This window comes from Varroa jacobsoni, unplaced genomic scaffold (genome assembly GCF_002532875.2).
Source record: "Varroa jacobsoni isolate VJ856 unplaced genomic scaffold, vjacob_1.0 scaffold_150, whole genome shotgun sequence".
In the NCBI taxonomy this organism is placed as follows: domain Eukaryota; kingdom Metazoa; phylum Arthropoda; class Arachnida; order Mesostigmata; family Varroidae; genus Varroa; species Varroa jacobsoni.
The window spans coordinates 8,705-73,848 of record NW_019213052.1 but is presented as its reverse complement, the minus strand read 5'-3'; the positions used below and the strand labels follow the sequence as shown (position 1 = coordinate 73,848).

At 38.5% G+C, this 65,144-nt stretch overlaps 1 long non-coding RNA gene across 2 annotated transcripts; it reads right to left on the bottom strand.

Moving 5' to 3' along the window:
• Positions 1-22,959: 22,959 nt before the first annotated feature.
• On the bottom strand, positions 22,960-38,253 carry LOC111269739 (uncharacterized). Of its 2 annotated transcripts, none has more exons than XR_002685908.2 (4): positions 38,056-38,253; positions 29,325-29,589; positions 26,183-26,641; positions 22,960-25,678 (listed from the first exon to the last, which is right to left on the bottom strand). It is a non-coding gene; the product is annotated as an uncharacterized LOC111269739 (long non-coding RNA). The 2 variants fall into 2 exon arrangements; XR_002685903.2 differs by lacking the exon at positions 38,056-38,253 and adding an exon at positions 34,856-35,008.
• Between the last annotated feature and the right edge of the window lie 26,891 nt (positions 38,254-65,144).

The following is a 65,144-nucleotide window of genomic DNA, read 5'->3' as shown; positions in this document are numbered from 1 at the left end:
GTGTCCGTGTCTCATGGCACAGAAAGGCGGTCCTTATTGGAGGCTTTCGTTCGATGACCTCTCCGAAGAATAGCAATGCGATGAGATAATGCTTTTTTGAAGCGCTGACGGTGATGATGTGGTGATGAAACGTATAGGAAGAGAGAAATAGTGCGAAAGAAAGACATATATCGTAGAAGTGAGAAGCAGAGAGAAAAGCCCTCGTTTATCGCCTAGAAGATAAAGGCTGGATGATCTAAATGGATGACTAGAACTAGCTAATTAGTATAAATAAAAATGTATATAACGTATTTACTGTTAGATATACATAAGTTGACGAAAAATCAGATTAAATCATAACAGTTTTATTGTCACACATGTTGAAGCATGATTGGTCGGAGGTCATTTTTCATGTATAGCTGAGATAAAAGTGTTGAATAAAGGAAAAAAGCTATAATGAAAAGCCGATGATGATCGGTCTTTTTGGGACGTTTAGCACAGAACAGAGCACATCATTGAGCAACCAAATACTGTATAGTCAGAAGATGATAATCTCACCTCTACCTAACTATTATCTATAACCTATCTGCCCGAACTTTTCGTTCTCTTTCTGTTTTGCTATCTACGAGAGTTCATGATTCCATAAACTATAATGATATATATAGCGTCTTCCAAAACTATATATGTTTGAATGATTCCACTTTTTACATACTTTTCCTGATATTGCAGATGTTCAAAATTATTACCGTTTTGGCTATTAATTCGACCTTCGGCAAGCATTTTATTAAATGTTGTCACACATTCCTAACTGATTGCAGCTTTTATATTTTCGAGTATTACCGATCTTCTGCTTTATATTTACGGTATTTTTCAGGCTTTATATTTAAGGTATCTTTGCAAAAAAGTCCATTGGCTTCAGATCTGGGGAACAGCCTCGCTCATCCCATCTGTTTGGAAGATTCTCATCAGGGTATGCTCTAATATCACAATGACAGTGTACAGACCGTTTTCACTGAAGTCCTCCCAAATGCGTGCTAAAACAGATTCTTGCCGTAGATTCAAGTAATTGGCACAGGGTGATGTACAGTCAAAAATGCAATCAATACTTTATTGAAAACACCGCACCGCATTGTATCTTTTGGTGTCTCTGCGTTAGATATATATTCACAGTTACCCAAAACGTGCAATTATATCAACTAATCGCACTATTTGAACATAACTTCATTTTCCTCAAAACGTCGTGTTCACATGTTGTCAAGTACCATTTGCCAGATCGTTCTCTTGTCAAGATCATCTTCATTGATAGCATGTAACCTTGTAGGGATTTTATGGATGTTTTGTCATGTCCAGTGGCTTAAAATGCAGAAGGTACTTGTTTTCTTTATATGAGTTGATTATTTTGCGGATTTTTAGGATCTGTCCTTATAACATTTCTGTCCTTTTTATTGGCCTGTGAAGCTCGTTGACGTTTCCGGTCTTTTCGAACGTTTCCTATAAATATCCTAAAAGGTTCCGTTTGTATCAAGCTTACCTTTTACCCGATTATTTGTAAATCGAATAGGTGAATCCTCCTGAAACCCCCTGCGATGTTATCCGTATCCTTCTACCTTACTTTCGTACTTCCAATAGCCTTTTAAAATAAAATTTCTTTGTTTGAAAATTAACTTTGGTCTACTCGCTGTTTACAATTGATTAGTCCAACCCTGAAGAGAGAGAACATTCAAAGAGTACTATTATGGTACGCATTTTTTAAGGCCGTGGAGCTCCTTCTCTTTATACATATATACCTATATATAGTAAACACAGAATTGAATAACTACTTTCGTCTTTATCATTGTGGCCTTTTAGTGATTTGTAAGTTTCTGTTTCGTCAAATGCTACCAATGGACTAAATAACGAAAATATAAAAAATGCAAAATGGGTTCTAAATAAACGATATACTATCCGCTGTTAACCACGGGTTGTCGTTAGAAGAAGTGCAAACCCTTTTACAGGCTACTAGTTGAAAGAAATTTTTCGCTTGAGAAGTGTATGGCAAGTTAGGGAAGTGTACGACTGATCAAACGGCGAAGCGATGCGTATTTTAATACGAAGTAAAGCAATATTTTCAATTTTATTGCACGAGTACTCATACAATCAATATATCATACCAGTAAATATATAGGCTTAGCGTGATCTAAAGGCCATGTTTTAATTCAGTCATATTTTATTTCTTAGTATATCGACGATGTAGAACGCCGGGAAATAATCTATGATAACAATAATAGTAGGAAAAGAAGGCGTAGATCTACCACTTTTTTTTATACATACATTTACAGCTACCAGTAGGGCAAACGCGCGTGATATGGCAAAACCAACGCACCCAAAAACATACAAGATAAAATCGACAGTACAGGAAAAAGCGATAACCTTCCATAATGCGGCTTCGCCAAATATATATATATATATATAGATGACACATTAGAGAGAGAGCAATCAGTACAAGATGTCAATGTCTATATTTATCCTAAATTGTGTGTGTATATATATTATAAAAAAGGGCCCTTATCGAAATGTACTTTGGTCTCAATGTACGAATGAAATCAATTTCACTCACAGTCATTGGTTTTGACTCAGGCACCACCGACGGTGGCCTAAAAATTATTCGTAGCGATTGCCGATACACCTTTTTAGATAGGTAGAATAAAAGCGCAAATTACGTATCGAGGACGGGGTGATTAAAGCGCTATTATGTAAACATAGAAGTGCACGACATATATAATTGAAGTAAAGTAAGTGCTAGCTCCACTTATCAAAAGAAGAAGCAAACGGTCATACGTGCTGCTGGACACTTCGTATAGGCAATAGCTGATGAGAGAATCTTGAATAATTTAGGCAGATTTTTATTATCTATGTCAATAAAATTTGTCTACGGTTACCAAACGATCAGCTGTTATGATTTTAGTTTAGTAATAGTTATTGCTATTTCAACGACGACCGTTGCGTACATAGGATGTGATGTCTTTAGTAAAAAAAAAAAATGCAGAACCAAGGAAGCGTTCTCGTTTACAGGTCAAATAATATCTCAGCTTAATATTTGTGAGTAATGGCCTCAGTTGAAGATGTAAATGTTTGCGGCACGACAGATTGAAGCGCTCTGTAGAAGTCCAAGACTTTATTTGCTGGTTGCTGGGTCGTTTGCATGTACATTCAGTCACAGGAACGAGTGTAAGGCAAGCTAATGTTTCAGGCTCCAAGAGCCAGGGACTTCATCCTGCAGTAACCATGCAGCATTACCCGCGTTCAAAACATAAAACAGGAAGGTGTTCAGCGTACCATGGTACTTCTGTTAATATTCTGACCTACTCGGACGTTGAATCGGGATGAGTAGCTTTTGTCTCGCCTATTTAGAGTGCTTTCACCATTTTCAGCCGATCAAACTAATGAAATCAGAAAATATCGACGCTCAGTAACAGCGTACGTAATTAAATTACGCTCTAGTTAATATCGTTTAATGTGGATAGACGATCGACAGAAACAACCAATTTAATTCACCAGATTGGATTTCGGTTGAAAGTAAATTACTAGCTCGATTTTTTTTTCAAAACTACAGAGTTTCAATAGCAAAATACCTTTAACGCATACAGACAAAGATAATATAGTGTAAAAAGTGTTGTTTTCCTAATCAAGGACAGTGGGCAACCTTTAGTTACGAAATGCTCCGCTTTAGGCTAAATTTAGCCGATGTACGAGCAGCTGACACTCATGCGTACACAGATAAAGATGCGGAATAGGTACACGAAAGAAGCAGGTTTTTGTGTCCAAATAGAAAAGATCTTCTTTTCAATCGAGTTATTGTTACCGATTTATTCACTTCGATCAATTTAAATGAATCAGCGTTTTATGCCAAACGGCTCCCTTCTGAAACTGGGTGTTGTGCAGTTCTGTAAAGTCATATCATATAACAGAAGGACTTCCTTACGATAACATAGGTTTAGTGTTTTTCCAAAAGATGTAATTAAAAAATACCTGCTTATGTTATGCTCTCTGTGAGTTCAAAGCTCAGAAGTAACTTAAGTTCTTAGTGCTGCCTACAGATTACGTTTGATAGGAACGCAAGAATACACCGGTGTCCAATCAGTTGCCCCACGCAGGCTTGACAAATTGATTCCTGCTACCACCCCGTTGCTTTGCTTAGCTTAGCTTAGCGCCAGAATCGTCAAGTGATTTTCAGTAACTCGGCATTTCACATAAAGAAATGCATATAGTTGAGCAAGCATTATGGATTCAACGGCTACTGCATAACATTAAAGAGCCGTCAAAAATAATGGTCTATCCTCCGAACTAAATATATGAACTGCTAATGTAAAAACCCAAATTAAAGTCTGTATTTATTTAGTCCTGCAGATCTATGGGCTTGTAGAACAGCAAAAATCCTACCTTTGCGGAATGGTTACGGCCAAGATATTGAAATCCGAATTCGATTTTTATACAGCGCACCGTAGGACAGCACACCGAAACAGGTTAAGCCACTATCATGTCTACGACTTTTTTTTACGGTTCAGTATTTTTTCATAGAAAATACGTGAGATGATGCGACAATATTCAGCACTCGCGCTGCCGATAGCGACGAGAGAATATACGCATAGCCGTTCATATCTGGCCTTTTTGGTACCCTTCCCTCCTTCAACAATAGCAGCACCAATAAAACCAAACGCTTTCGAAGTAAGGGAACGTAATGCTTTGTACGCAGTCGACGTCATACTATAGCTTCCCGTGCAGGGTCTCTACCTCTACATTTGAGAACAACCTTTCACCATGCCGCTCCCACCTAAAACAAATTAAGTTACTGAATGATTCCTCATTTGACGGTTCATTCTCCTATATCCGCTAGAGACCTCTAATCAAATCTGAAAGGTACGCAACGAAACTTGGGGGTAAATCTAGTCTAGTAATATAATAAAGGTATCAAATAGCACACAGTATGGTTCTTTAAACAGCAACTGAGATAGCGTTGCGTATGTATCTGTGCACACATGCACGACCGCACTAAAAACAAACGCAAAAAAAGACGCTGGCTATTTTATTCGTAGTATAATATTGCAATAATGACAAATAGAAACATTTTAGAAACTGAAGGGCTTTACGTATTTTTCACTTTCACTTCGCTTTGCATAGAATCTATAAGCGAAAGTCATACTTAATACCATACGAAACTTTGGTCGGTGATGGGAAAAGGTGGTAAACAGGGTGCAGACCCTAGAGAGACGGCCCAGTTTGGCTCTAGGGTGGAGTAGCAAGAAGACAATCTTTACTGATATCCTCCTGAGGCAAATCGACATGGTAAGCTGTATAAGAGGCGCGGTTCAAAGGTGCGAAAGGATCTTAGATCAGTCGAACAACGTCAATGCGAGCTCCGAAGGTTCTACTTACGTACAATGCATTTGGAACATTCTGCTTTGAGGTAGAGATAATCGAGAAACGGATGTTAATGGAGGTCGACTGTAGAAACAAGCCAGCCACTTTCGGCCAATAGCTTCGACCGACCGGCTGGCTTGAGACACACTGAATACCCCGCCAGTAACATTTTAACTCTGTGCCCCATCGATAGAAGCCTTGCACGTTACCATATTGTAATCAGCATTTAGCTTTGCTTCACATTACCTCTAAATCCTATCGCTGTAGTCAGTCTGTTATTGCTGATAAAGCACAATCTACGGCACAGCGAGTTAATTTCTAGTTCTGTATCTTATGTATATTAAAGCATCCACACGCTTTTGAACTCTATCGATAACTTTAGACTAACGCTAGCTAGAAACATATAGCCGGTTAATATTTAATTCTTCATATACAGGGTAGCTGAGAGACATTTTGGTGGGCTGTTTGTTGTAATAGACATGCGTTTACCCTCTAGACGCAAAACTGTTAGGAGGTTTGCTTGTTTTGAAGTATAACTAACAATTGATTATGGCGGAATACGGCTAGCTATCGATTCATCTAGGCTAACGATAATTAGTTATTATAGTCCAGTACCTTGGCAGAATAAACATCGCCGAGATTATATATACATTTATTTCGATTTTTTATATATATATATATATATATATATATATCAGAGGCTGAAAATGAGGATGAAATCGTTACATGCACATTACGACAGCTAGTCTTCTTATCATTGTTTTGTGTCTTACCTTTTCGTATTTTTGGTCTACTTTCAACCCATGATTTAAGTTCACTGAATCTTTTCGTATGCCGTGTTCGAGTGAGACATTAACGAATCAAACTACATAACGATATTGTTTATGCAAAGTCATTATATTGTTTATTATAATAAAAAAAAAAGGATTTTCTCAATTCACTTGTGAATGGCGGATGAGTAAACATGTCAAAATATCTGTATTGAAACACGTATTCAGACGTTTACATTAATTGAAATCTAGCTCATCAACAAAAAAAAGCCTTTAAAAACACAAAGAATAACATTATTCAAGCCTTTTCTTAGTCGACGTCTTGTCAGATTTCATTATTAGCAAGTGTCATCTGCAACTGTTCATCATGATGAGGTGAAACACAGTTCAGGACCACCAAAATACAAATAAGGCTTGCTTTATATAATCTTATTGGGTTCGATCTATTACAGGAACGCTATAGCGTTCATACAGTCTTCCATAGCTTCAACTAATAGTTACCGAGTGCAGATGCAGAGTAACTCCTTTACGAAAAGTTATTCTTCGAAGCAAGAAAATTTCGTTGTTTACACCTTAAGCAGCTTCCTTAGACCAAAGTTGATCAACGAGGAGTTTAAGATCTGGAAACGCGCTACGGTAATACGAAGCGCCGCTAAATGTGGCACTTTATAATTAAATAGATCTAACTTAACATGGGTTGCAAAGCAGCGGTCAACTTGAAAGAATGTCGAAATTTTCTGTCAATCAAATAGATGTGGACATTCAGCAGCCCTAACCGTTTACGCTCTAAAAAATTACTAGGCTTGATAAAAATGTAGTCGTTAACGGCAATCCTAAAAACCCGGAACATTGGGCTTGCGATGAAGTAAATATCACTCGTTGCTATAAGGTGGACAGCTTCAACAGATTAAGCGTGGAGTAACACACATCTAATCTAGTTAGATTCTATTTTATCTATATTTGGTAAAGCATCCTCTTTCAGTGTTCAAGCGGTCTATGCGTCGGTGTAGGTTGTTGAAGAACTCTTGAGTGATTAGTGTATAGAGTATTCACTGTAGGCCCCTAACTTCGTTTTATTGATGTCAACGTGCTAGGAAATGAGATCAGGACACCGTGTAATTACCTCTAGTAGTAGCGTCTTATCTCCGAGTTTATTTGGCCTATCCGTTTACAAAGGCACGCTTATATATTCATATTGAAGGTAAGATAAAGTAGTACAGCGTGAGAGTCTGACCGGCCTCCTCTTAACTCATTACTTCCTTCCTTAAGTTAATGCAGTTCTGAAGCGTTTAGATTATTTTTGACAACAGAAAAGCCTTTGCGATTCACTCAGCATGTGTCACTTTTTCAGCGCGAAAGCTAGGCTATTTATTATCGTAATTACTAAATTTGAGAAAGGAAACTGGCAGTTGTTATTCTTTAGAAAAAAAAATACTTCTAAGGACAATAGTGCCTTCACTGTAATTCCTGTAACTGCAGTTCATTGTTTACTATGAATAGGATGATCTTTATATTCGGTGGTGGAAAGAAAATTACGCCTTAATTCACTTTGTTCTGTAAGTAAAACTTGTCGCACCATAAAAACATTGCTACGTTAATACTCCGAGAGACGATTCAAAGGTAGACGTTACATGCAACCACCTGCATATTTACCTTTCGACCAACTATCGCAGTTCTTATATAACATTGATCTCTGACTAATACAAAAAAAAGTTAAAAAAAAAAACTCCTATATCAATATCCAATAGAAATAAGCTCAGCAGGAATGGAACATTAGGCTACTATATGACGTATTTCGTACGTTTACAATTTTCAGGTTTACAAATTTCAAGAAGAGACGTCTTTTTATGTTCATTTATTTGAGAAGAAAAGAAGCCAGCTTCCGGGAGCACCGATATGTCCGAGGTGGCAATGTTGAGGAGTTGTTATTTTATTTATACTATTATTGCTTCAAGGGTCGATAGCCCCAGACTAGCACTCAGGGGGAATGTACATTTCTATGAAGATTTCACACTGATGTCTTTGTCGTGCAATCTATCCGAGCGTTGAGTTTCGCTTATCTACTATTTAAATGCTCTAGATTTTAGCATTCTATCGGCCTGATTCAAATAAACTATTTGTGATATATTTAGCTTGAAACAAAGCAATATGATTAAGCCAAATTAGCTAGCTGATTAAATGATGGCAGATATTCCTCTCTATATATATTATATGATATATTAACGATGTATCAATATACATCCTTTAGGTTATATTGTAAATAGGAAATTGTCCGAATACGTGTAAACTGAATTGGCTCTAGACAATTTTCTATTTCTATTCTAAGCGATCCATTTGAATACAACAGTTCCCTACGCGGGAAGATCACTTGTAATGTTGAATAGTCATTGGCATATACTTGTGTACTTTTCTATTTTCTTCTTTTCTTTTGTATACGTAAAGCCAGTGACGTATGTCTACAATGGACAACTGAAACAGCAGTACTATGTTCGTTTGTACCACTTCGACAGAATAACCAGTCTGATTACTGAAGATCTTTGTGAAAATACTTTAGAATATATCGAATACTTTTAGCTTGTGTAGGTGCAGCAGAGTTCGAACCCTTCAGACACGGTAACCATAATACTGACCTAATTTATCCAACGAAAAGCCTCGATTTTTACACGCGGTCGCCCTTTACGTCCGGCTTAATCGTAAGGCCGCGGTAGTATGAGGTCTTCAACAGCGACAAGGTATAGTTGTGTCTTGTCTCTGAGTCGTCGAAGCTCTAAGGTGGGTATCTATTTAGCTATTGTTCAAATAACGATTGTATATAGTCTTGATATTAAATTGTAAAGACGTCTGAGTAAAAGTTGAATACATGAGTGTCAATGTCATCCATTGATCTGGACCGTAATATGCTACGAAGCAGAAGGACAATTTATTAAAACGGAATATACTTTGTGGGGTGATGCATTGTCGTAGTGAAGAACAAACGAATCCTATTTTGGCAGCTTTGTCTTTCCGCTTAAACAATCTTTGAAAATGTTTTTTTGCAAATACTTCATATCGAACGTAGCAGCACAACAGCTTTACATTATGTTGCCAAATGAGATTTTCTTTATCTACTCCTACGTTCATTAGAATTAGCCGAGAGCAAGAGTCGATTCGGTATCCTATCGTCCGCCTTGGAACTAACAGTTCGTCTCTAAAACTTTCATTTTATCCATAGGCCCACTATTAAAGGTTGCACAATAACGCCTTCATAAATTGGTGTAATTTATGCTGCTTTTTAATTGTTCTTGTGTTTAATAATTCGTAAAATCCTATTGCGACACAAAACAACGTAAAGTGTGTGCTTAATTTAATAGCTTTAACTCTTGCGTGTGAATGTGGGCTATAAGCACATAACGCTGACAGCAAATCTACCGTTAATATGTTTGCTTTATATTTTCCAATATATGAAACAACATTGGCAGGCTAATACATGTGTCAAATCAGTACATTCTGCCTATGAAATATTATTTAAATTTTGGCATAGGAAATGTATTTTGAGACTAAAAACCTACATTGCCACATGTTAACTTCTAGTTAATGTTTGGCGGACGCGTATCGTATATGTCGGCGGCCTAGCTCCATACGTTTCTAAACTGCTAGGCAAAAGAACATCGTCTTAAGTTTCTAAGACGCAGTTGTGCAGTTGCATACGCCTTCAGTGATTAAGCGCATTTTGAGATAATGGTATTGTTCCCGGAGCCATCTCGGTTGCCTTTTCCAAAATGGGTGCTCATATTTCCCTATCTTCCTATTGCTGGGTCAAAGAAGTAACGAGAATAAATACCGCCCGTAAGCTTTTCACTGATTTAAATTTCAGTTTCGATCTTCGACGTATTTTTTTTCTATTATTGACGCACGTGTGCCAAAATCTGACCACTCTTCACAATTGCATAATTTTCAAAGTTAATTGTAAGAATAGACATCAGCTAAAACCTTTCCGATCGTTTCAAAGCTTTCTTCGTCAGGTTTCTCTTGAGCTTGAGAGGTAAGGTTACAAGGGACTTAATCTGGTAAATAGCAGGGTTAAGGCAACGCAGGCTTTGAAATTTTTACAAAAAATACACTACAAGTAACGATTTGTGAGCCGGCGCATTACGGTACTAAGAAAACCCAGGGTTTACCCTCTCGGAATTTCAAGACTGTTTCAGAAGATATTACGCAGTGCTGACAGGACTTCTTGATAATCTCCCTTTGTGGCAGTAGAATCATCCGGCATAAATTAACGATAAGCAACACCCTGATAGTAGAAGAATAGGGGATACAAAAACTTAGCTTTTCACTTAGTTCTTGCAGCTTTCTTTGCTTTGAGCTCTTTTTTAATGTAGTATTTTGACAACTGTATTTTCATGCTCATGTCTGACGCAGACAGCCACGTCTCGTCATGCATCCATAGCAAATGTGACCCTTTTTTGATACATCTATGTTTACTCGAAATTAGGTCTTTAGGCATAATTTTCGTTGGGAGCCTCCTTGCTTTCAAGTGATCTTTGGAAACGGTCCACCACTACTTGGGTGGGACGTGTCAGTTTTTGGCGAGTTTCCTTAGGATCGTTCGCCGATTTTCCACTATGAGTTATGTTGCGTCTTCTTGCCATACTTGCATTTGTCATACACGTGACAGGCAGTCGAAGAACGAAGGTTATTTTTAGAGCAGTCTCGTCTGTCACGAGGCGAAGCTACTAGGACACTCTGCGTTGATTCATAACCTGACCTCTAAAAGTTTTTTTGACGCAGTACCATATATAAGCTATGCCTTAAGAGATCGCCGATTGCATAGCACAATGTGCATATTTGATTAGAACAGTCATGTCGCATCTGACTAAGAAACACCTTGTGACACGAAGCACCTGTTGTAACAGGAAAAAAAGCCCTGTAATACGCAACCTGTGAAGTTGAGCTGGAGGGGATTGGTAGACCAGTATAATTCGTAGTTTTTTTTTCTCATACATATATGTGCTGCATTTTCTATAAATATTCGCAATGCATTTGCATAAACATTTTGAAGTTAGACGTCTTAAGTTACGTTGAAAGCACCGACCTGCCACCCGCAACTGTCATTATCGAGCGCCACTTCCGTCCTGCAAGCTGTATTTAGTAGATGCAGCAACGGGAAAAGATGAATTGGGTGCAATTGTCAGCTGTTCAATTACTGTTATCGGTGTTTGTTTCTCCGTTTCTACGTCTGTTCAGCTCATTTAAACAACTAGTCAGTCATCAATGTTCCGGTTTATCTCATTGTTTTAGGCTAAGAGAAAGCAAAAAACACTTTGTCTTCTTTTACTTTGTTTCGCACTGCACTGGTCGGCTGTGCTCTGTAAGATTATGTGTTAATCTTCTTTCGCTCTTTGCATATCTATGTCTGTGTGTGTGTGCTTGCATTAGGTCATCGAGGTCTACGATAACCACCACGGCTAGTGCTTCCGCCTACAGCAACGACTGGTCTCACCAACACACATTTGTTCCTCTTTACCTCTGTCCACCCTAGCTTCCTACCATGCACCTGCAACCATGCCATCATTCATGATGTAGCCAGCATTGACGGACCAATGAACACACAAACGTACCACGACTACGTCTGCCGCTTCTGACCCTTCTGTTCTCATTCTTCTGTTCTGCCCGAGAGGGTTTGCGTCGTGCCGGTGAAGACCCCATTCCCTCTCCTTACTACCCAGACTCATCAAGTCATTCGTGGAGAAGTGGTTCTCCTCACTGGGGTCTCTCTCAGCAAACACCGCGATAACTCTTCAGCCCCAAAAACCGCAAGCTTTCGATCTTTACTCCTCCTGCATCAGTGGGGCCCTTCAAGAGCCGGAGGCTAAGGCTTTTCTTGAATGAAGCAATTTCCACACGGCCCAACATTAGGGCAGCACCCCAAAAGCTGAGGCTAACCTCAGAAGGCGCATCACCGCTTCAGTTCCTGCAGTTGCGTCACCGCATCGATTCAGTGTGACACGTATTCGAACTTTCCTAGCTTTTTTCTCTTTGTTCTCAAAGCTTCGTTGGTATGCGCATAGCTAGTAAGTATGTAGTGTAAAAAACGTAAAAAGGGCATGTTGGAGGTGGCCAAAAGACATAGAAGAAAGTAGAAATAGTGGAGGTTGACGGTTTGGTCGTGGAATTGAAGATATTCTAGAACGTGAGAAGACGGAGAGCTATATGATAGAGAGGGCGCGAAGCGGGAAGAAAAGACTGGAAGGCGTTATAGTATTTTCAATTTTTCCTTCTTACGCCAAACACACCGAACCTTTCACACTTTCTGTTATCGTCTCTATACTTCTGGCTTGTCCCTCCGCACGGCCCTTCTAGGGATGTGTGTCTACGACCTTGCATACGTGAGCACAAGTTGGTAAATGTCTGCCCGTCTGTTTGTTGAATGTTGTCTGTGCTATGGTGGGTGAAAGTCTGGTACGCAAGCCTTCATTCCTTTCAGCAGGGGTCGACTGACGACGCAGACAAATCGCAAATTCCTCGTTTTTGTTTAGAAGGAGCGAACATCTGGGCACACTCGGCTAGTCAGCCAACCCGAGCAACCAACCCAGCGACCGCCAGACCCAGTAAATGGCCAAAGAAACAAGTAAGCGCTAGCCCTATCAGCAGAAACAGCAGCACTGGGAGCGATGAAGTACTGAATAAAACCAGTAGAAGGGAGAAATAGCGAAGATAAAAATAGAAAGAACGACTTGTCTGACGTCTAGTGCCAGGCACGTTTCTGACGCTCTTCTCCCCTGCCAGAAACAGGAGAAAGGAATACAGAAAAAAGTGGAGCGAAGGTTTTGCACCCCAGTCGTCTAATGGGACCCACTTTTAAATGCACTAGACAAACAATGTAGAGCAATGATACGGACATTGTGCGCTATATCAACAATTTACCTAAAAGTTTTCCGACATTTCGTTCCAAGCTGCAGATTATATTGTACCTATATTTATTTTATACACGTATGTTTTTTATGTTTATGTTTTAGCAACATCTCCTTCCGTTATAAAGTAATACGCCTAATTGCGTATCATAGTATATTGTTACATACTCCAAATGTAGCACGTGCGTTATATATACGAATTTTAATTTAGAATAGATTTGTCTTTTTCATTACTTGCTGCTCGTATGACAGCTAGAACATGCAAGCAACACGTGGCATTTCGATAAATGCTAAACAAGCGATAGAAGAGAACGAAACATGTTTTTAATGGTATTGGGTATTTTTAACTAGAGTTACAATCAGTTCTAAAGCACATAAGGGATAACTGAGCGAGATTTTTTGAAATATTTTTCTTAGAGAGCTTTTGACGAAAGTAGATTTTTTGCGAAACATAAATTGAAAAATAAGGATGTCTAGATTTCGGAACTTGATTGCTTTGTATAGAAATAATAGTGATTAGAATAGACATGGCACAACCGATCGCATTGAGCTTCGTCAATAATCATGTAAACATATGTGCGGCCGAAACGACACAGATTTCAGTTCCGTTTTCTCCTATTGATTGATAACCGGTTAATATTCAAGAATCGACTGTTTGTTCGCGATTATTTTTTTAAATTGTCGCACAACTGAATCTTTTTTTTTGTTTTTTCTGATTGATATCGATCATGAAACAGCCGACAGAATGGAGAACGGAGCTTTTTCTCCCAAGGCAAACAGTACGCGTTGGGAATGTCAAACTTGCTTCATTCGATGTACATATTTTAAAAAAATCGGTTAAAATAAATCGGTAAAAAAATAGTTGAAAATTGATTGGTTAGCTGGCACCTTACTATTATAGCTATGACCAAAGAGAACGTTAAGGTCTTAGGGGCTGACGCGCATGTTGGAAGGCGTCCTACGATCATGCGGCCATCAGTGGCTCGATCACTAGCAGATAGTTACTACGCCATAGCTTCATGGGTCCTCTGGACGAAAATCCAAGTGTCCAGCAAGGCCTTTCTAAAACAATGACTCGAGTACCTGACGTTTTCAATAAAATTACGGATTTATTTATCTATCCAAAAATTCCCGCAGATCTTCGACAACGGCAAAAGCCGGCTCGCTTATTTTGTTGAGGCAGCCTATTACAACTAGTAAATAGACCTATGGACTATGAACGAGAACTAAACGAAGGTAAACGGAGTCTTCAGTGCGCATCGGACAAATACTGAGAATAAGGAAATCAACTGAAATTTCACATCATACAACCGCAAAGTCCATTAAAAATGTATTATTGTGAATTCCTATCGGTGATGGTATTATTATTTGTCGTTCAATTCAGTTCAGGAGTCTGTAATAATCGTCGGTTGTGTCAAATCAATGATGGAACTAATGTACGGTGTATAGAGTTTTGTATGTATTGACTAAAGAGACATCGTTTCGATTTCAATAAAAATTAAGGGTACGTAGATACTCCAGTTTAATAAAAACTACCTAGGACAAACGAGGATTGCTACCGTAAGCATAAACAGGATATGGTACAATGGACAGATCTTTAGAATTTTCATATCATTTTTACATCACTAACGCCATTTCGTAGCATGTTTAACCCAAAACGATACATCTCAGATTGTAGATCCCCTTACTATATGATAGGTTTTTGTAAACGCACAATTCTACTTCACTCTTCATTGGACTCGGGATTGACATCGGCAAATTTTTGCGAGCATCTGATGAATTATTAATGCTTCAGTGTTTTCAGCAGCGTTTGCCTTTCCCGAAGCTTTTCTATACAAAATGGCGTATCCGCAACTGAGTACAGCAATCCGTTGTTCGTAAACGGGTGAAAACCAGGATTTTTTTTTGAAAAAGGCGGGTTTGATTCTGTCTTGCTAGTCGAATTGTGCAGTGGGTGGTTCTTCCAGTATAGCCGAAAACTATACAATGTCGCCGGCGCTATCTTTATTTCACGCTTCAAGTCATTGTGATTACCAAATATATGACTTTATATACGTACTCCAAACTTTGGCCATTTAAGCAAATCATCAGTTTATGCTAATAGACCTGAATATCATTGTCTCACATATACAACGGAGTTTTAAGGGCAATATAAACTGGCCACTGTAAAATTAAAACGATATTTTTTTGCATTGGGCATAAAAGTGCATAAGCGACTGACTGACTGACTGACTGACTGACTGAGTTGGGAAACGGTGGTACATAGACGGACATATATATGTATCTATCCAATGAAGTCAAGAAGGTGTCACTAAGACGTTCGACTCTTTTCAGCTGGAAGACCCATAATCGGGCTTGTGGCGCCACCACGTCCGTCATCCACAAGTAAATTTTAAAATATTCAAACGTAAACTTTGTAATTCAGAAGCGTTTTGAACTTCCGGTCGTATTTCGTTGTTTGGAAGAAGAAAATGGAGTATCAGAGTTTGCATCAAATTCTGTGATAAAGACAAAATCAAACGTTCACGAATAAATTCAGTGCTGCAAAAGGCCTTTTGGGGATAAGTTATGAGTCAATAGCGAGTGTACAGATGGTACTGACAGCTTTACGACGCATGGGGGAGTCTTGGAGACGACCCTAACGGTGGGTGACCACTTATAACGGATAACGGTTGAAATATGGAAAAAGAAAACAAGTTATCATGGACGTTCGCCAAATCACCCTCGAAGGGTTCATGTGGGTTACATCGGACCATCTTAAAATATTATCAGGAAGCAATAAGAATTACAGGAATTATTGTGTCGACATATTTGCGTTTCGAATAAGGGCGGACCCGTTAACAGCCGTTTCAGGAAAACCTTATGAACTTTGACCTCAAAGGAGAGCTGGATTTGCCTCACTCCATCATTACATGTAACGAAGAGTAAGTGTACGGGCGTGACGTAGGGATAAAAGCAAATTGACTGGTTAACACTCCAAAGACCAGTCTAGACGAAAGGATGCCGTAAATCCAGGACAAAAACCAATGTGCTTTTCATCGTGTTTCTCTACTGTTGGCGAGTTGTGCGTTATGAATACTAGAAAGATTTATCAAAAAATTCATAATAAACCCATAATAAGGTTTGAAAACTTTTCCAAAGATTGGGAAAATATGCTGTACATTTGCCGTTGAATATAATGGCGATTACGCCGAACAATTAAAAAAAGCTTGGCTGATCGAAATATGCTTACACGGCACAAAGACAAATTATAGATAATTCATTTACTTCGTAATAATGTTCCAGACAAAGTGGAACACATTTTATCAGGTTGATCGTCGTAGCAAGCATGTGCTTGTTGTTATCGCCATAAAGAAAAGTCCGCCATTTCTGAAAGTGAATTGTAAGGTTACTTTGAAATATGAACTAGAATTAACTATTGTCGCACACGCCAGAAGGACTCCGATCGACATTATAAACTTAAAGAAGTAACTTAAAGAAGAGGTACCCGGAATCGACAGTCCACTGAATTGTGACTGAGTGAGCGACTGGTAAGCAGACAGGAATAGATCTGTATGCCCGAACGGGAGAAACACAATAAGAAGCCCCCTGTATGCACCGCAATGCAAGCAACGGCATTTTTTCTTATTTCAATGCTCTGATGCCCTATTATCGTATAAATTTGTCGCCGTAGAGGCACAGCTTAAAGTGTTCACGAAGATCTTAGATACAGGTCTTATTTCAGAAAACTCAATCGGAAGCTCTTTGAGGACATTAAATTCGAGTGAGCTGATCAATAGCATTGGCTTCTAAATTCTGTCAAGTATAGAACAGTAGATTATCTTCAGCGATAAAAAAAAAATACTCAGTGTCAATTCGAAAATTAGTAACAGAAATGGTAGCTAGCTTTCCTATAAATCAGAAGATACTTCAAAGAAAAACGGAACTTCTAGCCAATGTCCATGTTCTACGTATTGTGCCTAGTCGAGAAGGCATTATCGTCACATTCGAACGGTAGCCATATGATTTTCAGCAAGACTGCGTACGAGCAGTATCTTGCGGGGGTTGGTTGAACGTGCAAACAACTGCTGCTACAGAAGCCTATGACTACCTTGCAACTTAGATTTGAATTCTTCGGGTTAATGTATGGCGTAATTAAGATGAAATCTAACGAATCTCAAACTGACAATACTGACTCGCTTACAGAGGGCGTTCAGAGGTATAGATAAGAATGTTTGGGCAAAAGTCTCGTTAACGGTTTAGGCCTCGAATTGCAAGACTTTTCTACGCAAATAACAGTTATGTTAATGACAGTTAGGATGCTAAAGAAAAGTCAGTTGTTGCTAAAATAGAACCAGAATCATATTATGGCATTGGCAGAAAGTTTGCGATGTGAACGAACACCAATATTTTGCCAAGTTTTCGTATCCAACAAACTTCTGTTAAGATCATAAACCTTTTACTTTAGAACTCTACGGTTTACACTGTTACTAGCCTTCACGTGGTTCCCTAAGAATGCGAGAAAGTTTCGAGATAAGCCGGGAAATTTATAATACGGGATTTAAGTTGTTTGGAAATCGCTGCACGTAACGCAAAAAGCATTTTGACAATCTTCCGAAATTTTATTGCAAACGTTTCTAGGAACCATTTTCAAGATACTATTTGTCGCCAAATAATTATCCAGGTAAGCAATATAGCAATAATAATAATAATAATAATAATAATTTACTTTAATGACAAATTTGTAGGTAGAAAACCTTATCAATTTGCATGTTGTCAACCTGTTACTAGTAAAAACCGAGCTTCTAAATTTTCGGCGCTACCGCCTACCCAACACTATTGGCGAAAGTCTTTCTAAAATTCAATAGTTAGTTTTTTTACAATATTTTTTTTCTTCTAGGGTTCCCTTTTTAAAAGCCCAGGCTGTAAAAATCAAACACGTTTGGATGATATTTCAACGAGTCCGTAACCCATATCGACTACTACCTATACTCCATATATATATATATATATATACCTATACTGTACAGCTGTCACTTGTGCGCGACTTTAGTGATCTCAGTGAAAGTTCCACTTTGCGAGTGACGATTGCGGTATCTGTTTTTCCTGTTTGGTCCTTGTGCTGTTTCTCTCTCTCTAACTTCCATCTATTCTAGCCAATTGCCGCCAATTCTTGCTACTGTCGATTGAAACATTATGTCTTTTAGAAACGCGTCACTAGTGACCTTTTATCATTCCTTGCGGTTAGAATTGTCAAGAACAGCCATGAGTAAAAATGGCCTCTCCATTTCAAGCAAAAGAAGAGTGTGGTGTTAAACTTCTTTACCTTCACAGCCTGACGATGTTGTTTCATGGAGTAGTAAAGGATGGAATTATGTCAATCTTTTGACGCTTTACGCCCTTGTAGGAGTATTGAAGAAGCTTTATAGAAGTTGAAGTTAAAAAAACTTGTCACAGAAACAAACGTAACTGGAAAAAATGTTGTAGTTGTAGATAAGTGATAAGCAGCTACCCTAGATTCATCTAAATGCGGCCGACTGTTTCACATGTCTCGCAAAGCTTTTATACTTCATACCTTTCTTGATGTCTTCAAGACCCACAAAATTTTACCTGTCTTCTAGGTTGCCAATCATGTGCCCCAGTAAACTTTTTTTTTTTGTTCCAATTCATCATATCGGAAGCCGATCCCTTCGGTTCTTAGATATAGTCCTCACTTTTTTACTTACATATTCGTTACTAATTGTTTCAATTAGGATCAGGTTATTACCCCTATATACGTAATACTCTCTCTCTCTCTCTGATTGTGTCGAGCTACCTAGCCTTTCTGAATAGTCAACACCTCAATTATCAAACATTTTCTTCGTGGCGCCTTATCATGCACCGCGGCCATAGACATCATCTTCCCCTTTTTGTCTGAAAATCTTCCTTTATTTTAACTAAATAAGCTCTCATTCTACCATTTTTAGGCTTCTGCGTTAGATCTAGGTGTCGAACTCTAAAGTATCATATTAGGTACCGTAGGAATGAATATGGTGGATTTACTTGTGTCTAGTATTAACTTCTTTTAGTAAATAATGTTTTGAGCAGTATTCAAGTGTAGTCTCGAGTTATGACATGAAAGTGACAGCCTTCTCTGGGTAAAACAAGCAGATCTAATAAGTGTTCTTCAGAGTACATCTATTTACAGTGAACAGAGAGGTGTTTCCAATGATCGGTCAGGTCTTGTTCTTCAATAAAAAGCTCAAAAGGTTTTCGGCGTCGGGGTAAAGCTATCGATAGTTGGTCGTTCTACAATACATGCATGTAGATCAAGTGCATCCCTTATCATGGTGAATATTTACAAACCTACGTACGGTGCAAAAAATTGCTCATTTTTTAGGTTATCATTACATTTGGCTTTAATGCTATTCTTAAATTTAAACAAATACTGAAATTATATAAAAACGCCATGGTAATTTAGCTAAAAACATGAACTATTTTAACTGTATTTAACGCCAATATTGTGTTGAAAAATCAATCTTATTTGACGTGCGTGTATCAAATTTAATTACTGAATATTTTTTAAATACGTTTTTACAATGTGGCACGATAATAGCCTATACTCCCATTATCCCGAGATAGCGTTCCAACAGAGGATATACAATAACAATACTGAGCCGACGCAGCGTTCGGGTCAATGGACATTAAGGAAAATAGAATATCTACAATAAATTTATTCATTTACAGGAGATAAATACAAGAGACGAATTACTAACGGAATTGATGTAAGTAAGACCTATTGATGAGCTCGTTGAGAAGGTTCGTGAATGAGAAAACAACACTCACACGGAAGTATATCAATTCATTTGGCTGAGCAAGCCATATATATAAATGATGCGTCCATATTCTCATTTAGCAACTTTTGAAATGAAGAAAAACTATCCTTGTGTTTGTAGATCTTGAGAGGTGATCTTATTAACAAATAATTGCGTAATTTTTGTAACAACATTTGTTTTAAACTGTCCTCCGTTATTTAGATTTGCCTCCGTTATTTAATTCCTTCAATTATTTGTTTTCTATAATCTCATATACTGAAGCTGTAATTTACTGTTATTGATAGGTATGTAATCTGGCATTATAGAAATAACATATTATCAGTGGGGTTTACGGTTTTATTGGATTCGTATGTTTGTGGAATTGTGAAACTAGTGTGTCTAGGTCCCATCATTAGAGGCGAATTGTTTCTATTGTAGGCCACTGATTTGAACATTTCATTTTTTAATTTATATGACTAATTTTCGAATAAATTATTTTTCTGCATCGGCAAATACACACTAAGGCTCAGTCGCTAGAACCGTAAGTCGTAAAAAAGAGGACAGGAAAAATATTTTACATGTACCAAAAGTACCATTTCTGACGATCAAGTCTATCCAACAACACTACGTTTTACGGCTTCAATTCGGCACTTAAATTTAGAAATATCATTTTGATCCGCAAACCGTTTTTCAGTAATTAGCTGTACGTCAGGCGAGGTAGGTGTAGACTCACTGAAATACTACTCACCTACGTTGCACACAAACGTTAGCACAATTTTGAGCAAATGACATGCTAAAAGTTCCAAAGAGGGAAAAAAAGTTTAAAAGGTCGTTTAAAGTCTTCGAAAAAGACCGACAGATAGAACTGATGTGGACCGTTCATATTTCCCGCTTCAAGATTAACCGTATCAAAAGCACAGGCGTGACAAAATTGATTTTTGAGCCCTTTAAATCTAAACTATATTCTGGCAAAAGTAAGGTCTTTAATTTGGTGGGTGTTGTCTAGCGCCGAGAGGCTGGATAACAAACAGCTCATTCTTGTTTAAGTCGTGAAACTGATGCGTCGCCTTCCTTCATGATAAGTTTGTTATTTTGTTCTAGACAGAACCGGCTTTCTTCGACATTAAGAACAGTGGGTGAGCGCGTTCTCACTGTGACAGAATTTCTGGCTCCTGACCCTTTCAGCCGTGTACGTTAGAGTTTTCTATAGAAGCTAATGGAAGTGCTTCGGCGGACCTGGCAGCAGTGAATTCTGGTATACCAATAAGCAGGCAGTAAAAAAAACTAGACGGAACACTCATGACTCTGCCAGGAAATCAACCGCAATACAGTTAACACTGAAAATGTGGGATGTGATAACTGGCAAAACTTAGACCACTAATATGATACCATTATAATATGTTCTACGGGAAGCGCCGCTTGAAGTGGAGTGCGCCTTTTTTTAATTCGATTATTTTTCTTCCTAGGTCCAGTTCCTATCCAGTTCCGTTCCTATTGCTAGTCAGAAAAATCATTTCTCTAGAGCATCGACTGACGAGGCACTAATCCGTTCCTATACATTATAGTAAACTCATAATAAATCATCGTAAAATAGGATCTTTAAACTTTTATTTGAATATATATAAAGATGTAAACATTACTATATCAAGCTTGTGGTAATTCGATGTATGTACGATTTAGTTTCCCGCACATTCATTCACATTTTATGTGATATGGCAAGAATATTTGTGCTTTGCCGCCTTTCACAGAGTGACTATGTATGTCGTTAACGGATAAATCGATTTGTTTTCTATATGCTGTAAGAGGAAATGGCGTCTGCATATGACGCGGGTTACGACAAGGGAATATCATTGAGTCTTTTAGTCGTCCGCCTCTACTCCACGCACGTGCTAGGTACTCGAGATTTCTAAATACCGGTCATAATGGGAAAATCGGCGAAGAGTGGCATATATGGCCAGGCTTGATGCCTGATAGATAATGCATACAAAATGTATGGACAGAGGGCTAGGTGAACATACGAAGGAAGGTTGGTAGATAATGCTAATAGGTTATAGAAATATCTCTGACATCATTCTGATTTTTAGAAAATTCTTCTATAATTAAGTAATTCTCGTTAGTTTATGGATCGAAAATTTACCAATGTACTTTTCCTTCTATTCATACGTTTTCCTGTTTACCATACATACGAAAGCACATGGTAGGCCAGTTTTATAATTTCACATGGTTTTCGATAATGCTAAGACTTTTAGAATGAGTTCCCGTACAGAAGCCTCAGTCTCGCATCTTCAGTTACGCTAGTTATGTTAGCATGTAACGTACAGGCCATCGGCTAGTTACAACTATAAGATCTGGCGCTCCTTTTAGGACCAAACCACAATTACATCATGGTTAACAAAGAAACACCTGCGTTTTGTGTATGAATTGAAATTAGCCGTCATCATAGAAGGCACAGTTGACGAAATTATCAGCTTTTTTAGCGACATGAAGCCGACGCCATCATCTATCATTATGTAGCTTCTAGAAGAGCAACAATATGTTTCGGTTGCACTGACGCTTAAACTATATATTGTCGAATTAAAATGACTCGAAAGCTAATCGAAAGGGCGTAAAACCTATTTATGACAATTCTAAATCCCTGATGCCAAGATTGTTCGTAGACTTTTAACTGCTTATATGCTCGGCCCGCTAAAAGCAATGTTCAAAGTTTGTTGATTTTTTTTTAGGTAAAGCGTACTCCATCAGATTTCAGCGGGTTTAACGACACCAACCCGTATTACCCACAATAGTTATCGCAAAGTTTTTCTGATATTTGAAAATAGAGCTAAACCTCTGCCACGCAGTCTGTCGGTGACTGATAAATTGTAGAGCAAAGAGTTAGCTAGATCGAACAAAATTATGCTCCTAATAAAAAAAAAATATATATATATACTTGTAATCTTCAAATGAAAAGCATGCCGACGTTATGCCGGATCCAGCTGACGCATCCTGAATAGAAGAGAGAGCGATCAGAATGTAAAAAAATCTGATAGAGACACTAAACTTACATATATGAAGCAGCTAAAATTATGATCGGCTTAACAGTCAAGGTTATATTTTCATGATTAGCTGCCACAAGGTGTACGGTGGAGGAAGAAATGAGTCCCAGAGTCTAATTTTGTATATTGTTTATTTGATTATATATACAATATAGTCGTCTTATCTGTCTCATGATATTGAAATCTAAGCTACAGTTAGACAACATTATGGTAAGTAATAGAATCTTCTGCAACTAGCTTAGCAACATTGTTAACCCAAGTATATACGCAAATAACGGAACACTACAAACTCTAATTAAATGATTATTATATATATATATACACATATATACATATATATATAAAGGTAATTTTTAAAAAAATTTCATATTCCAGTTCATGTTATTCTTACTAATTAATCGCTTAATCTGTTCTCGTTCGTAATAATTGTAGATATCAATCTCTAGTAATCAGTGATTTTATATCGGTTTGTATATTGGATAGTTTTAAGGAATACGTTCTTATGGAGCTTCGCGCCGCTATAATTTTTTCAGCATATGCAGGCTTCGTCCGGAACCTGTTTTGTTTTTCATTTATTGTACGTTGATATTATGCCAGACGTAACGTAAACTATAAAATAAACGAACAGCTATTTCATTGTAATTGACCTGTTTCACATAACAGTTGGTCCTGATCATATTGTGTTGAGTGTTTTTTTGCGATTTGATAACGCTGCCTTTTTATGCAAGCGAATTAACTCTGTTTCCGGCATGCGCGTTAACAAAACCGGCTTCTGAATGACGAACACAAATTAAATCAGTCGACTTTTAGAGTTAATTAGACTATTTGCCCATTGCGTACTGGTAGGACTAATAAAATTTTACAATTATCACTCAAATACACGAATTTTAGGTACTGGTATATACACTGCATTTCTCGTCAGCATTTTCAACCTGAAAATTCAGCAGCGTGAGAGCTTTCGATCGATGTTCAGAACTGCGCCCCTTACCCCATGGAAACGATCGGCTACCATTTTGCTAGTCGAACAAATTTTTTTAAAACGAAAAAATTCATCCTTGTTCCAGTTACTGAGAGGATGATTGGAAAACAGTTTGGGGCGTGTTCGCAAACAAAAACTTCAACCGGGCATGGGTCTAATAGAAAAGTAGAACACTGAGCATTGTGAAGAGAGATATAACTGAGTTAAAAAAAAAAAAAAAGAAAAAAAAAGAAAAGAAAACGAGGAGTAGTAAAAACTAGTGTACAAAAGCTTAAACTGGTTACCAATATTATTCGTAGGAGGCATGGTGCTGGGGCAAGATCCCACTAAAAAGTAGATCACCTCAACCTTTACGACTGTATAGACACATATAGAAGGATTCTACAAAACGAACGTAAAACTGCAAAAAAAAAAGATAAATTTGCCCAATTTACTATCACGTTCTATCGACTTGAAAAATAAATCCTTTCCGAAAAAAAAAGTATTATCCTAATTAGGTCCATTTCACGTTTAGCTCTACTTAGGGTGATACTTCACGAATCACCAAAGACCAGGCCACTTTAACAGGTCAATTTGGATCAAACAAATAGACACATAGTTTTAGTTACGTATCAGATAAATCAATAGACTAGGCAGACAGATTTAAGTAATAGGATGATAGCTGGCGTCCGGATTTTCTTAGAAACGCTGCACATTTCATCTTAGCCATCTTTACCTCTTCTATCTACCTAATTTACTTTTATCGATATACTACCGGCATAACTGTATTCCATAAGCCAAACAAAAATAAAGGTAATATTATCGTTAATTCAAACCGTCTCTCATTGCACATTGATAAAAATGTTATAGATTAGGCAAGAACCTAAGCAAATAACCTGATAAATTTAATACACTTGCAATAAGTATTAAAAACACTTGATATACCGACTTATGCCAAGCTGAAAAGGTAACAATCGGAAAATCAAGGTTTCGGAAGGCTTGCTTGTTTTTCAAAATTCCTTCACAAATATAAGGAAAAAATTTTCTACTATTAATACTCCTAAAAGTTTCTTTTTTTTTTTATCTATTAAACAAGAGTTGAAAGTAGTTTAGGGTGTCAAAGCGGTCACGTAATGGCCATTTCTATCTAGACACAACATACTACTATAAATGTTTGTGCAGTTGGTCTGTAGTCATAAAGATAATAGCCAAATCCACAGATTTACGTATGTTTACCAGGATCACAATAGCTAAATAATCGATGTATGCGATGACACAGGGGCGAATCGACAGAATATGGTTAAAAAACCTGACTAGTACTCACACATTAGTACAATGGTTTTTAGGTAGTAATTTTGCATTAATTCTCAGTTGTTTAATTCGGTTTAAATTTCCGGTTCGGTTTCTGAAAACTACCGAAGTATGTACGGATATACACGTTTAAATTTTCTGAACCACTTACCCCACATTTGGCCACTTACATCGTTCATAATGACCTTGTCTTTTTAGTGAAAAATTTTGCTACAGCCATTCTTCATTTAATGCATCTTTAGAGGCTCTAAGCTTGGCCTACGCTATCTGTTTTGTAACCTTCTAAGTTCTCTAGACACCTCCCCTATGCAACTGTACAACACGAACCTTTACTAAGTTATTAGTGGGTGGATCATGCTTCTGCTGACTGTTGTCCTATACTCGCGTCAGCCGGTATAGACCGCAACCAGAAATGATTATGACTACGAAGATTGAATACTACATTATACTGCCCTTTTTTTTGTAGGAAAGTGCCAGCGTTCTATTTATGCTTCCCGTGGTCAATACGGTTATTGAGACGAAATCCTCTCTTCAAGCGTTTGGTTCAATGTCAACGTGTTGCCTGTTCAACATAAGAATACGTGAGGTGATTCAAGTTGGAAACCTGTTGTCATCGATTCCTTCGTATCGAGACGTAACCAGAAGTATATCGTGGATATTAAGGTTCCAATGAATAGTTTCTATATATACATAACGGCGAGAGCGTAAGTGAGAAAGGAATAATAGTTACTTAATTTCACTTAAAGCAAAATTATCCTTCCTCCAAAAAAATATCGACCAAAGTAAAACCTTCTTCAACTATAAACCTCTATGTAATATTTTTAACTTGTAGTGTCTTTTGTCTGATTGTAGCCTAGCTTCATGTTAAACGTCAACTTATTTTAGTCAGCTGAGTTACGAGTTCAAAGAACGTGTACGCAAGTATCATACAAGTGAATAGCAAAATACCAAAAAAGGTGCTTCACTGTCAAGTTATTATCAACATTAAGATCGCTTACCTAGCTAAAAACAACTTATACTTAGGCAGAATGCTAATTCTTTACTTAAAAAGCTCCTTGCCTCTTACTTCGTCAATCTGGTCGTGGACCCAGTGTCTGCTTTTGATGTTGTGAAAGCAGGACTAGCGATGCATTGTCGGTACAATAACAGTGATAATGCCAGCGCTTACCGAGTACCTGCAAAAAATGCCCCCTGCAAGTAAAATGCATTACACTTTTCCGGGGTCGAGAAGTTCGCGTTAACGGTTTCTGCTGTTAGCTGTAGGTCAGTGCCATTAGTGATGGGTCAAATAACTTCAGGCTGCTACAGGAGGGAGGCATCAAGAACATAAAGCTATTGTGCTCTATTTCCTAAACAATTTTGCCTTCGTAAGACAGGTATTAGTAGCCTTCGATCTGTTGTCGCCTCTTCACGCGGGTCGCTTTATCAACGAAGTCTAGCTAACTCACAGAATATGCCAGCTTCACGTCTTTCTCTACGGCTGCTGACCTGCTAGCGAGTCGCCTGATGCGGTAACCGGAAATACCTGAACCGAGTTGATAACAAAGTGAAAATTAGATTAACTTTGCAGTTACCAGTCGTTTGCTGCTAGCCCATTATATTGTCTGTCTAAGTATAATCTGCCTGTCATCTCTTACTATATAGCACAACGAAATAATGGTAATGCATTTTAAGGCGACAGAACAGCTGTATCGGCATTTCTCATGACATGTCTCAGATGCAGGTGGAATTTGTAACGTCTCAAAGGCACCGCGCCGAGCGTCGTCTACTAACGGACGGAAGTGATGTTGGCATCAAGGGAGTTCGGACCGCAACCCTTCCTTTCCACCACTAAGGTATGACACAGGCTTCAAATAGCCTTCGGGCGAGTTAGCGTTGCATTTTTGCCTGTCTGCGTGTGTAAATTGGATGAGGACAGTGTCGCCTACCATTCGATCGAACATGAGGCATCAATTTGCTCGGATATACGTTAGCTGGCTCGCTTTACCTGGATACTCTGCATCGCTACCTAATGGTAGTGTATGAAGTTTTATGCGAGGTTGATAGGCGCAACAACAAACGGCAGGAATGGCACCAAGAGCCAAAGCTCACTACAGCGCTCTCTATCTATAACTGGCAACAAATATAGCAGAACGCACGCACTTAGGATGATGCGACGACGGCAACAACTCAAACAAAAACTATCGTAACATGACGAGAGTAAGAGAAGTGGTTACAGTAGCTATGGCAGAAGCAACATGAACAGTAAGAACGTTGTGCTACTGATGCTACGGTAGGAAACAAGGAAAAGGCTAAAAGCAAGCAGGAAACACATACACATACAAACGCATCGGCCAGTCAGAAGGTGCCAGCTATTAACAGTCGGGTGGGGAGGCCTTATGGGCTTGGATCTGTGGAGGGATAACAGGGCCTGTGTATAGGCCGGTGATTTAGCTAGCAGCACTACTTGTGATGGATGGAAAGTCTATTAGTTTTGGCCTAGTGAAAACCAACGTAAAGGGAAGAACAAAGAACGAGGAAACCGTTAGCGAATGAGCGGTAGGAGGTGGAGAAGGAACAGGAGGGGCCTGCCTGTCCTTTGCACCCTGTCCGAAGGCAAGTAAATTACAAATTACGGTTTCCCCTAGGATGCACCTCCTAACAAATTGGATTGAACTTGGGGGAATATAGTTCAGGAGAACTGTCCAATAGAAAACTACAACAGGAGCCCAGTAGCGTCTAGTCTGGACTTGTAATAACTTCATAACCCGCATACGCACACGCGCGAAACTGTACTGGCGGCCATCTGGCTGGAACGTGATAGAAAAATTCAAATTGTATTACTATCCTGGCTGGGCAAAGTGGAAATAGCTCTAGCAATGGGTAACGATATGATGAGGTTCGCTCGCCCGTGTCGCTTCGAAGTAAATTATGCAACGTGCGTAATTTATCAGACGGGGCGAGGTGGAGATGCTATGGTCGTAGCACGAGCGCCGCTCTAACATCAAGCCATTACTGGCTATAGAGCTGGGAAAAGCTGTAGCAATTTGTGTTGTCTTCCGGACTATTCGCTAACGTTATCAGTCCATCAGATGTCACTTGCTGGTGTGTCCTTCCTACCCCCCACTGTCGAGTCGTTCTTCTTTACTATGAAATTCCGCCAGGTCCGATACAGAAAGAGAAGAACAACTCAGGAGAGGTGGGCTGTGTTATATATGTATATATACAACAGCCAAGAAAGACGAAGAAAATAATTGGACTTTCGCTTGTATAGCCTGGGAGGCACGTAGTTTAAAAAACAAACTTTGATTCTCAAAAAAGGACAACCAGGTTCGATAGAAGAAAAGGAGAAGTAGAACGACAGGATCGCAGGCACGTCGCCCGCACGAATCTGCATAGCAGGCGCTGCATCAGGTTGCTTGGTGCACGGGAACAGAACATAATGATTTAGATGGGTTAAGAAGGCTAGGCATGCAAGAACTCGCTAAAGATGCTCGAAAAATGTATCCGTTGGGAAGCTATTAGGGGGGCTAAAAAGAGAAGAGGCGATCAGAAAGCCTTTCAATGAAATAATAATAAACTCGACGACAAAAGCGCCAATACAGGAAAAAGAAACAGAGGAAAAGTGACGCTACTAAGCCCCTCTGGAAAAACAGGACAAAACGGCAATGCATGAGGGCAAGTGGAACGAGAAGGAACGCACGTTGTGGAATTCGGAGAGAAAGCTACAGGACGATTTTTACTTGCTTTTGATGTCTATTACTTGAGGGCCCCTTTACTAAGGTTTTCCAGGTCTGAAATAATTTTATCAGAAGTCGTTTGAAATAGATGACAAATGCATGTGAAACGAGGTAGTTGCATCATTTTGACTTAGATAGCTTTTGTGAGACTGATGTAACATGACTTAAATGCACTTATATGATTACCCGATGAGGAATCGCTATCATTTAAATGCTTGCTATACTTTTTCTTATATCTCATAATCCTGTTAGTCTTCTAAGTTTCCTCGTTCTTTAAATACGCCAAATTCTCATGCAACCTTTTTTTGCTTGTGTGGATATGGAAAGAATTACCATTGACTTGATCAGATTCACTTGGCAGAGTCATCGGTTTCTACGAGGAGGCGTTAAGGCCGGTTTGACAACGACAAACGCTTGAGAGTCGCAGCTATATGCATTTCTACTCTAAAGGCAATACGTAGAAGCAAATCGGAGTTTGATACCGTTTACCTGTTTGAGCTCCATTCCCGCCCATGCGTCGTTACTATTTGGCACACATTAACCCTTCGTGTCCTTCGTCCAACTAACGCCATTCATACGTCTCTCTTAATTCACCCACACACTTCAGCCACTCAGATAAGCATTACAGGAACGCGCCCGCAACTTGTCAATGCGATAGCGACAGATTTACATCTGTCACCAAGAAAATTAGGGACGGTTCTATCTTGACAGCGGTGATGGAGCAACGGTCTATTGTCGTGAAAAAACAAGAGCCCTGAAAATAAACAACAGACAATATACATTATGTCGAACTGTGACGAGGTCTGTATTTTTATTTCTGTGAATTGTAGTGGCGGATTAAATGGTGTACAAATACTGTGGTAAGTGAGATTTCATAACTAGCACTGCCATCGTTCCAGCTATACAAGTTAGGTACGATTGACGGTCTTTGGCTATATAACTGCTCGAATTACGTTGGTGGATCCTTGATCGATTCCGTGAGCTAATGGGTAGGTCAATTGGACGGCAAAGCGCAGTGACAATCGCTGCTGTCGTTGCTTCCGTAACGCCAACTTACTTTGCCACCTACGCTCACGTAGGACGTATCTTTTCGCCCCCTGTTTATTGCCTAGATGATGGGTGTTGGCTACAGCCTTCTGTGTGCTTTGCAGGTGCCTCCACCATAGTGATACCTGTTTTCGCTATTGTAGACCACCTGGGCCGTATACGTTGTCTTAGACTGTCACTACCAGCAAGAGCAGCAATAAAAGAAATATAATAACATGCTGATTGGTAACCACAGTCAGTCCTGTTGCGAGTTTCAGTTTTTTCCAATCTTTCAGTATCTGCTGATTTCTGGCCGCGATCTTGTTGGCCCACCTTTAATACACTGGTAAAATGAGCACCATAATAAAATGTTGTCCGTCTTGTTGGCCATGTTTCAGAAGGCGACTTTTTCGCTATGAAGAGGTCGCGAATAAAAGATCAAAGTGTGCCACTTAGAAGACGCCGGAAAGAAATTTTTGTTGTTCTATAGATAATTGAAATTGAACAGACAAATCACTTACGTGTCGGTACCTCTATGTCTATTTACTTCGATAGCTCGGTTCGGCATAATCCGATCATTTTAGAGCAGATTTCTTAGGAAAAATAGTCCGATAATCCATGCCTTAACAGTTGAAAAGCTTTGTTTACTGTAGCATGTACGGACTAATTCAGGTTACATGTAGATACTTTATTTAAGTGTTTTGAAGCGCTCAGATTTTACAATCTCAAAATCACTTAATTAGAAGCCAAATACATTATTGTATATACATATGTATCGACTAATTATTATAGGTGCGATAGAGAAATCTGTCTGCCAACCTACTGATATAAAGGCTCCAGTATCAACACGGTTGGATAAGTTTATGGAAGAACAAAATACCAGTTATTTCTCGACGTCCTTTTTATTTATAATAGACACATGATTATTATTCGAGACGCGGTACGTTTGAATTATGTCAAGCATACTTATTTTTTGTAAAAGTGGCTTTCCTACAAAAACCATTCCTCGTTCGTCTTGCACTTGGGAGCTCAGTCTCTGTATCAAACGTTCTTCGACATATAATTACTTACTTCCAGACAAACAAAAACAAACAATCAAATGTCAATGTTATAGAAAAATTCAAATCTCTTCTTCTTGTGTGAAGCGTACCGAAGAATAAAAAAAATTGTTGCCAAAGGCGCAGCCTTGCGCAGATTGGCCTTTAACATCTGAATATTCAGTACAGATTGATCACGTTATTTTCTCTGACTCAACAGCTAGACACAGACACACGGTAACATAATTCTATGTAGGACAGACGGTCTTACATTCTTCTATAGTATTATTTAACTTGCTTTATTTATTACTTCGGACACTGTATTACCATATGCTTTGCCCATCTAACGGAATAACGGCTGTCTTCGGACCATCACCATATTGCTTTGTGCCCGTTTGTCGTAAGTATTCTTTTTTCTCGATAGCCAGTTATATCATCTTGCCTTCTGCGTCCTTTTTTTTCTTCCTTCCAAAGCTATATGGGCCAGATGTGATGACGTTCAATATCGGCTGATTTGTCGGACGTGGGACGTTTTGTGGCACCACCGTTGAATGCAGAAGGCATAAAATAGGCCTCCTCTATAGACACGACACAACAAGTACAAAATTTTCCATACAACACCTTGCTCTATGTTATCTCAAGTTTTAGTGGCTTTTCCACATTATATTTTTAAATATATATAAGGAAAGAAGGCGTTTCAATGTACTCGATATGTTCTTTTATGCCACTGAGCTTACTTGGTACAGTAAATAGATTAGGCAATACGCGCCTTTATGATGTACGAAAACGTGAATAAATTGACAAATAATTACTAAAACAATGCTATTATATAACGTATATTATATATATACGTATATATATATTATATATAGAAATAACGAAGATAATGTAAGAGAAGTATCATCTTTGTAGTCGAGTATAGTCGGCAAGTAGTGACCCTAATTATTCATAAAGGGAGCAAGGCAGTTGTCCACCCGTGTCGGTTTGATACCAAAATCCAATTTCGACACAAATCTAGTAACGCACATTGTCTGTAAGGCTTGTCAAGCGCATCTTTGAAAATAGGTCGTGTGCGCTATGGATCTAAAGGTATCGGAATCCGAAACAGCTGTTAATGTTATACGTGCCAATGGATCAATATAACTTATATGGTTTATTTGTAACCTCTCTGCTTCCTAATATTTTCCTGCACATTCAGCATTATTTATTTTATATAATTAATAGTCAATGAAGGCTTAGCTAAAAAAAAAATATTATCTAGTACTAATGAGTGTTCAATAATGACTGTAAGAACCGTGAAAAACTGGATTTCTATCATTTTGAAAATCTTGCAGACTAATTTTTCATTAAGAATGACCTTTTTGGTTCTGACACAGCCTTCTTTTGACAGCTGTTTCGAGTTCAGGTAGTTTCGAAGATCAGATCGTCACAGGAAATATTATCTAATCGATATCGTATCCTAGTGAGAACTAAAGTCAGTACTTTTAGCAAGGATCTAAAGACCTCTTATGTCACCTTGGAAATATCCATGAGAAGTACTACATTATTGTTTCATGTCGTCGTATGGAGTCAATTGGTGTATGTCATTGAAAGTCCTTAGATTATCTACTTCAGGTTTATTTCTCAGTTTGGAATCCGTCTGAATCGTTTTGAGCTTAGATATTATCGGATTAAAACGCTTTTTCAGTGACAAGCTAACAAAGGCGTTCCTTCGACGCTTCAACATACACTCATACCAGCTGCCTCTATCATATGTTTGCAGCAATAAGCAATCTATCTTCGTTCTATGAGGGAATTAGTCAATTCTAACGGACTTTAATAGTTCTGGCCGGCAAGTCAGATTCCTTTCTACAAAGAAGTTCATACCGATGCAGCCAGAGCCAAGGCAAGCCACTAAAAATGCTAGTACGCCATGGAGGCCAAATACTGAAGCACATGCGATGTGTAACAGGTTCTCTTCGAATGAACCGGAGTACATAGGTTACTCGGCATATAATACTGTCGCTCACTATGCATCAAAGAAAGGAGTAGCCATCGGCTACAGGATACGAAAGGGTATGACCGTGGAGGTACACACCAAACGAAATAATTGATACAATCTCAATGGAACATGGTTCCGTCTTCTACGTTGGTAAATTTTTTCAAGTGGTAAGTAGCTTTCTTCGTCTTCTTTTCCTTAGCCATCAGGTTAGATACTGCCGTAAGTTATAAAAAAAGATAAGTTCTACCTGATAACTAGGCGTCGGCATCTACAGTACCGTACACTGCCTATGTATAAGTATGAGTCCATGATGGTGGCGCTATGGTCGACATAACAATATGGAGAACAAATTACGACAAGCACAATTTGTTTTGTATTTTACCGAACGCAGATAATCTCTAACATACGTACTCGTTATTACATATTAAGTATTTCACTTCAACGGCATATAAGTACGATATTAATCTATAATCAAAACAGGCTGTCACGCTTACGAGACGACCATGAGGAGATACGACAATGCTTTAGTGCAAAGATACCTATTCAGCAATCAAAGCATCATTGTAAAAGGAGCATCTGAAATCGTCAGAGCCTTTCGCCTAAGACAAGGTTACCCTGAAAATGGAGATATTAAGTATGGAATCGATATGCACAACGAGGCTAGAAATGGCTTATCGTAGTAGTTTAATTGGTCTGAGATTAGTTGATCAGAAAACTGCAGTGTCTTCAAGCAAAAGAAAAAGTTAGTGTGTTCTAAGTTGCTACGTATCTTTCAAAAAGAGAATCACCACTTTTACGAAAGGCCAGTCTATTGATGTGTTGATACCACAGTCGGTGTCTTCATAGTCACTCATGTAGAAACATGGAAAAAAACAAAGCCTCTAAAGAAGCTTACAGAGCTCATCTGATCATTGTGTAAAATATTATTATTATAAATGTTATTAATGACCTACGTATTCTTATGTTATGCTGTCCGCATAATTTCTACAAGTAGGAACATAGGCCAATATAAGGTGCTTATTCACACCCGGAAACGCTTGATCGTGTCATTGGCGGTCTTTCGTGCATGGCAGAATGCACGCACCATATTAAAGGCCATGATCGCCTTTTAAAAATCCTGATCACATTTGATAACCCACGGAAATACATAAAAAAAAAACATCTTTCAAGATGGGACTTTTACTGCAATTGGAGATGTGCAGTGCTTAGACGAGTGGGGGAACACTGTTAATTATTATAGTCATGCTGAAACGAATTTTTTCCTCTTAACTAAAACAGGTTAACGTATTGAAAAAATTTAGCTTTAGGTAAAAGTACAGAATAGATGGTTTTATCGTGTATATAGTTATCACAATACAAATATGATCTTGATTATGATTATGATAAATGAACCATAATGCAGGCAGGTTTTATGTTTATATACCTTAAAAGCTATATTGAATTCTACTTGAACGCTTCAACTGCGTACGACTACAAACTCCTAAGAGATATCGTACCCCGCCTGAGATCTCAAGTAAAAAATAGGTCAAGTCCATTAGGTTGCAGACACTTGAAGCTAGTTAATATTAATCATAATTGAAACAAATGCTAGGAGATTTCTGTACTATGTACGAGAAATACCTAGCATTTCAAACTATGTAAGTCTATCAAAAGCGGACTCCGTTAATTGTAAAAAGACACTACTTTTACTAAATACCGTGAAAAGCGGTACATTGAAATATCCTCTGAAATATATTCATACATATAGGCTGTCACTATGTGTGGGTACACTATGCTAAGATACACGAGAGTAACGTAAGCGAACGCCATGCACATGTATGTTTCACCATATGGTCCAGAGCTGTGTGCGCTCTTAAGATAAATGTAACGTATGTATCTCTATTTTGTGTACAGGCCTTTAACTAGTTTACTTAGATATATTTTGCATATTTTTATATAATTGCGTATATTTAAGGTATATTTAAGTCAAAACCTACCGTCCTGATTACATTTTGGCGACACTACTTAACATCTTTATGCCCATTAGTATGACGTCTTTGGAATACCATATGTGGACAACCTATAAGCTTGTTGATGTTTTGAGAAAAGTGCACGAGCCACAATCTGCGTCCAGGCCACTTAAACTCAAACAATGCACCATTGTATGTGTCAGGTGCGCACGACTGTTCATTCAGACCAGCTTGAATGAGCGTCGCAAAAGTTGAACGTCAAATTTGATACGTAAACCTGTATCTGTTTCTGTCTAAAGACAGAAAATCAGTATGGGTGGTTTTTGAGATTTTACTGCTAATGCCTCGGGGTTAGTCCGTTAGAATAGCGCAATCAAATCAAACTTAAACCCCTTTTTAGATAGCACATATTTGAATGCAGCTGTCATATGAAGCATAAAGTATAGTTCTGCATCACTCAGAAAACAGGCTTCTGAAAGTATGTGAGAATTTCATATAATTCCGCTTAGATTCAAGAACGCATAAGTACATACGTTTCGACATAACTTTCAAAATATTGATGCACACCGAATAACAGATGTCACCTTCCTCCGCAAGCGAAATATTGCAACCTACTGGTGGAAAGGCGTTTACGAAGAAAATCTGACTGCTGCCGACGACAATACGTTCGCCATCGCTTTGGTCTTCAATTGTGGCTCGATGCTACGGTATTTAGCTACAAGGAGAAAAATACAAGAAAAACTTCCCTATGAGCACTCCGCCATAACCGATAACGACAAGAAGTGTGGAATCATGCCCACTTTGGTTTTCGCCATTCTATGTCACCTTTGGATATGCTCCAACCCTAAACCATTTGGCCATACATAGGCTTCAATACTTCCTTAGTAACCCAGCTTAAGCTATAACCTTTACTGCAAGTTTTTTTGAAATAATTTTTGTTCAAATAACTACCTAACATGATGCTTTAAATCGAGGTTGAAAATGATCTTGAGTAGGCAAAAACTCTCTATATATAAATGGTTGGATATTTATCGATCACTTTTAATCTCTCAACCGGGAACATATATAGTATCAAGTCTGTGTATTTAGTTGTCCATGAAGTCTCGTTATGAGGGCTCGTTGTGTCATCAAAACAATATGCGGCGTGGCGTTGTCATGCAGCAACATCATTTCGCGTCGCACTTTGCTAGTCCAAGGCCTTTTCCTGTCAACCTTATGGTTCACACTGATGAGTTGATCTAGGTAACAACGGCTTTCCCCCGTTTCAGTTTTTCCTAGTGCATTGAAAGTAGTCATTTTAGTCATTTCTAACTGCGCCAAGGGTCAACTGCGCCATATTTGGCTTAAGGAGTGCCTACAACTCCTCATAATTCGGTTCTCACGGCCTTTCGGGGTGTGGTCTGTAGCTCAATTCGTAATCCTCGGTTCTAAAGCGATTAAGCCGTAACCGGAAACGGTAATGCTCGGTGTACGTTAGTGTCGACTTAACAAATAATCCGTTGTCTCTCCGTAACATTTTTTCCAGCATGGAAATAGTGAAGAAGATAATATTGCTCTGTAGAAGAACTTAATAGAATTTCATGATTGGAGGCACCCAATGATCTGTTCCAGTGACAATACCTCGATGAAATAACAGGATGTACGTCCGAGAATCAAAACAATTAGCCAGTGAAGTTCCAACTAGATACGATCAGCCAGCCCGACGCTAGCGCCATCTGTGGGTTCCAACGGGAATTTTTTTTATCAACCTAATAACTCAACGAGGCTTTTGTTCTTGTTGAAGGACAAACATGACACATGTACAACAATGCGATTCTACCAAGAGTAAATTAAAATCCGCCAGAATCGCCTAAATGGCTCAAGACTAACAAGAAAAATAATTAAATTACGTACTCATAAATCGGCTTTTTTAAGTATAGAGAATAATTGAATGCTTATAAGCATCCAATTATTGACTGTCATACAGTCGACTGAATGACTAGCTTTCGCTATATATCGATGACTACGGGCGGGCAAGAACCTGGTTTAACACGCCGTAAATACGGTTTCCAGGTAATTTCTAAGAAAAATATACAAATTACGGCCTCTTTAAGAATAATATGAAGTTTCTAAAAAGACCGAACTGGATTTCAACACTTACATAAAAAACCAGTCAAAAGCATTTGTGTATACACATCTTTTCTCTAACTTCTATTTTAACCAAGGCTTTGTAAGATATTTATTAAAATCTGCCATTATTTTCACTATACTTTATCTACGGTGAGCGGCTCTTATTATTATTAAAAACTTATAACTTTCCAAATCGCCAATTAACTAAACCAGAGCTATGCCGTACTGAAAACGTAATTATAACTTTCAATAAGTTTCTCAATAAAATTCCATGCAAATTTACAGCAAATTCGAGTTCAGTTTTTGTTACGAGGTTTAAAAATTTTATTTTAAAAGAATTTTTAGACCTCGCAAGAATTTAATTTCGAAGGTCTTAACGCAGCGTACACAATTCGAGTTTGTTAGGAGGTTTTATCTAGAACCTAAGACTCATTCATAAACTATCAATAAACGTCCAAAAATTATATAAATTAGAATAAAGTGGTAACATGTAATTGTTATCAAATAATATTTAGTGAATTGACAGAAAAAATGACTGGACAAAAGTCAGATCGTTGTCTCACTAAAATGAACCATATAAGTGTCTGAAGCATCGTCCAAATAATTTAAAGTGATTTAGCTATCGAAAAAGGAAGAAGTAGATATTATTATTATTTACGCTATATCTTCCCATAGTTCTCGGAATTAAAATGAATTCTCGGTTCTTTTTATGGCTCAGGATATTCTAAAGAAAATCCTTCAATAGACACTAACTTTTCTTTTTTCTCTCAATGTAACGCCTGCAAACGCTCGTTGGGCAGTCGCGTGCTTCAGTGTCCAGTCTTTGTAATTATATTTTATATAATAGTAAATAAAGTTCTCCATTCTTGTGAGCTTGTCATGCATCGTATGAAGTAATCGTTATGAGAAAAAGAGGATTGAATACCGAGGCTAAGGATTGACTATGCGAGCGGCGTTGAAAGAAGTAATCTAACAACTGGGCCACAATGCAGTAAATAAATACAGTTTAGCTGATCTTATATTAAAGGACGAACTGTTGTATATACTGAAACATCGAAATACGACTACAGTGAACTATATTTTTTCATTCTAGCCTCCCACTACCGATTGCGGCTCACCTTCGTACTGGCACAACTATATCCGAATAATATTCTGCCTGTTAGCTGCTACTGGATGCGGGCCTTCTTTAACAGGAACTAAAGTTTGTATCCATTGGCAAAGACTTCAATGACCACGTCCACGTTATTTGTATGTTTGCCCCTTTTCACGACTCTACTTCAAGATCTCCGGCGACTACATGATGGTAGAAAGACAGGCCAACGAAGGTCGCCAGGCGGTTAGCGACAAGAACAACGAGGAGTAATAAATCTTTCATTAAATTTCCCTTTCCCTCTAGGCCTTCTCTTTGTCTCTAATAGCAGCTAGCTCATTATAACCGACCATTATAACGCTCGCTTGCCAAGATCAGAAGTTTCTCTGGGCCTATTCTTTTCCTGTCTGGTCAATCGTTGCCCCTTAGCGCGCCATTAAGCGAAAGAGTTTAGTTAGCGGGTCGAAGCTTTAGAGCTCCAGGAGTCGAAGCCTTGCTGTTAACACAATGATCCGAATGAATAACACCAATGACTGGAGGTAAGGCAGCGGCCAGGATGCTGATAGCACCGTAGCGTGAGGTTAGTCAGTGAGTGAGAGAAAAGAGGAAGGGGTCGATGCGCTTTGTCAAGCAGTCGCTTCAGCCAGCAGCCGACAGAACAGCATGAGGAAAGCCAGACAAAAAGAAGGGTCCCTTAGAAGCAAATCTGCTGCAAAAAAGTATAATGTATTCGTAGTATATATTATTCTATATATTGGAATCATAAATCTTCGAGGCTTTAATACATACTGTAGTATCGTATGTATTGCGTGTATGTAATTGTGTACTTCGTGCCTGCCTGTTATAAATTGTGCTGCAAAAGGACACACATGGCCATATAATAACAGCAATATAGGACGACATGCCGAGACAAAAATCCATAGTGTACGAGAGTTTTCATTCCAGCATGTCTAATAATATGTTGCTATAGCATGGTCGGCTTTCAAGGCCTTTTGTTTACTTTGACTCTATACTTATATATTTAGTTTAGGCCTTCGAATACCTACGAGACGCGTCTACCCAAGCGGGATTCAGCGAGTTAAAGTTAGAGGTTGTAGTTATCTATTAATCAATTAGATAAAGCACCGGTCACGCTAGTCATTAAAAGACCGAAATTGCTTCGAGATTATTTTGCAAGAACGTATCTTACAAATTCAAAGAGAAGTCAACATACCCTGAGAGTTCCGCCGGATGTACTTACAGCTCCAGGTTTGCAAGAAGTATGCGATGAACTAAAGGCTCCAGTGTACTCCATACGTATCCTATTTTCAGTGCTCAAGCACTCCCTTGGAAACGGATATGTTCCTGATTATTCTGGCGAGCAGTTGTGGGCGCTATTTATAAAAAGGTTCTTACTCGTTAGTTAATCCGCAAATGTATTCTATGAATGAAATTCTATTACGGACGGAGCGGCTTATCAAAAGCCTCGGTGTCCTAACTTCATTGTCCGTTAGGTGCTACAAAAAAGTTACTGCGGTTACGTAGAACTTTATTTCAAGCCGCTTTTTTTTTAATTTCAATATTATTTTTGCGTGTAGTATCTGACCTGGAGGACTGAACATTGATCGGTAGAGTAACCAAGCATTGTCGGCAAAAAAATTGCCTATCGATGCCAGGTGATTTTATTGTTTTTTTTTTTGTTTTTTGTAATTTTTGGCCAGATTAGCTTAGCGACATAATAAGTGCTAGAGAAGCAGTCAGAGTGAGGGACATATTCAATATTTGCGTAATAATATGAAAGCAGGTGAGAATTTTCTGCTATTTCCAGAAGGAGGATAGATGACAAATTTCTCTAAGCTAAACGGTCGTCAATTCTTACTTACTTAACACCGATTCGCTGTTTCCAAATTACGTTTCGTTTGCGGATTTAGGCTTCAGAATGTGCGTAACCTTTTCAAAATTCATCTTTAAGAAAAAATGTCGTGACGATACGATTTTCCAACAATAGTAAAACGTTCAATTTCTGCTGCCATGTTTTGACAATTAAACAATTATGATAGTTAGATAATAGACAGTCTACCATTATTGAAAATGTGTCCAACTTTGACACAGCAACTCATTTTCACTGTTAAATATTATACCGAAATGGTAAAAATCTGTATTACGTCAAGTTTTCGGTAAGCAAAAATGTCTAAAAATTGTGAAGAGAATAAGCAAAGAAATGGAAAGGATCTGATTACTGATGCTGAGCCATCGATATCCGTTGTCCTGATCGAACAAGATAAAGTGCCACTGCTGTCTCCTAGGCTATGGCGATGAATGCGCGAGCATCTCTCCGTAAGAGGTATACATCGCATTTTCACGGAAGACCCGTGAAAGATAGTGACGCTTACAAGATTTAGCTGACTCAACAAGTGAAGTGTACAGGTCATACAGAAAGAAGAAAATTCTCTAACTAGGTAGTTAAACAATAATAAGTGAACGGTAAACTTTCTGACCAATTTACCGCCAGGAAGTAGGCATATATTCATTCTACGCAAACACGTTGAATTGTCGCACTTAGAATGGAGAAGCTCACATATGTTTCATGCATTAATGCAGGACAGTGCATCACAAAGATGTCACTGTCTATTGTAGATTTTAGACTAGGACATTATTGGATCAATTCTCTTCGGAAACGTTACCAGAACGACACAAGCCGCCGTCAAGTCTGAGCGGTATCGGCTATGACAACTCGGTTTTTCCGCCGAAAACAAATGATTCCAACAACATAGTCTTTGTGGCTACACATTATATTGTACAATGGCACTTCTACATAAGACATTCATTGGTGGTGTAATCTCCTGCTTTGAGTGTTACTTAGGCCTAGATTGTGTGCTTTAAAGTCCTTTTACTTTAAATTTTATGTGAACAAGCCCATGATCATGCAAACCCTCAAGAAAAATATGACAAAACAACGCAAATGCGCAAACAAAGTCGAGGACGGCGTTTGCTAGATAAGTTGTCCCATAGATTAATACCACATAACTAGGCTCTAATAAAATTGAAGTTTCGGTTTTAGATTAAAGCAAAAAAAAACTGTAATTTATTTGGAATTTCAATTCCTTGTTGTTGATGGATGCCATACGTATAACGATCTTTATCACGTCCTTGGTCCTTAATAGATTTTAATTTGCTGTCACTTTCGTCGTTACATATGTAAAAACGACACATCTGTTTCAAAGCTCGGAATTTCAGGATGGAACTTTAAAAACGGATTTGCAAAAAAAAAAAATTGTAATTCATGTGAAACAATTAAATGGCTTTCTACCAATACATAGCATATTAGAAAAGAGAGGTAATATATATTACATAAACACTAATCTAATACATAATAATTGTAACGTACATTAACATGTACACAATCCTCTAAATTGAACTCGAATAGTAAGCTCGTAAATAATAGCCCCTATATATGGAAGGAGAATCGTACTACCGAACGCGGGATATCTCCATTAATCAAAAGCAGCTGTTCTTGGGCCTCTTAAAACCTGCGTTTAGAAACAAAAATGGTACCAGTTTTTAGTAAAAAGGCCTTTGTCGTTTACAGCCTGCAGTGAACGCTGTTGAGAGATAACTCACATCAGCGACTTAAATGACCATACTGAGCTCACGGATAACAGGTAAAACGGTACAACGCAATTTTGAAGTGTTAGAGGCAACGCATCTCATGTGTTCAAAGGCACTTTGACACTTGAGTGCTGTTTTAGTCATACTATGAAATAAATATGTCGAGGTTTTTGTTTAGTACTTCCGGTACGTTGCATAGTTTCAGATGTCTGACCCCGTCCTGTAAAGAAGTGTCTTTATGTCCGGACTCGAACCTAGGCTACTGTGATTTTCTAAATTTCTACAACAACACATCGTCAATGCGGTCTCATGGAAACAAATCATGGACGTATTACCTTAGGCTTAACTTCTCCGTCTTTTTGAGAAGTATAGTAGAAACATATAAAACACTAACTATTACTTTTATTTAAACTATAGTTCTTCTCCTTTAGACGTGAACCTAGAGGGGTTCCCTAGAGGGGATCCTAAAGTTACATTAATCTCTTCAATGTAGTGTGTCGAAAAAAGTTTAAAATTTCTAATAGAAATGGTGCAAAGATGTTCAGTAGCGATGAACTTTTCACCGAAACGATCTCCGTTATGGTTTAATGATAACGTGCCTTTTCACGAGTATCTGTGGGGCACATAAGAGGTGAACTCTGTTAGATATCGCATAATGCCTATTTGCTGACCAATTTTCTCATGTAATAAGTTATGGGGGTTCGGAAAGTAAACCTCAAAGCATTTAATTTCATTTGTAGGTATCATTATTTATTAACATGTATTGTACAGATAGTACAATGATTGATATCTTCATAGAAGTATGTTGTGTATGAGATTTTCAACGTTTTAACTTGCAACGTATTGTCTGGCTAGTACGGTTTTTGAGTTACCGTGTCGTATGTTATTTTCGAAAAGCTGTTGATGTAAACCCTGAAATGATGATCAGCATCTTTGCTTAATTTCTCCGCAGTCGTGTATTCGGCCGTCCATGCTGCAATAGAGGCCCTGCAATGAGTACAGGAACGACCCAAAATATACGAAACAGTTACGTTCAATGCTGAACGTTTCCCTTGAAATTATAACAGAACATTCAGTCTCGTTCTCCCATATAGTAGCAAATCGCTTGGCTCGAATGTCAAAAGCACTTCTGCTTTGTGTATTGCGCGCTGCATATTTAGTCACTTTATTCGGACAGCTAAGAGGACGTAAACCGTTGCCCGTTGCCCACATAGGTCATTTGAAGAGCTCCCGAAGCCATTAACCATGAAACCATAGGATATGGGCTGGGCTCTAGCATGTAACCACATATTACTAAGAGAAGGGTCCTGAGCCAGCTATTGAAGGCACCGAAAATACTGTTTTTTTTTTTTGAGGAAACTCGAGTCGAAGGACGACGTCTCTTGATATCATTTTATGTCTCTATGCATTCCAAGTGGCAAGTGATATGTAACGAAGGCTTACCCAATAGGCGTTCACATACCTAAGCCCCATATTCGGTCCAGAAGTGTGTGATGTATAAGTAAATTCCGTTTTGGTAGGACGAATCTAATCTTACGAGTAGCCAAAAATATGTCAATAATGGCCTAAACAGGCGATCCAGATATATGAATATAAATTAAAGCAGATGATAAAGGACATCCTCGTGTGCAGCAAAATTAAGTGGACAAGTCTGCCAAGAGGCGGCCGTCGTCTCTGTGGGAGTAGTGGCATTGTACTTGCCAAGCAGCCTTTACATCCTAATAGGTGTCCTAGGATCTCCGAAGATATCCCTGCCATGGGGGGCATATTTTCTCCTAACCAGGATTGTGCTAAAGTTAAATGCAAAAGGACTTTGTGAATTGATAAGGGTGACCATGCACGAAGCACCTAGACACAGTTTCAAGCGTCTCCTATACCTACGACGGTCCTACAACAGGCACGCATCAAGTATATCCTCCTAACGCATTGTATAATAATACGAACATATATATGGTACATCCAAACAAGACATATGTATGTAAATCTTTCTATATACAAAGAGAAAATCATCTCCAGAAAACGTTTCCTTAGCCGGATTTAAAATTCGTGAATGACTTTGTCTATTTCGTAATTTCTTCTTCTTCAGTATATAAACAATAATTGATTTAATAGAAATATATTAAAATCTGAGTTTCATTTGTGAGTCCTTTGCGTAGGGTAAACAAAGTTCATCAACAGCAACTAAATTACGCTCGTTTTGAACGGAGTCCTATTCAGTAAGTTTATTTGGTAAATAAGGCAGCTTTGCTATCTTTCGTCAGTTGACATTAATTCTTAACAAGTTTTTTAGTGGTTCATCTGTCTGTCCATTTGCCGATTCTCTCATGTCTCTCGCGTGTAGCATTAGTCTCTAGCAGCCGTTACTGCTGCGCAGCTGTAGCGGATATACAGAGAATAGCAGATATTCAAAGAAAATAACGTCGTTTGCCAGCCTTTTTGCTCTGATGATTTATTATTAAGTAGCTGAGAAAAGTAGCAAATAAATAAGGGCATCTCCTTCGTCTGCAACCACCGCTACGATTGCAGTCACGATACCGGCACAGAACGTCCATCCCGCGAAAACACCATCATATATATATATATATATATATATATATACTTTTGCTGCTTTTCAGTAGTCGCACTTCAGGAAATGATATTACTTCAAAATTTGATCCGCCCTTTGCTCTGGCATCACCGCATGTTCAGTAACATTTGTTACTCATACTTAATGGTCACAAGATGGACATCTGAATGAAATTTTAAAGGGGTCATTTGAAGTGCTGTTCGGTTTTCGGATATATAGAAATACTACTCAGATCGTGTATGCAGTAACTGCGAAAAAGTTGTTCACAATGCGTCATAAAAGAAACTATTTTTGTGGATTATGACCCAACATCGTTATGACAATGCTATGGGAAAGTCTGTCTATTGGACTTCAGGACACGTGCGCTAGTTAGGATTGGAAATCGGGCTTTTTGCAATGAGAGCCAGCCATCTGAAGGCTGTAATAGTTTTTTAAGATCTTGTGACCTCTATAATTATAATGCGCGATATTGCGGAGGTCCATTGATTAAATTAGATGGTTCAACAAAGAATCAAAGTGCTTCTTGGTAGGTAAATTCTAAAGTAATTTTATTGCCCGACAACAATAGTTTCGACATAGCTTCGAAAGTAGGAAAAAGCATCTTGTAATTGGGTTGGGAGGTTCTTTGTTACGAGGCTTATTCACCAAATTCGACCTTTTTAGACCACCATTCATTTAAAGCCAATCAAAGAAGTCTCAAATTAGGTTCCTGACTATTTAAATTAAATACGGCAAGCTGTTCCGCGTGCTGCCAGTAAATGGTCAGGGACCAAAGATCATGAAAGGAGCTAGTTTGATGGTTATTGTCTCAACATTGCTTAAGAGAATTGCCCGTTAGTTAAAAAAGCTGAGAGTATGTATATATATATAAGGATTTAGAAAAGATGGGAAATAACGTTCGTTGTTGTCAGAGTAAGAGCTTAAGGTTAAAAAAAAACTAGATTCGGTGAACGGAACAAGAAAAGGTTGCCACCGATGTATAGTAGTATGGTGAGGAAATGTCGAAAGCCGCCTGCCGGGGCAAAGGACGAAGGGGAACATGGTCCACGAAACCTTCAGCGCAGGAAATGAAATTAGGGATTAAGAATTGAATAATGTGGCAGCTGGACGCAAGACGTCGGTGCAATTCCCCACCTAGATAATCATTTTGAAATGACCATCCCCTCATAAACCAGAAAACAGCCTGCCTCCAGTCCCTGCAAGAGCTGTTAGCAATATTGCAATTTATTCTTTATTAAGTTACTGCAGGTACATGGCACATTTAAAAGCTTGTCAGAAATAAAATTGGTCTGATGTATAAGTAGATACTGTGATATTCTCATATGAACATGAACTCATTCAAGTGAAGCATATTAGGTACTTCAGTACGAGGTGGTGAACCTCATCTCGTTGAGATGTTCTTTCAAATATGCTTGTTTAGTTTTGAATCGAAATATGTGTCATTATTAATTATGACTTTTTATTTTTCGGATGGTAACTGATTTCATTCTCTGCTGTACAAGCGGAATCTGTAATATCTCAAATAACGGTTTCAGTGTTATGTTAGGGTTCAAATAATTTTCCTGTTACAAAGTTGTCGGATCTTAAAGGAAATTCAGAGAAATGTCTAGTATATGAAAAAGAGCTCTCAGGCGTAAGCTTCCATACTTTTGCAATGTGAGATCGAAAGTTGCCGTGTACCCCTATCATCGTGGTTAAGCTCTACAATATAGTGTATAATTTGTTCGTGGTAATCCCCGTTCGTTGACAGCACGTTCTAGTACGTACCAAAACTTATCAATATATGAACGACTATATAATAATTTATAGCAACTGCACATTGAATTAGCTAGCAAATCTCCTTTTCAGCCTACGTCTTTGCGGGGCATCCGCGTCACATGCGTGCTCATCGCAAGGCTTCAAGGAATTCTACAAGGTTTGGATTTCTATCTAGCATACACAATATAATGAATTCACTACAAACTGCAGTACTTGTTATTATTTTTTGCAGTAAAGTGCACAATTGCTAATTACTTCTTTTTCTAATAATTATATAATGTGTAAAATATGCTACCGAATTTAGCTTGTTGAAGCTTTGGAGGTAGAAGTTTTGGCGTTCATATGCTTAAAAAAGAGGTCTAGAGGCGTTAGGATCTCATCATGGTACGTCTGGTTTACCAAAACTTAAGAGTCCATAAAATGTATAGATAAAGTTACCCTTTTAGAGATTGACGGACCCCACCTATTTCTTTGCTTATGCGTTAGAGGTTGACAACCTTCAACGGCATTTGTTATTAACATGTAGTCTGCATTCTTAGCGTGACTGTAGAATAAAGCTTTGAATAGAATCCTCTTGCAGATAAACGACATTGACATGTGGGACAATATGGGCAAAAATTTGCTTAACGCTATCGCTAAAACAACTGGTGCCATAGTAGAGAAAAAGACTGTACCAATTTATTTGCCAAAAAATGTTATGTGGTCTAAATGAACTTACTGCAGTTACATGAGCTTCAAGGAAATATCAATTAAAGGCATGGAACCCTTTGATCAAAAATGGATAAGTCGTTTTTTTCACATCGATAAGTAATTTATTTATTTGCCCCAATTCAAGTTGTTCCCGTTGAAGTAATCTCTGCTGGATTCAATAAACCTATGCCTATGCCCTCTAAATTTCGTTTGAATACAATTATCGGGGCAGCTTTCAGTTCCGTCAGCATTTTTTCAATTTTCTTTCTGTTGTGTAGAAAGCTTCCTGGTCAGATTTTTCTACAGGCTTAAGAATAGAGAAAAATAGAAGGAGGATAGATATGGTGAATAGAGAACTTTGAACAGCAGACACATCAAGTTTTTTTTGAAAAAACTGGTATAAGATTAACGAAGTATGGACCCTGCAGTGTCGCGATGGAGAACTTGAGACTTCTAATCTACTACGTCTGACGGGCTTGCATAACTTTCTTAAATATCTTGACAGTTTTCCTTGGTCGGGCGATATGAGCTCATATGGAACGCTTTCCCAAAGCGGGAAGAGAACCGTTATGAGACCTTCCGTCACGTTCGTCTTTTAACTAATATTTGAAGGATTGCGTCTTGCCTTTTTCGTCGTAGTTGCGCACCCGCGTCCGATCGCCCGCAATCGTGTAATAAACAAGTTTGGTTCTTCTAGAAATGCCAAAAAAAAATCGTGATACAGTTATTTTCGGATGTTCATTTGCTGGGGCACAAACTTTTCTGTAAACCTTTAGATGCTCAGAGGGTCGGCCAAAATGATCTGATATAAACCAGTCCAGATCCTTATCTCTTCTACTCACTCTTTTGTGATAACTCTTTTGCACTAGTTATTTTAGCCTATGTACGTTCTTATCGGCAATCATTGATACAGGCCCGTTAAAGTGAGGATCATTCTCAGTGGACCACTATCCATCTTCGATGAGCTTGAATCCCTTGTTTACTTGGGTTTTACTCATTATCTGGTTTCTGTAGGCACTCCGGAACATCCAGAGAATGTCAATGCAGTTGATTTTATTTTTCATAATAAACCTAATGCACGCTTGTTGTTGTATTTGAGAAAAATTGCAGAATGCTACTTCGTCCCACTAAAAGACCCAAGGTTTCATGAGGTTAGTATGAAATTTTGTCTGTATCAGAAGCCCTGTTGACTTTGTCAAAACCGACGTCAATCATAAGCGGTCGTCTAATAGCGCAAAATTTCAAACAACTTATTTTTGAACACAGGGCTATGTCATTGGACTATGTAGCCGCACAAGGCGGGACCAAGGTGGGGCTATAAAGGCAGCTACGAGTTTTGTGCAAAAAAATTTAACAGAACGAAAGGGACAACACTCTTCTTCATAAAAACATCTGTAGTTACCGCCTTTCTGCGGGGACTGCCACGTTAGGCAGGTCAAATATCATGGTTTATCAACTGTAGGCTGACATAAAGCTCTGCTGCGCAGTGTGAAGCCGGCTTCTGCACAACTCTAGTACTGTTACATTCACGGGTTTGTCTATTTTTTCGTTTTTGTTGGTGGTAATCAAAAGCTTAATACGGAATTTCATAAATACAGGTCAAGAACACAATGTTCCAATGTCCGAAGGGGTGAATGGAACCATCCAAAAGCAGGTTGCGTCATATGGGTGGTATAAAACTTTTTGAATATATAAAATTAATTTGAGGGGATTGCCGGATGTTCTAGTAATATCGAGCAGCATAGAATCTATAACAATCTTCCCCGCATTTGGATTCGTAGAAATCTAGTTTCCGGTACATTCTAAAATGAAACCCATGCAAGAAAAAGCGAGTGACAACATATCTGTATAAACAGTTTATCCCTTTCCGTTCATTATTTGTCATCGTACGCAACGCAAAGAGGTCCTCGTCAATCCCTATGAATTTCCGCTTTTAATTCCAAAGGTTCATCTTTGCAGAAAGGCCGCCTTGACGCGATTTGATTCTTCGAAGTTCTCCGTTGCAAGAGCTTTCCAAATGACAAGTATTCCGCACGTTGCGACCGAAGCTACTTTAAGGTCAAGCAAATTGAAAGCAGTTGCTCAGAACAAACAATGAGGCAGTTTAATCACCCATGTGCTTAACACTGCCTTCTTCCATTTGTCGCTTATGTGTATCGTGAAGCTCCTGCCATTTGCGAATAAGCGCGACCCCAAGTGCAGAAACTGATACACATAAATAGAAGGCAATCTGACGAGATATAAGATGTCAGGAACCGCTGTCCTGCTTCTGCTTTTAAGCTTCATCGCCTCCGCTTTGACCAGGTATAAGGTCACACTCAACTCCGTAACTGCCGCGTGAAGCCAGGCTAAGGCTTTCTGCACTTGAAACTTGTTCGACCTTTATATTACTAAGGCGTCTGCTTACGAGATGATTTTGACAAATTTCTTCAGCCCTTTTATTCAATAAATAAGGCTCTTTCGCATGATAGAGAATAAAAGTAAGTCTAACTTGCCCTTCAGAGCCAGGCCAGTTGTTTTTGTTAAAGACAGGAGTTCGGTCGCTCAGTCGTCGATGGTTATTTTGTTTTCCTCTGGAACCGCAGAAAGAAGGCTGAACCCATTCATAGGGACACCTAACTCGATCAGGACGAGCATAATTTTGTTTCTGGGCGTCGAGTCGAAGATTGCTTTAAAGTCGACAAGCACCGCGTATAGCGGATTGGCTTGCGTGGCCAGTGCCTTCTCTACATTGGACATTAAGATCCTATACACCGTTTCTGTAGAGGCTCTTTCCGGATCCCATATTGCTCTGTTGAGATGGCATCTAGCTTTCTAAATATCTGTTTAATCTTTTACTCAACAGGTCAGAGAGCAGCTTATAGCAGACACATCGATTCGCTGTTTTTCCCCATGATGGCGGTGTGGCAGAGTGACCCTCTCTTTTGGGGATTGGTAACAGGGTAGAATCTCTCCACTGGGCTGGGAGTGTGGCAGTATGTAAACATTTATTAAATAATATTATCCTGCACGGACCAGAATGACGGCACATTTGAAATGCTCGGGCCGGTTGCTTTCTTATCGCGTGGGCTCCTTGAGCCTTGCATTAGTTTTCTCACTGTGAAATCTTGACATATTGAGGCCCTTTTCCCACGCTGCGGCGAATAAAGCACCGCACTTGGTATTGTATCCCTTAAAGCAAAGATCTTCGAAAAGTGATTTATGAGGTAAGAGGAGCTAATCGGGCAAGTCACCGTACATTAGCCACCTGTATGGTGGATGTTCCGCGTTGGCGATCAAACGGATCTCCAGTCGTTTAGGGTATTGTTCTTTTTCATCTTAAAAAGGGTTATGGATATAGTTGAACCACGCCCTATCCCTCCGGGGGGAACAGAAGGGCTACACTGTACAGTAGACAATTCCAACCAAATGCTGCAAATAGGTTTCGGCGTTTTAACAAGAGAGAGAGAGAGAGAGTACATCGTGGGTCCGTGTCAAGTGCTTGTCCAAATCGATGCGTCGTGACGGAGCTTGGCGTTTAACAAGACGCGACTTAAGCAGCAAGATCTATTGCTACTAATATGTGAGCGCGAATGCTTGCGCCTTGTAACAGGAAATTATTTTTACCTTCAAGCGTTACCCTATCCCTGGCTACGTTCGTCATAATCATATCGATGACCAACCTCCTGCATGTCCTCGGAAAGTCGATATCGAGCTGGGATCGACTACCCAGCAAGCAAAATCCGCGAGCGTTTTTAAAGGCCGTAGTGTGATTCGAGTTTGGCTGGTCGGGCTGGGTGTGGAAACCGCCAGCAATGACTAGAGGAGAAGCAGAAGCAGAGAGAGAAGAGAGTACCTTCGGTACTCTGACGAATTTCTCCACCAGTGCATCAGTTGGGTTCGAATCGGCCGGCTAAACATAGGCTGCTATGATACCTAATCGCCGGCCACGCAAGACAATGACGTCATTCTTCACTGGGTACGGCGTGAAGTCGCCCATCTTATGACTATAAAAAACGGAAATGCTTCAAGTAGGATATCCTGGTTCGTTTTTCTTCTTTGTAGAAACACGATAAATTAAAGAAAATAGCTCCCAAGTCTCTGTTAGCACGAGGATGTCTAAACTCTCTAGCGTTTCCAGGACAAGAAGAGCCAGGGTTGTGGCGTCCTTATAGGCCGAGGCCCGGCCTAGCTGCAATCCTTATGATCGACCCCGAAAACGCGTGCGATGCTCAAAACCTGCTTCACGAAGTTCTCGAAGTGGGACATAGTGCGAACATATTATGCCTTACTTTAACTTGACATATCAATATGTATACGTATACACTGAGACTGCTTAGTTCAACTTTAATTATGCATTTAAATTTTCCTGTAAAATCAACATCGACAAAAATCGGTCTCGTGTAGGCTTGAAATCTAATGGCTTATGTAGTTTCATCTCACTTTAACCCGTATAATTTTTATGATAGCCATGTGATATAACGCCTTCCATAAAACCTACTATTAGTTTACCACTCAAAATGTAGCTATTGGTCGTCTTGTTTCTTTATAGTTCAGAAAAATTAGACAAAGTACATGTAAAATACACAGTTGTTCAATATAACACCACCTTTTGTAAGTATGACAGCGACAGAAATCCAGTAGCGTAAATTTCACTACATTTAACCATGTGTATTTCTAGAATAGTGAAAGTTTTATAATATTCAAGTCTGAAACCAACCCCCCTTTGCTAGGAAATGGGATGGCCTTTTGTACAATGTTTCCTTGCCTGTTGTCTTGCAAATCAACCTTTATCTAGATAGGGCCGTGTATTGAGCTTCTGTTACAATTTCAAAGAACAATGGAATTTCGAAGAGTTTGCCAGTCGTATAGGAAACATTGCGTTCTCATTTATTTTGATTTTAAACTGCACGGCCCTATAGATAATAGATACATGTATTTACAGAAAAATAAAAACGAGAAACTGCACGGTAAATTGTTGTCAGAGCAGCCAATCTTTGGATAGTTTCCCTCTCATAGGGCTGCACAACTGCCGTACATTTACTCTACAAAAAAGTTTTTAATGGCGCCATTGACTTAAATAAAAGTTGGTACTATCAATATAGTTTGAACCTGGAATAATGTAGAATTTATCAGATTGCTTTGACCCTGAAAGTTGAAAAGTGTTCACGTTAAAAACTTGCATTGATTATACTCGTCGCTCTTATCAGCCTATCAACGTTATACATGAAATTGTCCTATTATAGTTTTAAGAAAATTTTGCGTTTTCTTCATTATATCATTGCACCCGCCAAATTTCTATTCAAAAATGAATATAAATCTAGAAAAGGGAAAACCAAGTGCCTTTATCGCCAGTCATGTGCCAGCCGATTGTGAAATCATGTAAGCTCTAGCGGCTAGGAAAAGGTTACTTAATCCACCGTGGGTATCTATAGATAAAATATATAAGTGCATGAATGAATATCGCAGGTTCTTGCACACAAGTTTTAAGCTTAAATTAAGCAAAGGCGCTAGCCCCTGGCGTATGTTGTGCTCGCTAAGCCACTACACAGATCTGCCTAGAAGCATTGTTCTGACTTGGGCTCAAAGCGATGACAGCTAACTTGAGATTAACTGGAAAAAATAATTACGACCCTCCTCTATGAAGCGCATGATACGATCCAACAAGGTTAAGTTGTTAATTGTAAAGGAATGATAGACAGAAAATTGTCGCAACCTGAAATTTTCGTTACCTGAAAAGGGATTGGGATAATCGAAACAAGTGAAACAAATCGTTTTTCTATTTTTTGAAGAGAAACTTGAATAAAACCCAGAGTTGGTCCTCTGTGATTATTTCGCATTTAAATACCTCATAAAGTACATTTTTTGAAAGCTATTAAATGACAGCAATGAGGTAATATTAGCCGAGGACACCCATGTGAAGTTTCCAGATAAAGTTGTGATAAGATAAACATACTGAAAAACTGACTATGTACACTAGGCTTCTGCGGGAGTACATTAAATAGAAAAAAAAAAAAAAAAAAACATATATCAGTACTTCTTTTAAACATTTATTCGCGTTGAATACCTCTTCAATGATTCGGCATGAGTTATTACCAACGTCTGACACGTTACACACGTCTGACACATGTTTCTTCACCTTGCCTAAGGACATAGAAAAAAATCTTGCGCAACACAGTCTCGTGGAGAAAGTGTTAGGCCGGACATTAATGTAAATGAACCATAAACTGATTCTAAAGTAGATGAAATGAGTTCCCTAACTTTGTCATATTTTAGCTAACAAATTGATTTCAAGGTAATGTTGCCTACATAAAAGATGATATCTATGCAGCTTGCTGTTATACGCTAAATGTCAAAAGCGGCCTTTGAACAAAGCGCTTTCAGATAAACGTATCGGCTCCAGCCAAAATGATTTAGCAATATTTTATCATTATTATTTTTTTCTTGTTTCACCTAAGAGCTCTATGGAAACGCTAAATACTTTCAAATAGGATTTTTTTTTGCCATGAGGCAGATAGAACTGTGGCAGAACAATTGATGTGCAACTATGTAAATGACTTTGAAGTAGAAATATATGGGACAGTTAGTTTTTTGCTACATCTTCTCCCTACATTTGTAGGGTGCGAGAATAGGACATGGCTCCAGGACAAACTACAAATGTAGCTTCGCCCTTCTTCCCTTTATTAGTCACTAACGTTCTTTTGTTCGCAAGATAGATAGGGTCTAAATCACCCATTCAGTACCTGACGTAGCAAACTAAGGTTCATTCATAGATACTCAGAGTATGCAAAGTAAATTAGCTGTCAAACGCCATAAATGCATTGAATAAGGAGTAAGCCAACGTGAAAAGAGAAAGCATTCAAAGTAATAGAGGAACCACATACTGCCCAGGTGCATCATCGACCTACCTGCTGAATAATTCATGTAATCCCACCTTCAATGGAAAAGTAAAAATAAACGCGGGTCTAACAGATCAAGCTGATCTGACATGGAATATACACACTCAAATGTGCAGTGGAATATTATATCACTTGGAAAAATGTATCGTTAGCTGAACTCGGAGAAAAGATCTACTGAATCAGGTCTCGTGCATGGTAAATTTCAATTTAATGTAAAACACATCCCCTCATCGGTTTCTGAAGAAACACGTTCAGGATGTGTCACCTAGAATTCCCCGACATAAAATGATAATTAAAAAAGTCCACACTTTTATAGCCTATTTATGCATAGAGCTGTGATTTTTTTTAAAACTTTTTTTTTTTCAATCGAACGACATTAAAAATAGGTGTAAATTTTACTTTTATATAAATTAACAAGCTAGCGATAAAGAGGTGCTCGCTAGCTCATGGACTCAGACAAAACATGACTGTTAATGTCGTCGATGTACCGCTCTCTCGCCAAGAGGCTCTCCAATAAATTCCTAATTTCTCATGCTCTGAGAATACGCTTCAAAGCTATATCTGATAGAATATTGCTATTGACACACAGATCCATATTGATACTCCCTATGCCCACTCTGAAACGGATAAATGCATACTTCGGCTGGCAGAAAATTCATTAGATGGCAGAAACAGGGCACAAGAAAAACGACCAGCCGATAATACACTGGAATAGTAACATAGTATTAGGCTAACTTAGATGCGAAATAATAAATCTCAGAGAGACATTTTATCAAGATATCTTGAGACCAGCACTGAATGCTCAGTTCAATTTCTAGCTCAAAGTACTTTGGACCATGTTTACAGAACAATCTATTTTAAAGAAGCAATATAGATATGAACAAATAAAATTTCTAAAGTACACCGGGAATACTGATGAATCAAATCAATCATTAAAAATCTGCATTTTTACAGGCATGCTCAAATCCATAAGGAAAAGAAGTATGCTGTGTTGCCTATGAGCGATTTATCGAAACACGCCAGCTTCATAGGAAGGATATAGGCGATGCTGAAACAAAACTAAGGAAATCCTATATACAGTAAAAGATTTATATATCAACAATAATAATAACTATAGCAGATAATTGAAAAACGCGTGACGGCTTCATCGTCATCGTATATTCCAACGACGATCTTTAAGACCAAACTGACATAGACAATCTACAATTACTTCTCAGAAAGAACTGGCAAGGCAAATTACACCTAAAGATATACTATAAACAGTCTGATAGATAAACGAAATGTCTTATTTGAATGATAGAAAAGATAAAAAAAAAAAAAGCTGCTCAAAAGCTTGGAACTAAGAAGCGTTTGGGTAAAATCTGCTGACATTAATAACTCTAGACAAGCGTATTCACATATGCATTAACCACACAGTGCCCTGCTAAAATTTACTTTTACTACCGACATATATCCCAGTATTAAAGGTAACCGTAGCAATTTCATTACACAACGATGGTAACCTAAAAAAAAGTCTCCCACAGTACAAACCTATCTCACTTCTTGGCAAAGCCCCTGTGCCTCCGACAGTGAAAAGTAACACGGCATTTCGAAACAAATGGCAATTTATAAGCGCCCCAATTCGACTTTAGAAAGGGACGGGACACAAGAAACAGTGCCCTGCCGAAAATGATAAATTCAGAAAGCTCTAAGGAAAAATGAAATTCAATAGCAGTTTTCTTAGATTCATTAAGAACGTTCGACACGGTGTTGAAAGGTCGATTTATGGACAAGCTTGAAAAAGTAGAGCGATCAAAAATCGTCGAATGATATCTTAAAGAAAAGAAGCTTATAATAAATTTCAAAACTTCAAAAAGGCACTGTAGTAGGAGTATAAGCCAATACCAATGGATATGCCAGCGATACATGCATCGTGTGTAGATTTCACCCAATAGAGGTTTTCCTTTACCGTATTTAGACCTAAGCTCACACGACAGGTTGGTTTTAAAGAGAATTGATCGTTATATATATATATATATATATACGGGCATTACAATATACCTGTGCAAAAACAGACTACGCTGACAAGCTCAACAACACTGCACTACATACCGTTAAAACGATATATATGTACAAAAAGTAGTGATGAATTTCAATGTTCGACAAAACAGTCTGGTAATTTGGTGGTGGAAAAGCTATCACCCACAATATACACATCCAGTTAGCGCGCTAACCGCCAACAAAATCGGGTCGCCTAAAGCACGCTTGGAAGGAACTAAAAAACTATACATTTATAGGTGTAATTCGTGTCCTAACGACATTAGAGGACAATCGAAGACTGACTGCGTAGTACAGAATAAAACCAACAACAGTGAAAGTATTATAGACAGTGAGCAACAAAACGTGCACGTGTTCATATCGGACGAGACGTGCTGAGCAATAGCTGATTACTAAGTCAAGCGCCACTTATATACTTCCGGGAAATATTTACTTATATACTTCCGGGAAAATAAAAAATATCGAGAAGTACATCTTGAGCTCCTCGTACACCTAAGCATTTTTCTCTAAAGAGAAACTAACAACTAAACTCTAAGAACTCTAAAACAACTCTCTAAAATTACTCTTGCTTATTCTGTCCAACGCTTGTTTAGCCTATAAAACTGAAACGAAACAAACATGATGAAATCTATTTAAAAAAAAAAAACCAAAAACATTACTAAGGATTATTATAATTACCACCCTCATATTTAGTATATTTCAAATTGTTAGTCAAAATATTAAATGCTAACGAACTGCTATTAAGGGAGCGCTGGCATTTCCACTCATTTACTTCTTTATATCGTAATCTCTATTCGCTAGAAATTTTCGCTGGCGATCTTTGTTTGCCGGGCTTTCCGATTCGGGATCTTTTCCAGGAATTTCTTCCAAATGTCTATAAAAAAAAAGCTGTTCAGGCTGACATACATTCTAATGAGAGCATATTTCTTGAAAGGAAAAAAGCCTATGTAAGGAAGCGCGTTATGTATCATACTGATAAGGACCATTGTCTTTCGACTGACTGCTTGGAAATGCAGCTCGAAAGGTGAACATTTGGCCTAGTATTTTTCTAAGAACGCGATTAAATTACATTATGTAAACACATACACTTAAATACATTAGCCCGAAACAAATCTAGAGTTGTTAATCATATGTATTTTGTTAAATACAAACACATCTTGATGTTTTATTTGGGTAACAAGAATTTTACAACAACAAGCAGTATATGACTGTCTCGGATGCCCCTCTAACGTAAGCGAGGAAACAAGTTCAATGTATTAAACACAGGTACTGTTAACCCTGTAATGAACGGCGTGCCATGCGTATACTACGAACCGGCTCACAACAGCAATTAAGATAACAATTGACTTTCAATATAGTTAAACTGCGCTTTGTCCAAGTTGCTATTCACGTCACCTCTTAATTAATACATACGTATCAGAAACAAAGACGTTTTTTACATCTTCTACTAATGAGTCCGAGGGATTAAGTTCTAATTTTATCGACTTACCGGATACAACGACCCTGTAGTCAATCGCCCTATCGAAGTCTTTCTGACAAAAGCAATCAAATAATCCTAGTGGTGGGTTATGACCGGTGCAGTGGACAAGGCTTAATGGAAACCCAAATGTGTCCAGCGGGTGTCCTAATGTGCGTAAACTACATTACTTAAATTTTCCTACCGAAAAATACGAAAGATTTGAAAATTTTCCATTGTTTGGCTTTTCATGGGAACCTTGGATTGATATACTATTAGGATAACAACCCTTAAATGACTAGGCCACCCCTCTGCTCTTTGCTTTTGTCTTAGCCATGCTGATTTAGTCTTCACAAGAAGGTTAGTTACAATACACAGTCACCTCAGAAGCTACATGAGCCATATCGAACATGTAGAAGCGCTTTCCGGATATCTGCATGTCCACCTGTCTTCCCAGCAGTGCAGTGTTTCCTGTGACTCGGCACAAGATCTCGTTGACACGAGCGCGTATCCAGGAAGATCTATCTTTATGTCAAGTCTAATGTCCCTCAGACAGGGGTGTGCCTGTTGAATTCTTCCGACATCAGCCATAATACAGACACGATTCCTTGATGTCGCCCAGGTACGCCTTCAAATCAAACGGTAATCCAACACGCTCTAGCGAAACTTTTTCGTCACCTTTTCCACCGTGTAAACTGCTTGAATTGACGAGTCTTGAATTCGTACTTACTGCCGATAGCAGATTCCAACCTGTGGCGATCTGAAGCAGGCAAAAGCCTTCTAGCAATCAGGAACAGATGCTTATGCGATCATCTATAAATCCATGGTGTTGTATCGAAAAGTTTAGTTCACTGCCTAGGCCTTAAACAGCTAAAAAACGATAGTCGGCGGCAACACGACTCCCTCCTCTCTTCCCATCTAACGCTCTGCTGCAGACCGTAAGCTTGCAGCTTAACCGTTCATTTCATCCGTCCTCGATTCCATTAGTCCTTCGGCAGTTCGTCTTCGCTTTGTTCTCACCGCCTTCAATTGTAATGACGATGTACAAATGCGATTTATTTTTATTGCGCCTCATAGCAATACCAACGGGAAAATGTTTCATATATTAACTTTAATAGATATACATATATTACGACAACTTAACTGAGAGTCTTCCTTATCAGTTGTCTAACCATTTGATTTAAACGAAAAACATTTCTTGCCACTCACCGCGATCGCAGTTGGAATTCGGGATTTCAGAAAAAAAAAGCCTCAGTTCAAAGATCTGCAATTCTGCAAGAACCTTCTACATAACGAGCAAGTCGCCGTTGTCATGTAGAGACCTATCTGCTTTTCACTTAACAACGCTCCATCCTTTGTAATCCAGCAGATTCAAATCTGGGCTGCACGATGGCTGATGGATTTCAGAACACGCTTACACCCTCAAGAAACAAGCTCTCCTGCTCTCTTGCTTAGAGGCGCATGATCCCCCTTCAGATTCTTTAGCTATCTATAATTATCCACCAGCTCTACAGAACACACAAATAAACGTTTTTGATAGTGCATTTGCCTTTCTGAAAGAAATATAATGGCATGGCGTATTCTTTACTAGATACTCCACTCAAAGCATAAACATTAGCTTAAAGTTTGCGTTTATCTACAGTAGACACATCCTCTACGTCGAGAGAAAGCCAGTGATTATTTTCTGCGGTAGACTTTGCACCGATGATCGTATCTTTTCGCCAAACAAAGATCGAACGTATCCTGCATCTTTGATTTGAAAAGACACTAGGATCAAACGACACCAATTAAATATCTTGTTTTTACTAACCTTAAAAAGTACCTCTCTGATTTTTATCACATATGATGAGTATTTGAAGATCGTCGTGAACAGCCTCCGATCTGGTGTGATCACCTGATCGAAACGAAAGGAATGCCAGAAATGCATCAATTAATTCTGGAGTTGATACTGCCTTTTCTCTGTCGTGGGGTGCTCGTTGTACTGCACTGAAGCCTACCTTTTCTGCACACGCGTTCTCATTTACGATACTGTACACAGTCGATCTGAAATACACCAAGGACATCTCGTTGACGCTTCATTCAATGCTGAGATATCGTATGAGAGTTGATCTTTGCTGAAATTTCCAAAACAACGCCCAGCAGTAAGCTTGTTGTTTTATTCCTAATATGACTAGTTTTTATAGTATTGAGACTAGCGAATAAGCTTATCCTTGCTACTGCCAGAATTTAATCCAGTTCGCTATATATATATATATATATATATATACATATAGCAAAAGGAAAGCAAATTCAGAGTCAGCTTTAATATAATGTTTATTTGTGCTTATAAGGATACTATTGCACTGAATGAATGAATTAATTTAAAACTCGAAATTTAAGGTTATTAAAGTTTTAATGCTTTGAAGTTTTGGACGAACGGTTTCAGCCGGCCTAGTCCGTCATTTATGCTCACCGAGTTTTTCAAAATATCGCCTAAAATAAGTGCAGTATGTCTTATGAAATCCCGCATCTTGCGACCTTTTTTAAAGTATTACTTTTCGAATATATATTTGAAATCCACGAGAGCAACGAAAGGCGCTTGTTTTAGTCTGCGACAAATACTGCGTACCTCTTGAAGATAGATCGTCCAGCCCAATCCCAGCTTGGCGTTCAGCTGGGATATAAGTAAACATTGAAGAACCTCGTCATCTGGCGCGTGATAAGTTGAGCCAGTTGCTTAGAGCAATCTCCGTCCATAAAATGGGTCGCGCGGGCTACTTTTTCCCTTAGATTCAACGTTCGGTGGGCATTACCCCAGCTTGCTCGTAAATTCTCTTGTTGTAGCGACTAACTTGATTCAATATGGAAACACGTCAGCTGTACTTTCCAAGTGGTCATTGCAGATCAGATCCGACCTTGTTCGTCTGGAGTCGTTCCAGGGACCGCAGAATCTCAAATGCAGAGCACTCCATTCCCGGTGTCTCACGCACCAAAAACATTTATTCTTTCCGCACAGAAACTATTTGTGGGATGTTGTACATGCTTCAAGAGCGTTATTTTAGTACTGCGGGGTAAATAAATAGACTGTACTGCCGGCTTCCCTATACGCGGCCATATACATGTATAAAGTACGGCATCTAAATTGGGATTTTTTCTGATGCTTTCTCTCTAAATAAAAACAGATATTTCAACGAACTTTTTTTTACATGTGCTAGAAATATTATTTTTAGCGGTTATGTTTGATCACCCACCACTCAAATTCGTTAGTGTAGCTTAAATAAACACATAAAAAATCCAGCGGAATTAAATACTGGACATACATATAGCAAGTCCCAAAAACTGATGGGGTCAAAATGGCCAAAAAGTCAACAGTAGGCAAAAAAATGCAAAAAGCTTCAAAAAAACTCACTGTTGGAGCTTATCTCGACGACCCAATCTAAAATTAATATTTTTCCTCCCGAAACACCCATAATCTCTATATTAGGAATCCACATGTATCATAAATGATTCTTTCAACAATTTTATTGAATTTTCGAATTAAATCTAAAGATTTTCCGGGTTCGTCCATTTTGAAGAGATTGGATAATAGCTCATCCACTTGTTTGCCGCCATGACGAGTTGGCTGTGATAAAGAATCATCTCTTTACTTACACTTCTTCGTGTATCAAGAAATTTCAAATAAAAAGGACAGGTTTTTTTTAGTACTAGGAATGGCGGATAAGCACATACGTGTTACTGCAAACAATTTGCCAAAGTGCGTACCAACTGAGGTGGAGTACCCTGTGTATATATACATATATTTATGTATAAGTCCGGATGATTTTGAAACGCGCAGGATAGATTATTACTGTTGTTTTGGTTAGGCAGCGTGTGTCTGGCTTCACGAGGATTCTCTGCGATGAAAACCTCACGTTGCCGTTTTCAAATATCCCGAAAAGCAATCTTTGGGACTTGAACACTTAAGCTAGCACATTCATAGTTTGAGAGGACCAACTCTAACGTGTACAGATATCCACCTTTACCACCGTACTGTCACTCACGATCGTAAAGATATCAGCGCAAAATGGCGGTACCGCCATCTTTGCGAGCCATTTTGTCGTTAGTTACGTTCTCAGATACCTTTTGTTACACATCGCTATAATCATCTTTCATGTGCATAGTTAAATAGTGTTAATTTGTAAGTACACGAAAAACAGCAAGAGTGGGCAGACCAATATAAAGGAAATATTGATTTGTGAAAAGGGTTAACAAGGAAAAAACATTTGAGAAACAATTGAATAATCGAAGCCCTTCACAAAACTTAATTTAAACAAACAAGTTCAAAAATTTATAAGCAATTAAACATGATTTTTTTATTAATAGGACCGCGGCTCCAGTGCTATTAAGGAAATATTGACTTCGCTCGTAGACTGTGATCGTTTTTATCATATACCAACCTGTAACGAACACCTTAAGCCAAAATCTTTATCTATACGCTTACACATTTCTTATATCACTTACGTACTTTATGCAGACTAGACCGATGGAAATGCCTCTTTGTGCATTCATTTTCATTTATCTTTAAATTATCAGTGACCCTTGTTGATGTCGTTATGGAACCGTTTTACAACCTTACAAAATCAGCTTATGTACGATGGTAACGTATTTTTAATGTAATTAGAACAAGGTCAAATACTTACATTATCAATGAAGTTAATATCACCCGTGGTAATGCACGGTAAAAAACCAGCAGTAAGCATAACAATGACATATGCTTCAACTGTCAGTGTCAACGAGGTAACGTTCACATCTATGCATGAACGAGCAGGAAGACCAAGTAAAAACGTGCACACATCACGCCACTATTTGGAAGTGTTCTTCGACAACGACTGTGGCCACGGTCGTGAAATAAGAAATTCTATAGGATAGGCAGACTACTCTAGCCAAAGGTCGTTGATACTTGACAGTACGTCCTTCAAGTGGTCGAGGTTCCTTAACTTCTTTTATCACTGCGTCCCATGCGTCATCATGTATCTAAAATGTACAGCGGTTAAACATCAGAAAACAATGTGATATTCGTCTTTGGTAGATATGTGGCGTCTATTACTTTTTATTCCCATATATAACTATGCGCATTTTCTTTTCGAATCTTTAAAGCACTAGTTGACCACTGCTTAAGGAGTCAAGCGTTCATAACCTTCGTAAACATAGGATCGCTTAGCTTAATCAAGGTCTTGTACGATTCACGGATTCCTTGTTGCTATCTGTGCCGGAGTCGAGACCGAGTAGTTGGCTCCCGTTTTTCTCTGGAACAATAACTTCTACGACGATGTAACTGACGCGTACCTCTTTTTCGTTCGCCAGAATGTGCTGCAGAAGTCTCGTATCTAAGATAGAACTAAGCAGTCTTCAGAGCTGTTTCAAGTAACTTTCTTCATGGATGGCTCATCGGAATGTGGAACGGGTATAGAGGATCCGTTCGCGGATGCTTCTAGGTGTCCCAGAGAAGTGAAAGAACTTGCATTAAGGAACAACTGTGGACTGGCTGACTTTTTTTTGCTGCTATTTGTGCTTTTTCTGTTTGAGAGTATTTTCTGTTTGAAACGTAAGAGAGCCCGGCTTGTGCGTTTGCTATAACCCCTGGGGATACTGAAATCTCCTGCTCCGAGGCTCAGTCTCATCGACAGAACTGCCGCGAGAGTTAGGTTAGATCGATCCTTCGAAGGTCTCAGCGAAGCTCGGCTCATGATGTGTTAGTTTTTTTTAACACGCATGAACGATTCTCTTAAATCCCTTTGAAAAACTTGCAGTTGTATTTCCCTCTACAGAAAAAAAATGCGCAGATAAATTCTCATTACTAAACTTTTGCGGTTCTAATACTCGCGCTTTGAAAAAGGCCTGGCTCGTAAAGTTGCTCCATTTTTTGCTCGGACCTTACAATGCAACAAAATAAATGTTCAGGTAGAGTTTCGAAGGCGTCACTTGAGAAACTGTATGCTTTTACCAAATGTAAATCATTTTGTAACGGAAACATTTTTTTGAATAATGATTCATAGCTTGGATTTCCTAAAACTTTGCAAAATGAAGAACTTTAGGCGTTACCGAACGAAATCCTTTGGCTTAAACTCAGCAGGAACTTGCTGATCAGTTGAGAATGGAACTGTGTGCACTATGGGAATCGTACAAAGTGGCAATGGGCTTCCTATGGATTGAATAAACAGAAACAGTATTAAATTGCAATCGCCTTAGAAGCTCCGCTTAAAAAAAAAGATCTTTTTTTTTCGTATCAAACTGCTTCTAGCGATAAAAAATATATTTTATGCCCCCATCTAAAACGCAAAATATTTTGGATTTGTGGAGATAGTAATAGAGAAGATTTCTCTCTATGTTTGCTGGGTTTAGCAAATGACCCTGCGGACATACTTGCATATATTTAACCGTAATTGATATGATACGACTGTAATATATGTATTTTCTAATTAAATCGAATCAGATACTATTTATTTCTCTTCAATATATGGCAAAAACTAGATTCTTCGTTGACGACACTTGAAATATCGGCATACGCCCAGTGTATTGCTATAGTTACTTAATATTTACTGAGACCGACTTTGCGAACCTTGTAACATAATTCCAAGAGCTACGTTAGCCATAGATAACGGAACTATGTCCTGCACTTTGCATGAAATTCTATAAAATGATTGCAACAGACGTACAGGACCTGGCAATAAAATCGATATAATGCAATATATGGGTACTATTGGTCAGTGTATAATCCTAAATAAAAAACTGGCAATATTTAAACAACTCATATCAGAATGGTAATATGTAGGTCCCAATTTTTTTTAAAAATAGTGATTGATCGTGAGATCTCTTAACTTAAATTTGCAACTGACCATTTAACTGTTTAATATAGTATTTGGGTAACATTGATGCTTCTCTATCTCATAACTGCGAGATACATAACTCAATATGTATCGAAAGTTCCGCATCCGATGTATGAACGCCAAGCTCATTTTGCGACACACCTCTCCTTTACTCTGATCAACGAGAAAATCCGTTGCAGGGACAATTTGGCGGATCCACACGATAGAAGAGTGTATTCTTCGTAATCTCTCGCCTCCATACAAACAACACACTGTGTTAGAATAGAATCGCAATATTAGCCGCGTGGGAGTATGTGTGAACGAGAGTATTAAACATTACAGAATGAAGCATGTCAGACAAAGTTAGCTTAAATAGTAAAGAGTTTTCGAAGGAGTAAGTAGTACAGGGTTTTCTAACACGAACGTTAAGGCCCACAGTTGTGGACGGTGGGTATACGAAGCCGGTACAGGTTGGATATCGTAATGGATAGATGTAAAAGCTCTCTTGTACGGGTTCTATGGCAGCAAAGCAAAACTGACTCAAATATTTATTGACTACTTTTTAATTGAAATAGCCCTATCAAAAAGATTCGAATAAAATTGCGTCTATTGTATCTAACTTTTTTAGATAATGATATTTCAAACGCTAGGCATCAAGCGACAAGTAAGATCGCCGACGTAGTTTTCCCGTAGAAAAATATTAGCAGGATTCAAAGTATTAAATCCTCGTTTTTCCACCCCCCTAACATAGGCTATGTTAAAGTTATTTCACCGTTAAAACATCATAGATCATGTATGTTCCAATTATTCTATTGTTTTTTTCTAGGAGGTTCGTTTGTGTAAACGTTGTTAAGGGTGCCTATTAGCATTTTATTTTCCCGCTGCCGACGATTAGGTTTGTCTATAAGGAGTAAAATGTATCGAGTAGTAAGGATTACAAGCAGTGCTACAATACGACACGTCCCTAATAATATTCCCAACGTAACTTCAAGTTTTTCTCGGTAATTCTTAGAACATTGGAATAGGAATTTTTCAAATTTCGGGAAATCGAGCTCAGGGTCGAAAAGATTCTACCCATAATTCCCAAACTGTCAAGGTAGAGCTCGTTATTTCTTACCAAATGCGAAGCATTCAGTCCTAACAAAATTTACCTCACTTAATAAACTGAGGATGGATTTAAGTCGCAAATAAATTGAAAGTCTTCAGTTTTTGCCGAATCAACAGAAAAAGTCCTAGGATTTTTGACTCCTTCTTAGAACCACTTACAATATAGTCTGTCTAGTATTTCACGAGATATCAAACGTTTTCGCAAACGATCAG